The 72,089-nt window shown below is 37.3% G+C and overlaps 1 protein-coding gene across 3 annotated transcripts; it reads left to right on the plus strand.

Annotated features, from left to right (window-relative positions):
- The first annotated feature begins 3,114 nt into the window (after window positions 1-3,114).
- Window positions 3,115-50,871, plus strand: SAMSN1 (SAM domain, SH3 domain and nuclear localization signals 1). Of its 3 annotated transcripts, none has more exons than XM_036350314.1 (8): window positions 3,115-3,245; window positions 23,683-23,754; window positions 25,068-25,217; window positions 29,403-29,532; window positions 31,457-31,608; window positions 34,818-35,024; window positions 38,607-38,757; window positions 50,017-50,871. In XM_036350314.1, the coding sequence occupies exons 1-8, from the start codon at window positions 3,189-3,191 to the stop codon at window positions 50,217-50,219; spliced, it is 1,122 nt and encodes a 373-aa protein (XP_036206207.1). In that variant the 5' UTR covers window positions 3,115-3,188; the 3' UTR covers window positions 50,220-50,871. The 3 variants fall into 3 exon arrangements, with proteins under 3 accessions (XP_036206207.1, XP_036206209.1, XP_036206208.1); XM_036350316.1 differs by having other exon boundaries at window positions 23,688-23,754; XM_036350315.1 differs by lacking the exon at window positions 50,017-50,871 and adding an exon at window positions 41,549-44,183.
- Window positions 50,872-72,089: the final 21,218 nt, after the last annotated feature.

Raw genomic sequence — 72,089 nt, forward strand, 5'->3', positions numbered from 1 at the left:
TGCAAATTAGCCACCATCTTTGTTGGCAGTTAACTGCCATCTCAGTTGGCAGTTAATTTACATATAGCCCTGATTAGCCAATGAAAAGGGTAGCGCGGTATGCCAATTACCATTTTTCTCTTTTATTAGTGTAGATGTTAATTTCAAAATTGTATTCCATGATAACAATATTATTCCTCTTATTTTTCAAGTTCTTGAAAGATGTCTTTCTGTTTTCCTCCTTCAACAATATATTTGATGTGAGGTCAGAAGTAGTTTAGGTTTATAGTTACTAAAATAGCTTTTTCATCATGGCTGCCCCAAAATACATGGAAGTGTTAGATTTATTGTAACCAAGCCCACTTGTTGGAGAAGGTGTAAAAATTAAGGCAATATGTAGATTCTAATCCCATTTTTAAAGATTTGGTTTGAAAACCCTCCATCCATTGAACAAATGTGTCTTGAAATAACATATAGATTAGGATTAACCCAAACATTACTATGCAATTTTATCATTCAACTTGGTGACTGGAAGCAAAGAGATACAGATAGATGTCATCAAGTAATCAAGATGTCAGAATCAAAGACATCAGACAGCATTTTCTCATATCTATACTTTTCTGACACCTATGGTTTGAATTTGATTATTTTTTATACCACTGAATATTTGTTGCACTGTTTGAAACAACTCCTTCCTATCTCATCTTTATTTCTCATTAAACACACCATAATACCTATCATTTAGTGGCAATCTCTTTAAAGTTTTGACTCACCCTGTATGACGCAGAAATAGTAACCAATGTATATGCCACGAAGTCCCAGCCTTGTTTCACTTCCTGGGTAAAAGACCATTAAGGTAATGTGTAAAGCAGTCCATGGAGACAGCTCTTTTGCAATTTCCCTGTTTCAGAACATGTCTTAAGCAACATGTGGCTTAGTGGTTGAATAGTGATAAGGAGTTAGGTGTGCTCTATGACTCTCTACCTCCTTCCTGTACTGTCGACCTTTAACTTCTGAATTTGCTGGATCACTGTGGGTCACTTATTAAATATCTCAGCAGACCCAGAATTTCATAAAATAGATAATTGATAAAATAGTATCTACCTTGTCACCTGAGATTTTTTTTAGTATCAAGGAGTTAAAAACAGATTGTAATAGGATCTCAAATGTCAGGTCTTTTAATCTCCATCAAACATCCCTCTTGAGTAGATTAGAAAACTGTTTCTCTCATCTGTAGTTCTGAAGGAAAAGAGTCCTGTTTTACTTATATTTTCAATATTCTTTATAGTGTTAATGATCATAAAATTCCTAGAGATCATACATTGGGATTTTATATAAACTGCTTGAGTGTAATACTTTTTAAAACTACATATACTCCAGTTATAGTCTCTGTTCTTTAGTTGTTATTACAGAAATATAATCAATAGCAAATACCACACTAAACAAAACTATTTGAAACCTCATGCTTCTTTTAGATCTACAAAGATCTCTTGATATACAACATTACTTAAATGATGTCATATAATAAGTATATTTTTATTGGTATTTTCTTATCCTCACCAAAACCCTCTCAAGTAATAAGTAAGTTAGCATTACCATATTATTGATTGAACTTACATTTGAATTAAATTCTTATTCACAGATGAAGAAATGGGGACACAGAGGTGCAGATATTTCAGTTAAGACATATGTTTCTTCATGACTTTCAATTTCTGGAAATGAAACAAAAAATTTATTTAGGCCACAAATTCGACCTAAACCCAAACAGAAAGTTTGAAAGAAGGCATACTTCTAGGTGATTACCCAAACGCAAAGTCCTGAGAATTTTCAGTGTTATCCTTTGTGTCATTAACTTACAAATATCAGCCTGATAATTCTTGAAAATATAAATCTCCTCTTGATATCTAGCAGAAGCATATTAACCACAATCTTGACAAGTGTATTTCTTCAGTTCTATTATATAATAAAAACAATATTTTAGCAAGTCAAGAGGATTGATATTATTGTCATACAGCATGCAGTAAATACTCAATTCAATATTTTTTAAACAATTAGCAAAATTTCAACACTGGAACTGGGCCGTAGTGAGAAGGGGCTTAGAGATGTGAGGGAAGACTGAAAAATAGTCAGTTGATTTGTTGTCTAGAGAAACTGATGTTTTAGAATATAGCACCACTGCTTTTCAACCAGGGGTTTTATAGACAGAAATCTAGGTTGATTTCCAAAACAATAGAACTGGAGTTTCAGATATTCCACGTCTCCCTTTAGTAAATCCCTAATTAAAGAAAGCTTGAACTTCTTGCTTTTACTTCCTGGGTATCTTGGTTTTGACATTATAATAAAAATTTGAAACCCTTTAGTTTGACAAGGAAAGTCTTTCTAAGCCATATTAGTTCTATTCCAGACCTATGGACCTATTAAATAGGGACTCTGGAGACTTCATTTGAAGGTATGGCTGATCCACTGGATCATCACCAGAACAGCAATAATCAGTGTATGGCATTGTAGTTTGTAGCAGAAAAGTGTCTGTTTAATTGAGGGGTCTGTTTAATTGATTTCCATATTAATCAAGACTTTACAACATAGAAATATGTTAAAACAGTAACAATATGCATAATCACTTACTTTTAGAGTCAGATTCCCATTTATATTTATATGAATTTCACCCATGCTCTATTTTAAAAGTATGCATACATGCTTTACATAGAATTACTATTGTATAAAGTCTAGTTAATTTAATCTTCCAACAGTTTACTTAGAAATGTAAAATTGACTACACTGAGTATTTTCTTAAATTTTTTGTACTAAAAAACCTACATCTCAAATTTTATTTATTGGCTCAGATGTTTTCTTCCCTTTACCCATAGATTGATTGTGTTATAGATTTTTATTTTATATAACTTTAAAAAATAAGTGTTATTTTGAAATCCTTATTGTTCTGATAATAACTGTAGGTATGTCAAAGTGTGACATTTAGGAATTTACCTCATAGAATATAGAAGAAACAGAACATTAAAGAGTTACTAAAGAACCACTGTAAAAATACCAAAAAACTTTACCCATGTAAATGTGACGTCATATCCTGACCAAAGGAGGAAGTGGCAGGTCACAGGGCTCAAACTGACTGCTGTCATAGATAGCACACTGCTGTCTTCAGTTGTTTCTGTAACGACAGAAAGTGCACTCACTTGGAGTAGTCTGAATTCAAAATGCTGAAGAGAAAACCATCCAACGTTTCAGAGAAGGAGAAACATCAAAAGCCAAAGGTAAGGCAATTTTATACATAGTCAAACAAAACTAAACCACTTAATAAATTACACACACACAGAGAATTCTTATCTGCCAGTCATATAAATTCAACCATAGGGCTGAATGTCTCATGGCAAATATGGAAAAAAAAATGCATTACAAAGTTAGATGTTAAATAATACCTGACAGTTATATATGGTCTTTGTAATTTAACTTATAGGTAATATTTTATTGTTTATATCTGTAACTGAACTTTGAGCACATATTATCAACTTCCTGGAAATCAATTTGGTGATCTCTGTTTGAAAGATTGATATTATAAAATGTTCTTGCACATTTTTAATGACAGTAGACTTGTCAATGTCTATTTAACAATTTACTGAATGCATTTTACCTCTTAAGTGCTCAGGTCTTCACAATAAATTTAATTATGAGAAGATTTTAAAATAGATATTTTGGTTAAATATTTGATATTTTTTATTTTTAATATTAAAATAAGACAGCTTGTTGTACATATCATTTTTCTATTCTGTTTTTTGAACTAAGGAGAGAATTGGGTTGTGTTTTGGGAAGCATCTAAACCCCATAAATTAATAGATTTGACAAGTTGATTCTATTTGGCATGTTTTTCTAGTCTTTATCTTGACAATAATTGCCACTTAAAAGAAAAAGTAGGGCTGCCTGGTCAGTGTGGCTCAGTGGTTGAGAGTCAACTATGAAACAGGAGGTCTTGGTTAGATTCCCATTCAGGGCACATGCCTGGTTGCAGGCTTGATCCCTAGGAGGGGATGTGCAGGAGGCAGCAGATCAATGATTCTCTCTTATCATTGATGTTTCTATCTCTCTCTCTCCCACCCCCTTCCTCTCTGAAACCAATAAAAAATATATTTTTTTAAAAAGTAGGGCATGAGGTAGCAAAGTTTAGGTTCTATTGTAGAAATCTATATTAGTTATTGATTTATGAAATCCTGGTATAGAGACTTTTTCTAACATTTGTACATTCTTGAATTTGTTATATAAATAACATTTAAATTCTGTTTGTGAATAAATAATAGCTGAGTTCCAATATTTTTTAAAGGACTGATTTATTACCTATTATTGGTCTTTATATACTTGACACCCATTCTCAGAGAAAAGATTTGGGAATTGTGAACTTTTGACTTGATGTGGCATTGAATAATCATCAACATTTGAAAACTCCTTGCAAATTACACACAACCACCCTGAAATAAACTAAAATTAAATGATCTCTAATCTTTGGAATAAATGATTTTTAATATTAATTCTTACTGACACAAAGATCTGATAAAGGATAGACAAGTATCTTTACTGAAAAATATGGCTAATAACATCAGAATTTCTGTCTTTTTCCCTAATGTAATAAACATTCAAAGTAACATTTTCCAAAAAGCACAAAACAGTTTCTAAAAGCATCATTTACCTTTATATTTAAGATTAATTTTATATAAAATTTACTTGATTAAATGCAATAATATTGAGTTTATAATAGTAGTTTAGGAAGATTACAATAGTAGATTTAGGAAGAACAGTAGTTTTACTCCAAGTATTTAAAATCTGAAGTTAGAATATTTCATAAAAACTGTCTTATGTAGTAGTTGATATGTCATTAAACTATTTCCAAAATAGTATCTCAGTCAATTCTCAATTGCCTTAATTGCAGAAACTATTGTAATACAAATAGAGTGCTGCTCATCTTATTGACTTTGTTATTAATAAAAGTAAAAATATATTGATAAAATGCATATCTGGTAACAAAATATATTACAGAATATAGTCACATTGGGAACATCAACTCTTGTTGTAAATGAATTTCCATTTTCTTGAGATAAATAATTTTATTCCATATAAATTTTAAAATTAATTTTCCAGTTACAGTTGACATATAAAATTATATTAGTTTCATATGTACAACATAGTGATTAGATATTTGTATATCTTACAAAATGATCACCCCAATAAGTCCAGTGCCCATCTGACACCATACATAGTTATTACAATATTATTTATTATATTCCCTATGCGTGACTATTTTCATTACTGGCAATTTGTACTTCTTAATCCCTTCCACCCTTTGCACCCATCTCTTCACCCCCCTTCCATCCAGTTACCATCAATTTGTTCTCTGTGTCTATGAGTTTGTTTCTCTTTTGTTTGTTTATTTATTTTGTTTTTTAGATTTCACATGTAAATAACATAATATGACACTTATCTGACTTATTTCATCTATCATAAAACCCCTAGCTCCATTCATGTTGTCAAAAATGACAAAATTTCATTCTTTTTTTAGCTGAGTAATATTCCATTGCATATATACACCACATCTTCTTTCTCCACTCTATATAAATTGGAAGAGTTTTGTGAGTGTATATGTACAAGTATGTTTTTCATACATTTCACATTAACTAAATTACTTCCTTTTAATATGGAGTTAATATTTTCCAAGTATTATAATTATGCCTTATAAGCATTTATTTTTCTGGGTAATTTTTTGAGCATTTTATGGAAAAAGACCAGAATCCCTAGAGATGGCACAAATAATGTTATGACAATCCCTATAAATACATAGGTGGTAAAATGAGGAGTGCAAATTCCTTCATCTACTAGAAGGGAACACAGGGCATGTATTTAGAAAGATAAAATAGAACCATCAAGGAAACTGTCTGAAGTATAGGAAATCATTATCTACACTGACTAATTACATACTCAGAAACATACACACATTGTGCTGCACTATTTCAGAATTTTTGAGAGAGATTTCCTTGTGTTTTATTGTAAACTAGAGGCCCAGCGTGCGAAATCGTGCGAAGCACCCCGCCTCCCACCACGCTGCACAAGGTACCTCGCCTCCCACCGCACTCAAGAGCCGTTGCTCGAGGGCCACGGGGGGGAGGGGGGTAGAGGGGGAGGTGATGGCGTACCAAGAGGTGCTCCATGCATCTCCTGGTGACAGGTCGCTTGGTCATTATGGCATTACAGTGTTTTGACCAATGGCTTTTTATAATTTAGATACTGAAGTAAGTAATGGGCAACATTAAAAATTAGGGAAATATTATTTAATCATTTGGTTCATGTTAATTACTATAGGTTTTATTTCAGGTGACATAGTACCCAGTTCAAATGGTGGATGCATATTATACCTCAAATAAAAGTTATGAAACTGATCATTTGAATAGGAAATAAATGGAAGAAGACTTTTTTGTTAGTATTTTTAAATGTCTTATACTTGTAAGAAGAATTCAAACCATTCATGGATATAAAATGTAGCAATAAATTGTGTAAGTGTCCTATTTCTAAAACAATTTATTATTTTTTTATGTTCTCAAGACTTATTGATAACATGTCCATCAATCAAAAATAATAGGTCAAAACACATATTAAAATACAGTGTACCATATATAATTTCATCATTAATGTGTCCTCTTTTCCACCCTTTATTTTTGTTTCTCTATTTTGAATATGAGTTTTTTCTTTCAAATAGCTCATAAATACGAACAATAGTGTTCATATTTACTTTAAGAGATTCATAATTCAGGTTAAGAGGGAGAGACTAGATATTTTATAAGGGAAACTAAAACGGCCTTGGGAAATTATTAGAAAAGAAACCCACTATGTATACGGGAATGTTAATAAATTCCAACAGGTTCAATTTGTGACTCAGCAAATTAAGAAAGGAATTTGATAAATACTTGTGCAGTATTCTACCTTTAGTCAATCAAAAATAGCCTTGGTTAACATGCAGGCAAGGAAGTGTACTGTACTTTCCTTTTTTGATTTTGTTTCTACTTTATTATCGTGAGTGTCCACTACAGATATATTTTTTCAAAAATTTAAGCATACCCAGGATTCATATTTAATAAGATATATCATTTCACTCTATAAATGCTTACATTATAGAACAGAATTTTTCTTGACTATTTTTTCAACTAAAATGTTTTATTTTTAGTTTTCTATATTTATTGTGAGTTTTTTACATACCTGTTGTTGTGTTCAGAGCTTTTCATATACTAATTGATTTAATATTTGTAACAACTCTGTGAGGGAATCTCTTAGTTAGCCTCACAGAAGAGAGGGCATAGAGAAGGTGAATTAACTTGAGCAAAGACGCATAGGTAAAAAATAAAACTGTGTGATATGAAATGCATATGTCAATTTTCAGTACTCCTGTTCTTAAATATTAGGCTGCCATTACAAGTATATGAACAGTAGATATTATTTCTAATTATCTTAATTACCAGCTACATTTTAATGAAACTAGGCAGAACATATTTGTAAGAGCCTCTGTAGGTTGGATAGGAATTTAGAGATTCTCCATTCTTATCTCTGATTAAATGCAAGAATTCCACCTACAAAATTCAACAGTTACTGAAAAACAACAATAAAAGCTTTTTTAATATTCACATTGTTCAAGAAAAATCAACCTAAGATTGAAGTAAGTATAGCCATGTATCTCCTTCCTGCACCTAGCATAACACCTTCCATGTAGTAGGCTCTTAATAAATATTGGTAAACTGAATCAAGTTTCTTGAGTCTACTGTACATAGTCTGGTTCCAGTTTGGATGTTTACTAGTGTTTTGTACTTTCATTATTCTTGGATCAACTCTGATGGTATGTACATAAGAAACTTTGTATGTAAATGTGTAAATATAACTAATTCATAGTTAAATTTTATTTTTAAAAGAGCACCAACACTGAAAATGTTGTGCAAAACTCCTAGAAAGGCCTGTCATGTCACAGTAGAATTTTGTTCCAGGTCAGGGAATATGGTAGAAAATTCAAATATGGAAAAGAAATAGATCCCATAAATAAAACTCTTCAACTGAATCAGTGGGACTTTATTTGGCTGGGATTAAAGATCTGTGTTAGTAAATTTTAACAGAGGTTTTTCTTTGAGTAAAAGAGATTCAAATACTATTGTTACTTTAAATGAAAACACTGAAATGATGGCAGTTCTGGAAATAGCTTTTTTAACCATTTTTAAAAACCTGAAGTACTTAGTAAATGAGATACCATTAGTGTCACAGATGCTAATTTTTACCAGCAATGACTGAAGTGGCATTCCTTCCACTTGCATTTGATCCTAGCAATGCTAGGAGGTGAGGAGTTGATTATGAACAGTTTTCACTGCACCGCCTGCTGTGCAAATTTATTCTCCTGATCAAGGAGGACACATAGTTGTGGCATTAAAGACTTTTTTTCATTGCTTTTCCTATCAAGACTGTGCAGATATATTTTAACTCTTATCTAACCAAGTATGAAAAAAGAGAAGCGTATATGCTCTGCTGTGTACTTTAGGCAAGGCATTTGCACAAGGGCTTATGGCATTATCTTTTCCCTCTAATTTACAGGAAATAAAACAGTCCTGTAGCTCAAGACATGACAGCTAGTAAAAAAGAAATTGGTTTGGGATTATATGAGACACTTTTTCTTCTAATCCTGTGGGCTTCTACCCTACTGTTTCTTTTGGCTTCTTCATCTGGGGTATAGTTTTCAGACTTCAATTGATCTGAATTCAGTTGAATGTTTTGGTTTTTTAAACAAAGTGATATCAAATAAGATATGTGATATACAATATATGTAATATTTTAAGTTTATTTTTCCCATTTAAAAAATGGTGAATGTATGTAAATGTTTTTTTTGTTTGTTTGCTGACCTCCCTCTGCAGCCAAATATCTCTCAAGATGATCTCTTCATTTATGTATTTAGTCAGTGTTTATGTCATATTTGTTTTCCAAGAAATATTTAAAGTAAATTATGATTCAAACCTAAAATAAAATAAGACAAGTCAGGAGAAAACAAAGCATAGACCACAATAAACGGTGTCAAAGGGCCATCAAGGTTGAGTTAACATTGGGTAAAAGTACTTGCTCCTCAGTGTGGTCCTATAGACCAGCAGCGTTGCCATTCCAAGAGTTGGTTATAGATGCAGATTCTCAGGTCTATGCAGGCCTATTAAATCAGGACATACCTTGTAACAAGATACCCAAGAGTTCTGTGAGCACTTTAAAGTTTGAAAACTATGTTCATATTGATGGTTCTCAACCTAGTCTCCATATGTGAATCACTGAAAAGCTTTAAAAAATACTGATAACTGTGTTCCATATTCAGATATTCTGATTTACTCATATAGAATATGCCTGAGCATCTAGAATTTTTAAAGTTTTACAATCTGGAGCCATTTTTTTTCAACTAGTCTTTTCAAATGACTTAGAAGTTATTTCATTAATTCATGTATCCATTCATTAATTCTTCAACGTAACAAATACCAACCGAGTCCAGACCATAGGCTGGAAATACAGTGGTGCATAAAACAAGGATCCCTGCCCTGATAGGATTTACATTTACTGGGAATGACAGACGACAAGATAAATATGTTAAATATATAGCATGCTATGCAATGACAAATTCTAAGAAGGGAAGGAGGGATGTGAAATATAGAGAACCAGGGAAGACTTTGTGAGAATGGGATGTTTGGAAAAGGACCCGAAGGAAATGGAGGAGCTGGCCATGAGACTGGCTGAGGAAATCTATTCCAGGCAGAGGGAGGAGTTAGGACAAAGCCTTGGTGTGGGAGTGTCCCTGGTGTGTTTGGAAACAATGAAGCAGAGCACACAGGGGAAAGAGAGGTCAGTCACTAAGAGCCAGATCACAGAAGGCCTTGTAGTCATTGCAAGGATTTTGCCTAGTATTGAAAGACTTTGAGAAGAAAAGGTTCTCACATTTTAGTAGACCTATTCTGTCTTTTGTGTTTCGAATATATTGAAGGGAATGAGGAAGGAAGCAGGGAGATGAGATCCATTAGAAGGTATTACGGAAACTCAGAAAGAGATGGTGTTGGCTCAGACAAGGGAAGTGGCAGGGTGGATATTGAGAGACGCTGAGATGTATTTGTACATACTGGATACATTTGAAAACATATAAGAAACTTACTGCATGTGCTTGAAAGATGGTAAACAGAAAGGTTGCCATTGCCCTGCACTGGTCTTGCTTCCAGCTGGTGCCACATTCCAAGGAGAGAGAACCTCATTCCTCTGCTCATAGCCAGCAGAAGTTCACTGCCAAAATGATGTGCCACTTCAGAAAGGTTTCTGCTTTTTCCTTCAAAACACAGGTTTTTCTTGGACTTAATTTTCATTTCTATGGCACCTCAAATAAGAAGAAACAAACTAATAATTTCCTCATTTTACCATGTTTAATTATTTGAAACTTAAATAATTTTAGCCTTGAAAACTCTCCCAAAAAAGCACAAATTCATTACAGCATTCCTATCATTATACACAATATAAATCTATAACAAAGTTGTTTTGCAAGCAATTAGCAAAAGGTTTGAGGCCAAACCTTTGGTTATACTTGAAGAAACACAGTGCCCAGACACTATATGAAAATTCAGGAGACAAATGGTTGAGAGATTTGATGGAAGTACAGAATCCCCTTTGGAAATTTGGATATTATATCCTGGAATAAAAATACAAAATCACTACTCTGACTACCAATGCACTGGATTTGTTAAAAATCAATTTAATGAGACACTTATCTCTTTAATTTTTTCTTGCTTTGCTTTAGAGATAAATGGCTTCATTATCCCTGCTGGTTATTTTTTTCTAATGGAATTAAGTCCATATTCTACATATCTAAGTTTCAAAATTTAGCATTACCAAACTGATCCAGTTCTCTTTCTTTCTAGTGTTAAGGATTTAGGTGAATTTCTAGAAATAAGACATTTCATATTTAGCTTCTTGGTAGAGAAAAAAATGTCTTCCATTAAGAATTGATTAATAAGAATAGAAGAGGGTTTTAAACTGGCCCTGGTGGTAGATGAAGTGGTTCTTTCATAGGTAGAGCCATTTGTCAACACAACTGGCTATGTCCTCTTTCTTCCCTCATATGAAGAGCTTTGGAATTTTTCGCCTAGTCTGTATTAGTTTTCTAGAGCTTCCATAACAAAAACTATAAATTGGTGGCTTAAAGAACAGAGCTTTATTTTCTCTCAGGTCTGGAAATTCAAAGTGCTGGCAGGGTTTTTTTCCTCTGAGGGCCATGAGGGATGGATCTGTTCCAGGTTTTCTTCAGGACTTGCAGATGGACACCAATTGCTGCCTTTTTTCTTGGTTGACCCTCTGAGCATGAGCATTCCTCCTGATGCCTTTCTTTGTGTATCCAAATCTCATCTCTGAGTGGCTGTGACCACTGTCATGCTTTCCTGTCTCTGTTTCCCTTAGCCTAGAATGCTTTTACCCACTTTTTCCAAGTCATGAACTCATAACTTTTAATACCTCAAGAAAGCCTCCACTAGTTAGCTAAGGAAGTGCGTTAGAGGGCAGAGCAGTAGGGAACTAAAGTATTAAAGACATGGGTTTGAGGTCTTATTCTGAGATGTCTTAACATTTTTTTAAACATTTCATTAAACCTTTTTGAGGTTTGTTGTGCTGTCTAAAGAAAGGAATGTGTTAAAACATGTCACATAGGACTGATGTGAGAATTAAGTTGGTTACCACATGTAAATTTCCAAGCATATAGTACATGTTTGATTAATAATCTCTCCCTCCTTTCTATTTTTAATAGACTGTGTTCCACATCTGTATTGTTTCTCTTACCACAGTTCATTTCAGTATGTCCTTCCAACTAGAGTAACCATCAATAATAGTGGCTGTATCTTATTTGTATTTGTATCCCTGCAGTTTTTGTTGGGAAATAAGGAGGACTAAACTCTATCTGATGTTCAGACTCCATGTGCTTTCTAATATACTTTGATTACCATCAAAGCATTTGTAATATGGAACGTAGTCATGACTTCTCAATATATGTACCGTAAATGTAGAATGGTTAATGGATAATATTAGTCATCTAAAGAAGTAAACTACTTCAAGACACAGTTTTTAAACAGGGCACTGATAAAGATCTGGTACGCATCCACATAGAACAAAGTAACCATTTTTAAAATAGAATGAAGTAAAACAAAATAATAATCAAAAATTGTAATCTGTCTGAAAAGGGGAAAAAAGCATTTTCAAAGGGTGTTACTTTTCACAGAGCCTAAAAGGAGTGGGAGAGTATAAATTTGACACTGTGGTATGAAGAACCATCCAGATCAGCGTAAGCAAATATTCTACTTGGCTCAGCAGACTTGTTCACTTAGGTGAGGTAGGGACTTTTGGCTGTTATAAATTTGTCTCTGTAACCCTTAATATCACCTACTTCACTCTACTATGACTTTACTATACCAAACACAACAAACTCCCAACATGATTTTGTGTCCCATATAGTATTTCTTCCAGGGGAGACAATCCTTCGATCAGTCAACAAGAGAACACATTCTTCTTGGCAGTTGAATTTCTCTTACTGAATCAATATATGGTATTGCCAGTTTGGGTATCTTATCTGCTTAGTTTATGACTCAGTTCCCCTTAAGGTTGTTTATTTCTACAAACCTAAAAAAGAAAGTGTGTATATTTATCAAAATGAAGACCTGATATTGGACATGAAGACCTGGCCACGGAACTAGTTTCCTAGAAGGACTGGCCTGAGCTGCCACTGGCTCTACCTTTTCTCTATTTACATACAAGAAAGGCAAGAAAATATTGAACTTTTTTCTACATTTTTTATGATTTTTAATAAGTTAAATTCTTAGACTAAGATTCAAAGCAGATTTTCCTTGTATCAAATTCTATTTTATAATTCAGAGTGATATGACAGTCTGGATATTTGTTTAAATTTTTTTCTGAATATTTCACATGGTAATAGCTATGCAACTTTGATTTTTTAAAGTAATAAATAGATAATTAAACATAAATTTTATAATTCTTATAGGTATATATTCCTTATAGGGTTAGTTATTATAAAGCTACCATCATCTTTTCTAAATTAGGCCATCTATAAATTTCAAATTACTTTAAAATTATGAATATCTCACTATAATTATTTATCAATTTTGAATGAAACAAATATTTATAATTTAAAAAATAAAATTCCTTCAAAGAAAAATGTTCTATAATTATCAGACATTATATTGTTTGTTAGGAATTATCATAAACTGAGTTCATTCCTACCACTACTATTACATTTCAATACCACTATTATCTCCTGATTAGATTGAAATATTCAAATAGCCAAATCTAAATTTACTGAAAGGAAAATAAGTGTAATATACAATGAGGAAGTTAGAGAACTCAAAATTCTCTTCCAAATATTCTATCATGAACTTACTACAGTTTTTTCCCACCTATTCTTTCCCTGTTTGGGATTACATGTCATATATTTGCCCCACATAAACATGTCTGTTCTTACTAATAGAAAAACGTTTAAATTCCTAAGTACAGTGGCAGTGGGTACTGCCTGAGAGCAGAATGTTTATAAGCTTTATGATATTAACCGCAGCACTCAACCTCAGGTGGCATAAAGCATGCAAAAAAGTCAGTTTTATTATTTATAAAATGGTTCCCCTTGAAGCAGAAGAGTGACCTTGCTCTGCTGAGCTGACATATGCCACTGGATTAATGGTCGAGCTCTGCTGGAGGGAAGCTCACGGAGACATTACAACTCCAGAAGCTGGGCTGGCAATGACCATTAATCAGGGGGCCCAAATCATGCATCAAAAACACTGATTTAAAAGTAGTAAAAATGGCTTAAAAAGCTTTTTGAGAATTAGCTTGTTGTCTGTCATTACTAGTGTTCAAGGAGATTACTACATGACTGAAATATTCTTTGTGGATACCTTTAGAAAGGTTATTATATACCCAGAGGCCAAGGAAATGCAGAGGACATTTAAGTCTAATGGAAGTAACTATGATGGAATTTTTGTTCAGGGAATTGGATGGAAAAGTTTATTAAATGAATTCAATTTTTTATAATTCATTTTTAGTTCTTTATTTAACCATGATTTCTAAGCAGAAGGTACTCTGAATGTTTGCCTCTTTGTGATAATTTTATTTTTTATTTTAAAGCCAGAGCAAATGGATTTAGTGGGATAAACAATTTGACTGGTGAACTTGTTAAGATATTTTTCAGGAACATGAGTTTGAGTCAACACATTCAATGATTACATATGTTAAAAAGTATCTAAAGGACTTAAAAGTACTGTATGTTCTTCGACCATGTGTTAGCTGGTGAAAAATTTTCAAGACTTTTTCTTTCTCAGATTACTGAGAAGGAAAAAAGGCCTAAGTCTAAGATCCTTAAAGAGAATGTTCAGTTTAATTTTTCTGATAATAAGTTCTTCCTGCTTTTTAAAAATGCCTTTGATAAATTGAATAGGCAATATCTTTTATATTTTAATAGTTTATCTTTAAGATTAATGATACTATACATAATATATACATATAATTTCATTATTATATAGAACAAATAGTAGAATCAGGCCTTTATTTAAAAAAAACACAAAATATTTGATACTTAAGATTATGGTTAATGTTTTAAGGCCTGTTATGATTAATTCTCTTCAAAGTTATTGTTCTAAATAACTGTTGCTTTGCCTAGCCAGTGTGGCTCAGTGGCTGAGCATTGACTTACAAACCAGGAGGTCACAGTTCAATTTCCGGACAGGGCACGTCTCTGGGTTGCAGCTTCATCCCCAGAGGGGGGCGTGTAGGAAGCAGCCAATCAATGATTCTCTCTCATCATTGATGTTTCTCTCTCTCCCTTTCTCTTCCTCTCTGAATTCAATTTTAAAAAACATAAAATAAATAACTGTTGCTTTGTTTTAACATAATATTCAATATTATCTTCTTTTGTTAATTACTTATTCAGAATTATTTATTGTTTTTGAAGTTTAGTTATAAGATTAAAATAGTTGATAATAATGTGATCAAAGTTAAAAATTATTTAATGGTTGATTATAAATAGAAAAAATCAATATGCACATAATAAAGAATAAATTTCTAAATTTATGGGAAGATAATATGTATTTCTTATAACTGGATATCTGAATTATTCTTTCTATCAAGCTACCTACTAGTAGAAACAAAATAGTAATGGAAATTTGATCATGGAAATAATTTATCTTAGAGTAGGGATAGCAAATGCTTGAAATATGTTATCTGTAATTTCTAATTTCTCTCCCCACTATCTTCCCTAAACACACACTATCTTCTATAACCATGATGGACATGGTTAATAATGACCTCATTAGTCAGAGTCCTTTCCAACACTGCTCTCCTTGAAGGTCTTAAAAAAATTATTCATGTGGTACAAGAGCTGAAAATTTGTCAATTTTGGTTTCGAGTGATAGACCATCCAGAAATGGATAATCCTTGTGAAATATTCTTGTATCAAATATACAACATAAAATGATTATATTCACTAAGGACAATCGTTCATTCCCTTGAAGAGTTAAGGAGATAATTATATTAGACACATTTTTTTAATCCAGGGCTCCTTTTGATATACAGTGTACGGTTCCTCAGCTTCTTGCTACTTTACTACCACTTTAGCAATCACCATCTTTGGATTTAGTGATTTCTAAAGAGTCTCCCAGTCAATAACTTCACAACCTCTTAGAGTAATTTTTGAAGATGGTTAAGAAAGTTGAAATTGTATTGATTTCACCTAATTTCACTTCCAAAATGTGATTATTTTAATGGGCCTTTCTTCAAACTGACTATAAATTATGTACATAGACCTATAAACACAAAATGCCTCTCATGTATTAAGTAGTCAATACAAATTAGTACTTGTAAATGGGGGAATATAAATTTCCAAGTTGACATCTATTATACATTATTCATTTCATTTTTTGTTTATAAATATCTGCTTTTAGCAATTGCTTCTATATTTGTATACCATGGATTTGAATGTGGCTCTGTGTAGCTCTTATCTACTGAAGTTATTTGGTTGATGGCACCAATAAAGTGTAAATTCCTCCAGGATAGATTCCTGCCTGATCATGGTCACATTTTTAAGAGCTTTTCATTTCCTTTATATTCTCTAGGATTTTGTAAGAATCAATGATATCAAGTGACTGAACTTTTGCCAAATTATCTTTTTACCTGAAAAATAAGAGATATTTAAGACATAACCATACTATTTATTTTAAAAACTCCTTTCAACTAAAAGAGAATATCTTACTCTCTATTCCATTCCTGAAAGTGCAGCATGACTTACAGTCTATTGTTGCAATGCAAATTATAGAATACAGTGATAAATCATGCAGAGGTACAATTAAGAATTTCAAATGTTTTGAGTTTGTTTTACTCTCAAAACTTGTGGGGTTTTTAAAAATCTTTATTGTTGAAAATGTTACATAGGTCCTCCTTTGTCCTCCCATTAACCTCTTCAGTCTTCCCTGTCCTACCCGCTCCCCCCCCCCCCGCCCCAGCCTCTCACCACCCCATTGTCTGTGTCCATGGGTTATGCATACCAGTATATGCATACAAGTTCATTGGTTGTGCTCTTCCCACCCACCCTCCCCTGTGTTCCTCTAAGGTTCAACAATCTGTTCATACTTCTATGACTCTGGGTCTATGTTTGATCATCAGTTTATCTGGATAGGCTGATATGAATGTGAATAAACACTTTTGCAGGTTAGAGATTCTGCATTGATTTAATTTTTTTAAGTTCTAGTTTATTTCCTTTGTGTAATTTTCTTTGAAGCAGTTTCAATTTGCAGAAAACATCTCGTGACACATCATCTTCTGAAAGTAAAGCTTTACCATGGAAATTTTGACACAATTTTAAAATACTATGGTTGAGTCAGAATCTGCACTTCCTTTAGATATTTTGCAGCTGATGGCAACGATAGTGAGCCAGACAAATCAAGTCGACTAACTGGTTCTAAGAGTCCAGATGTACATTAAAAATATTTACAGCATTGACATGTATGTGAGCATTGGCTTGTGTTTACCCAAGGTTAAAATATTAAGTATGCAAGGCCATGTTTCACAGCTCTAGTTGTCTTTTAGCCTCAGCACCCCTGACATCCCAAACAACTATCTTCCATTGGCACCACATGATAGTGTAATTATTTAACACTGAAGCAATCCTAACAGATTATTTTAAGTCAGTTAAATTTGTTTCACATTCTTCAAAACATTTCCATGGCTGAGATTGTTCGAACAGTTAAAACCTCGAATGTCTTTGGATAAAAGCTGATAAGCTTATTGAGATTTAACATACTATTATTATAAAATATTCATATAAGCACATACACCTAAACAATTTATATCTTTTAGAGCATATTACTAACCAATGCTCTCTGTGCAATATTGGGATTATGTGAGAACTCACTGGAAGAGTGTGTGTAATTTTTAATTTTCCAGTATTTTCAAAATACTGTGGATGTCTGATTCACATATGCAAATGTTTTCTTTGAAATAGACTGAAACTTTTTCACCAGTGCCTTACACAAATATTAAGTCAAGCTGGAGGTAAGATTTTACATGAAGACCCCAAAGTTGGTGAGTGGTGAAGAAATGAAAATGAAGGTCAAGTTTTTTCTGGTGTTGGTCAAAAGGATGATTTACATTTTCAAAAGGAGACTTCCTTATTCTCCTTTTCTGCTGCTGATAATTTTAGGCTGGTCATTGTTCTAAGAAGCCTATTCAGTTCCATTCTTTCTATCAAGTCTTTCCACACTTTCCATCCTGCTCAGATAGCAAGTTTCTTTGAAACTAAAAGAAAATATCAAAACTTTGTAATGGAATGACAAAATGGAGAGTTGAAAAAAAAAGTATTTTTTTTAAAGTTCTGGTTCCTATAATCGTTTTCTCATTGAGTTGAACTAGATGATTTCTAAGAACTCTGCCAGCTTTATAGCATCTGTAATTAGAATTGTTAGAAAACTAGAGAGGAAATATGACTAGCAAAAAATAAAGTGAATCTTCTTAAGTTATTTTAACTATTTATTGCATTGTGTAGAAACACACACACACACACACACACACACACACACACACACACACATACAAACTTGTTCAAAACCTAAATGACTCGATCAGCTCTACTTTTGTGGAAACCAAGTAGACAGTATGGAAAAAAGTACTCTTTACCATGTGAACTCAGATGTCTTCTAAAGGCAATCCAAAAACATACATTTATATCAAAAAGTTAGTTATACTAACACAAATTTACAAAGCAACACTTTATTTTCTCTTTAAATACATCTGTACTAGTACTTCTAAACAACTATGAACTAAGCAATACGAATGATATTTTTACAATCTGGTTGCTTAGAAACTTACAATACCATCTACCATCTTTCTCTCTCTCTCTCTCAGAGGCACCTGCATTAACTCTTTTACTTTAAGACTAATTTTTTCAGAACAGTTGAACAGTTTTAGGTTCACAGCAAAATTGAGAAGAAAGTACAGAGTTTTCCCATATACCCCATGTCCACACATTATTAATTAATTTTTAGCTATTATACATGCACATTTCTTTTTTGCTAATTCAACATTTTATTATGGAAAATTTCAAGCATATGTAAAATTAGAGAGTAGCACAATCTATCCCATATATCCACCATTCAGTTAATCATTAAATAATGACCAATCATTTTTTCTTCTTTATGCCCACATATTTCACATACCTGCTGCCCTTCACTGGATTTAAATTACAAATAAAAAATGATACTTCCTTAATATCATCAATTAGCTACTTATTTTAAAAAATCCTGTTATTTTTTGAATTTTTTAGTTACAGTAATTTATTTGATCTATATTTGAACCATTCTTAAAGGCTCTTGGTATGTACTTTATTTTTTCTCTTTTATTTCTATTGATAAGTTTAAATAACCAGGCTACTTGTCCTGTATATTTCTCATTTTCTAGATTTTTATGGCCAACTGTATTCTCTTCATGTCATTTAACATGCTCCTCTGTCTCCATATTTAATCTAGTAATAAGATACATAAAGTTTGTATAATTGATTTTTTTTAAGAATATTTCATTGGTGGAATTAGGTGCTTCTATTATGAAATATATATTCTAGTCCTCTCTTTTTGTGATTTTAGTAGCCATTGATAATTATTTTCTGGATCCATTATTGCAGTAGGTGTTTACAAAATAGTAATTTTGTAATTTCATCATTCTTAATTGATTAGCTGGGATAAACATACATAGAGAGAAACAGATTTTTTTTTCATTATGTATGTAGTTACTCTGAAATATATTTCATACAAGGACAGATTAAATGTTTGTCTTTACTTTTACTTGCCAGTTCTAATAATATAACTGTAACATTTGCAAAGGTAACTACTGGGTTTTCTCTTTTTAATATCATCATGAACTCATGAATTTTGAGGTAGAGTTCAGGTATTATTCTTATTTGTAATACAATTACCGCATCTTTTGATACAGTCTACTCCAATGAAAACATTTCCAATATGATCACTGTGTTGCTTTGGCTCCAGTAGGCTTTGAAAGCTTTCTTTATTTATGGTGTGACAAGATGAGAACTGTGAGGATTCTGACTAAGAATCTTGACTACAAATTTAATTGAAATCATTACTTGTTTGCACTGTCCCTAAACCTTTTATTATAAACCAATATTATGAATAACAAGGTGATTACTAACAACAGGCTAAAATTTAGTTTGCCATCTTTTTTGTCAAATTACTGTTTTTTAATATCACTTAAAATAATTCTTCTTTCTTAAGCACTACCTAAATATGGAATTAGGCTCATTTGTGTGTGTTTTTATCTGGAATTTTTAAGGATGGTTTTTATTTCATATTGTTTATAAATATATAAAATATAATATGTGAAATAGTTACATTATTTTAAAATAAAATTTACAAAACAAGGTATATTTAAATAAGTCTATTTTCTTTCCTCTTTTATTTTGTTTATTTTGTCCCATTTCTCTAAGAATAAAAATACATATTTGCCATATTAAAACACACTCATACATTTCCACTCTTAGAAAAATTGCAGCACAGTACATATGATTTTCTTCACTGGACTTTTTTTCACTTACACTGTATTCTGAAGATCATTCCATAGCAGTATAAATAGATATATTTTAATTTCTTACAGCAGCACACAATTCCTTTGTTTCACCATATATCATTCAATGAACATTGATTTTTACAGCTTTTGATAATATAAAAGTTTTACAATGAATGTGGATGTGTAAGTCAGTTTGTATACAAGTGTATCTCTGGTTTAGATGTTTAGAAATAGAAGTTCTGGGTCGAGGGGAAAATACAAAAGCAATCTTGATAGTTTGCGAAATTACCCTCCACAGCTATTGTGCCAGTTTACAAACATGTTTAAATATTTTGATTGATTTTTAGAGAGAGAGGAAGGGGGAGGGAGAGAAACATGGATGTGAGAGGAGAACATCGATCAGTTGCCTACTGCATGGAGATTGAGCCTGAAACCCAAGCATGTGACCTGACCAGGAATCAAATCTGTAACCTTTTGGTGCACAGGATGACACCTCACCAACTTAGCCACACCGGCCAGGGCTACAAACATATTTAATTGGACAACAAAAGACTATAGATTTATAGAGTCAACCTAAAGACTAAATATGATCTATGTCAACAGAAACAAAGAACTATCTAAGATCTAAATTGCATTTCTATTTGTAACTCTTCTGTTGGTAGCCAGTGCACAAAATTTGTGCATGGGTGGGGTCCCTATGCCTGGCCTGCGATTGAAACTAATCAGGTTCCCCGCCTCTCCACCTCCCCGCCTCCTCCTTCTCTCGCCGCCCACGTTCCACCATCACACGGTTCCCTGCCTCCCCACTTTCCTGCCTCCCCCCCTGCTCCTTCTCTCAATGCCCGTGTCCACCACCACCCACCCCTGGTTCCCCATCCCAGTCCAGGACCTAGCCCCGATTAGCTGATTGGGACCTGCCTTCCAGGGGGAGGGACTGGAAGGTTGGCCTCACCTGAGGGAGGGGCCAAGGGGAGGGGACAACTGCTACCATGGTGGGTGGGGAGTGGGATGATTGGCACCTCCTGGCTGGGGGAGGAAGAGGGGGAGGGACCCAGGAGGCCTCGAGGAGGGTGCTGTCTCTCAGTCCCCCTGGGAAAGAGGCCGAATCTGCTGCCACCCACCCCCAGTTCCCCACCCTAGGCCAGGGGCCCAGCCCCAATCAGGCCATGGGGCCTGCCGGCTGTGGGGAGAGACCAGGAGGGCCCATTGGTGATTGGAGCTTTCGGGCTGGGGACAGGTCCTGCATTGGGCATCTGACCTCTGGTGGTCAGTGAGTATCATAGTGACCAGTCATTCTGGTTGTTCCAGTCATTCTGGTCATTCCATCTTAATGGTTGTTTAGGCTTTTATATATATAGATAGTTCTGTCTTGATGGGAGCTTCTGTCACAGGATAATATTTTCTAAATCTAATCCATTACAATTATGCCATGCACCATTATCAATATTCCAGTACATTCTCATTTACAAAGGACTATTATCTATGAAGCCAACTTGCTTCCACATGATTCACCTTTTCATCAGAAACTTAACAGGAATGGAAATGATAATTTGTGCATTGTCCATAACTCAATGTAGATATTAGCCCTTTTTTATTATAAATCATAACCTATACATCAGGAAACCATCTCAGAAAGTCACCAACTTTCAGACTTATCGAATAATAAAATTTTAAAAATGTCATTTTAAATATATAGATTTGCTTCTTAAGGATATCTTAGCATGGATTGCTATTATACTCCTCTCACTTAAAACTGTTGAGTGAATCATAATAAGATGACTGACACATCTAAAGTAATAGTCCTGAAGCTTTCTTAAACCACTACTCCTAAACCTGCTTCTCTTTATTGATATAATGAGGGGGGATTAATTTTAAAAGGTGGTGACTATTGATTACTTAATGGCAGAAGATAGTGTAGAGAAATGCTGAAGTGAGCCTATTCTGTACCCTCTTGGGCCACATAACCCCATTATCCATGGTGGAAACCATGCTGTAACCCTCATTAATATTTAATAGGCAGGATGCTGGCTGGATGTAGGCTACAAATGTACCCTAAGCATAGGCTCCAATAATGCATACGAATGTTCCAAGTATATAAAAGAGTAACAGATTTCCCTGTGTTGAAATAGTTTATAAGCTGTACAATATTACATCAATCCCCTTTTCTGATCTCTGGACCATGATAGCCTGGTGGAAACACTTACTAGGCACGCGGGAGTGATTAATGCTTTCGGACGTCACTCTAGGTTAGTAAGCTCTGCATTAGAAGACTGTATTTTCCAGTGTGGTTCTCAGTTTCAGCCCTTTTTTCCTCTCCTCCTGCCATAAGCAGAAGGGCTCGTTCAGCAGGGGTGGCAAGTCAGCAAAAGGGCTAACCCCTTGCCACATGTCAGGATCTTTTTATTTCAGCTCATTTAAAATGGAAACAACGAGTTTTAAAGATAACTATTAGGGAGAGATGAGTGTAAGAGTGCTTGTAAGGACTAAAAGTCTGTGATGCTCACTTGAACTAAAGTGGGCTGTGACATCTGAAAGGACAAAGTTTTCTAGGTTACTGGTTCCCATTATTAACTTTTCTAGTCACCAGATTATGTTTTGGTACCACCAGCTTATTTTGAGAATATAAGCTTGAAATGAGATGGAGTTCTTAAGACAGAACATGTTCTTAGGATTTGTGGATATCTAAGGACACAGTATTAAATATCTACCTTCTCAAACAATGTACAAAATTAAACAGAGAGTGAGGAAATATCAATTTTTTGACTCAATGACTAAATATTTTTGTAAATATGTTTAGGAGAATATCAGAAACTATTTATAGTTACCTGCCTAGAATGAGTTGCGTAAGAATAAACATTTATCTTCACAGGACAAAAAGTAGCCAAGGGAACAAGTCTTTAATTAATATATTGAGTTTTTTCTCACAGCCAGTGAATGAAATTGACTTAAGGTCTCATTGTAATTCCATGTTAAATGTGGGAAAATTCAGGTTTATTTCAAACCTTAGGCTGTGCATAACTAGGTGCTGTTTTCAATTTATTTATAGGTCTATGTGTATGCTTTCTCTTTCTGACATCAAGTAGCGAATTTAAACTTAGCAAAAGTTAGAAGTGGAAAATGTATTTGTGCTTATTTTCATTTTGCTTTTTGACTAATATGATCTTCATGAAGCATAATGTTGTATCTACTCAGATGTTTTCTTTTTTGTTGTTTATTAGTTGTTTGGTGGGTTAGTAATGCATACCATTCATATGAGCAAAATTAACACTATAAAATAAAAAATTAACAGATTTTCTCCAAGATGTGTACCACTATAACATAAAACCTATGAAGATAATTGATCAAATGTACAACTACAATTATAATAATAGTTATACATTCAATGTCCTTATTCCAGAGATAATTTTTTCCTTTTTATTGAATTTATTGGTAATAACATAATACCGGTTTCAAGTATATAACTGATGCTTATCAAACCATAATATATTTTGCACTTTTATCAGTGAAAGTCACAAATCCTAAACTTCCTTTCCTTTTCCTTCATTTTCTATTTTCTAGCGCAGCAGCAGCTTCGGGAGCTTTGATCGTTTTCGGAATAATTCTGTATCAAAACCAGATGATTCTACTGAGGTATTTATTATGTTTTTATGCATATTATGCAAACACACAAATATTATAAAGCCAACATCACTTTTGTAAAGTATAGTAAAACACAAATATGTTTAAACATAGCCTTCCATGTTTTTGGTGATAAATAAACAAACATTATTACATTGAGTTATAATTCTCTTTTTAAATTCATGTTCTGCCTTCCCAATGGCTGGTTAGGCTTTTTGGGTAGTTCTTTACTCCCAGCATGATGCTAGGCACTAATGTGACTCAGACAGTCCCAAATTTTCTGAGCAGTTCCACCATAAAAAATATATATATTTTAAATTTTATTTAAGTTCTAATTCCTTTAATTTAGGAGATGGTTAAATAGCTTAATAGTAAATTTGTTAAGGAAAGCATATGGCTACTCAATTACACTCTCACACTTCTGCCATCGGCACTGAAATATCTCAGAGGTGACCATTCTATACGCATTTGCAAATCATGAACACTTTAAATGTAGCTTAAGAAAAGCTTCCTATGTTACTGCATGTGATACATTTGTTTTAAAGCAATAGGTTTCAGGTTTTATTCACTTCTTAATTATTCATTCAAACTAGTGTATCTGTATTCTTTGTTTTCTATGTAGAATTAGATCCCTTTATTGGATATAATTTCTCAAAATACTTTCTAGAGTCTCATATACATCTATCTATAATATTTTAAAATATGTTAATTTCAAAAGTGGATATTCTAGACAAAAAATGAAAATAAAGTGACACCTTTTATGACTTCATAAATCTCTATTAGTTCTATACATGCATGTATGTATATTATATACCCTTTTATACATATATATTATACATATCCCCTTTTATACATCTATATATTATATATATGTGCTTATAGGTAAACTTGTATATAGCTATATTTTCTATCAACATTTACATAATTGTAAATATTACAATGTAATATATTTTTACATATGTAATTATAGATACACTAGAGGCCCAGTGCATGAATTCCTGCATGGGTGGGGTCCAGCTGGTCTGGCCCCAATAGGCAGATCGAGGCCAGGCTTGTCGGGAGGAGGTGACGGCAGAAGGTTGGCCGTCCAGCCCGCCCCAATCAGGGCCTGATCAGGGCAGGGCCAACTGGGGCGAGGGGCCACAGGTGATTGGCCAGCGGGCCCTCCCCCCGATTGGGTTTGGGGGAGCCGATTGGAAGTGTATATTACATTATAAAATATATTAATTATACTGTCACATTGTCTTATTTTGTGTTATATAGTAATTTCAGAAAAATGCTTTTTATTGCTTATTATCTTGTCTTTTGCAAACAATTCTAACTAGGTGCATGATGGGGAGCCTATAAATGAAAGTGGAGAAAAAAATAAAAATCCAAATCATGGAGGAGGTTTAGGCAAAAAAATGAGAGGCATTTCCTGGACAATGAAGAAAAAAGTGGGTAAAAAGTACATCAAAGCCCTTTCTGAGGAAAAGGTAAGTGTACTCTGTTAATCACTTGTATTTTTCTATTAAACTTTTCTTAAAACATTTAGCATGTACTTCTAGATATAGAAATGCTTGTGCTTTATGAAGGACTTCAGCATCTACTTCTCCTCAATAATTGTGCTCATAAGTTAGGTGGAAGAAAGTATTATTATTTTTTTTTATTTTATTGCTTAAAGTATTACAAAGGGTATTACATATGTGTCCATTTCCCCCCCCCCCCCCCCCGCCCTAGACAGTCCCCTAGCCTCCCCTATCCCCCAGTGTCTTATGTCCATTGGTTATGCTTATATGCATGCATACAAGTCCTTTGGTTGATCTCTTACCCCCCTACCTCCTGCCCCCCAACCCTCCCCGGCCTTCCCGCTGCAGTTTGACAATCTGTTTGAGGCAGCTCTGCCTCTGTATCTATTATTGTTCAAAAGTTTATAATGGTTTCTATTATCCATGAATGAGTGAGATCATGTGGTATTTTTCCTTCATTGACTGGCTTAAAGAAAGTATTATTACTCCTATTTTAATAGAGAAAACTGAAGTTCAAAAAGACCACACGTGTAGTATGTGAGAAACATATGCCATTTATGTTATAGAAAACAGTACTTCATTCCTTTTTATTGACAAATAATATTCCATTTTATAGATAAGTCACAAATTATCTTTTCATCAGTTGATGGACATTTGGGTTGTTTTCACTTTTTGGCTATTAAATATAATGTATAAATATACTACAGGCTGGTGCATGAAGTTTATGCATGGGCTGGGGTCCCTCAGCCCGGCCTGCACCCTCTCCAATCTGGGACCCCTGAGGGGATGTTTGACTGCCTATCACAATCCGGGACCACTGGCTCCTAACTGCTTGCCTGCCTGCCTGCCTGCCTGATCACCCCTAACCCCTCTGCCTGCCTGCTTGATCGCCTCTAACCACCTCTGCCTGCCTGCCTGATGGCCCCTAATTGCTCCCCTATAAGCCTGATCATCCCTAACTGCTCCCCTACTGACCTGATCGCCCCTAACTGCTTCTGCCTCACCCCACACCCAGGACTCTGGCTTCCCTCCCTCTGGCTGGCTGCAGGCACCCAGGACCTGGGCCAGCTTCACCCGGGCCAGCTGCAGCTACAGGGGACCATGGGCAGGTGGCTTCATCCAGACCACAGCTGCAGGTGCCCTGGACTGCAGGGTGGGTGGCTTGTCCCTCTCCTGGGCCGTAGCTACAACTGCTGGCACCCTGTACTGTGGGGCGGGCAGCTTGTCCCTCTCCCAGGCGGCAGGCGCAGCCCCAGCTGCTGGCACCTGGGACCACGGGGTGTGTGGCTTGTCCCTCTCCCGGGGCCACAGGTGCAGGTGCAGCCACTGACACCAGGGACCATGGGGTGGGCAGCTTGTCCCTCTCCCAGGTTGCAGCCTGGCTGGTCCCCATTCCTCCCTCATGAGCTCATTTGTGCCTGGTTGCTCCCCTTACCTCTCTCCCCAGTGTTGAGTGTCTGAGCTATTACGGTGTGATGGCATGAGGGCGTGATGACCATTTGCATATTAGCTCTTTATTATATAGGATTTTTGCTAATTTCTGCATGGAAATATTTTTTTTCATTATCTTAGGCAACTCTGATATTTTGAGAAACTGGAAAACTATTTCCCAAAGCAATTGCATCATTTTACAGTCCCACTAGCAGTGTATAAGGTTTCCAATTTCTTCACATGCTTTCCAACACTTGTCATTGTCTGTCTTTTCTATACTACCCATCCCAATGGATGTGAAGTAGAATATCAATGTGGTTTTAATTTGCACCTCCTTGAAGACTAATAATATTAAAAATCATTTCATGTGCTTATTAGCCATTTATATATTGTGTTTGGAAAAAGGTTCATTCAAATCTTTTGCCCACTTTTTATTGGGCTTGTCTTTTTAATTGACTTTTACACATTTTAAGATATATTTTGGATACAAGTCCTTTATCCGATATCTTATTTGCAATCTCATGCATTTTCTTGCATTCTGTGGATTTTATTTCTGCTTTCTTGATGGTATAATTTGCAGCACACGTGTTTACAGTTTTGATGTAGTGCAATGTATCTGTTCTTTTTCTCTCATCACTTGTGCTTTTAGCATTGTATCTCAGAAACCATTGTTTAAATTTCAAAAGACTTACTCCTATGTTTCCTTCTAGGAGTTGTTTAGTTGTAGCTGTTAAATTTTGGTGTATAATTCATTAATGTTTCTACGTGGTGTGTGGTAGGAATCTAACTTCATTTTTTGGAATGTGTATATCCAGTTGTCCCAACACTTCGTTAAAAAGACAACTTTTCCCCATTTTACTTATTTTCTTGACACTCTTGTTGAAAACCAATTGATCCTAAATATATGGGTTTATTTCTGGACTCCCAATTCTGTTCCATTAATCTATATGTTTAATGTCCACTCTCTGTTGAGCCCACTTCAATAGGACTTCCAAGACAGTTGTCACAATCAGTGTTGACCTCTGTGCTGCCAAGGTCAATTTTCTTTCTTCTTACATTACTTTTCAGATGCATTTCACTTTGTGATGATTCCATTACATATGAAAGATTCTCTTTCCTTGTTGTTTTTTTAGGCATTCTTCTGGATTTCCTTATTTTTCATAACTTCCCTTATTAGCTCTGCTTTCTTTCCTTGAGCTATAGATTTCCGTTAGAGGAGCCCTCACATCCCACCAGAATGGACTCAACCAGTACTCAACTCATCCCACTGTTTCAGTCGTTGGTAGGGAGCTAGGTCCCAAGCAAACACAGTGGTGGGACAGAGGGGCAACAGCTGGGGCTGCCAGTAAAGAAGGGCACCTCAGCAAGAGGACTGAGTGGCACATTTCCATGGCCCCCTCATGTGGTCTATAAGGTTCTTGGTGCTCTGCCTCCAGTCTACTTCTCTTAGATCATATTCTCACACTCTCCTTTCTTGTTGTTTCCCCCTGCATAACTCAAGTTAATTCTGAGTATATTTATTTGGATCTCACTGTTCCTTTTGCTTGAAAAACTGTCTTCAAATATTCACATAAGTTATAGCTTCTCATCATGCAGGTCAACAATGCAGAGCATATATTACCTTATGAAGGAGTCTCTGGAGGCTACTCCTTCCAAATTAACTGAACTTCCCCCAACCCTAAACCCAGTAGCTAATCTCCTGGCATCATCCAGTTTTATGTCCTTTATAGCACTTATTCTCTGATTTTTTCTTGCCTATTATGTTTACACGTGACTCCCCCAAACAGTACACACACACACACACACACACACACTGTCTGACACTAAAATGTACCTCATTAGAGCAATAATCCTGTTACCTTGTTCACACTGTATCCCTAGTTCCCCAAACAGTGCCAGGTACTTAGAAACTGTTCTATAAATGTGGGTTGAATGACTGGACAGAAGGATAAATGAATGGATAAAAACAGAGAATCAAACTGAGTGTAAATCAAATGTATATTCTGAAGTTTTATTAATGTTTAGAAATGCTCAAAAATTAGGATTATTAAATTACAATTGATGAATATTAAGAAATTTATAGGTTTTGTCCGAACTATCTAAATATGGAAAACATTTGAGATGTTTTCAAGCAGATGTAATTTATTCTGAAATTGTCTGTCGTTCTAAATTTATGCAAGATTTGCTTTTCACTTGACTAGGTGGCAAGCATGGTATGAGATTTGTAAAGCTTTGCTTTAAAATTGTGAAGTGTGCATGTTTTATTCATATCTAGTGATCTCATGGGGTACAAATAACTGACATGAAATAACTATGCAGAGTTTAAACTTTTAATGTCAGATCTCAAAGGATTAGTAATAGTGGTAAATAGGGGATAAAGAGCACATACATAAAGAAATAAAAGTCTTTAACAGAAAGAGCATAGATGTCAATAATCTAACATTTCTGGTTACATAATCTTGATACAATATTCATCCTGATTTACAAATTGCACTATTATAATTTTAGTTGAATTCCATAATGAGGAATGTTCTATCTAAAGAATACTATACATTTCTTTGCAAGAAGTGAAATTAAGATTAATGACACTCATATTTCACATTGATGTATTCCTAAGTCCTTTATTGCTAAACTATATCTTGTTTGTTAAACCAATGTGCACAGAGAGCATCTCCAGGGAAAGCAATGATCTACCCTAACCTCTGATATGTTTTTCTGGAGGATGAGGACGATGGAGAGGGTGCCCTCCCGTGTCGGAACAGTGACCCCGTTATTGGGATTCACACAGAGAAGCTCTCCCTCAAAGCCAGCGATTCCATGGATAGTCTCTACAGTGGGTGGAGCTCATCAAGTAAGGCTACAAAACAGGAACAAGTTCCTGATGGGAGGGCTGGGTTAAGTTAACTAGAAACAACAGACTTGCTTCTCTGGGACTGGTTTCTCAAATTAGCAACAAGGCTCCAGCCACTTGATAAGATGAAGAGTAAGAAATGTATGGTGTGTTGAATTTAAAGCATTGCTATTGTTTAAAATGTTACTTAATATATTAGATAGAATTATGTACTATTTTGAACCTTTTGACACTGTTGTCAGAAGTGTCCTTGGGGATATGCCTCAGAAGATCATGTTGGGTAATTAAATCTGCATCCCTAAAATAAAAACATATGCTGGGGAGAACTAGTGTTATATTGAGTCAGTATTTTTAAAAATGACTTACACTTTTCAGATAAATAAAATCCTCTTCTCTGTCTCTTCTTTCCTTCTTTCCTCCTCCCTTGCTGCTTTCCTCTCTCTCTCTCTCTCTCTCTCTCTCTCTCTCTCTCTCTCTCTCCTCTCTCTCTTTCTTTTTTTTTCTTCTCTCCCATGTCCCTTCCTACTTGCCCCTCCTCTCTTCTCCTGTCTTCTCTCATTTTTTCCTTCCTTTCCATTATTTTCCTTAAAAAATTCTGGATAAAGCAGGACATTTACGTCAATTCTGACATTTAAGTTCCCCTCCAGCATTAGTGGGTAAAGAGTAAAGTAATATGGAAATATTAAAAAGTAGGAATATCACCAATTGGGTGACAAAAAGAAATCAGCACATGATCAAAAAGGATTTTCTCAAAACATTGATATATTCCTAAGAAGATCAATCACTCGGGATTCAGCCACATATCCTGCTACAATATTTGGAAACTGCTGTTATGCAGGGCACTTTACACTGTTATACATCCCTCTAATCTTGTAAGGGCTTTTAAGTGTTTTTGCAGTTTATTTTTCATTTCCTTTTAAATCAGCTGCTTCTGTTATTTGAATTTAGATAGCAAAGACCAGATGTTTCAAATATCCTGAATTTTATTCCTATTTTCCTATTGGCTGTTAAACAGTTATTTTGTTTAAAAAGCAACTTCAGAAACATTTGAAGGCTATATTTTTGCATGTGTGAAACTCAGATATCATTAGTATTCATTTCTGCTGGCAATTTTAAAATTCTGAAGTGTGATGCTGAATGTGGGAAGAATTTTATTAACTAGAATGTACCATGAAAAACCAGGGCCCAGGGTGGTCATGGAAGGGAGGTGTGAGGAGATGGTGGCTCACTTAGCTGTTACGTACAATTTACTTCTGTAATTAGAAGAAACTACCCTTCTTTTACACCAGTTCATATACAATATGGAGCATCCCTAAGGATCTTGACCTTGTTTCCACAATTATTGTTATTCATGGTTGAGAAACTGAGCACCCAAAGGCCCACTGAAGGAGAAAGTGAAGTGACACTGAGAGGGGGACACTAAGAGTAACTTCCACTGGAAAGAATCCTTGCCCCCAGACACACATCAAAATAGAATCACTTTCCTCTTAATCCCCAAAGTCATAAAGGAAGAAGACCAAAGAGCAAGGATTTAGAGCAGCTTTAAAAAGTCCAGCTTATAACATTTTTGAAAGCCATATGTACAAACTTAATTATTTGGCTTGTCCAGGGAGTTAAGTTTACACTATCTGCTTCTTTAACAAGTACCCATACTCAAAACACTGTCCAAAGTCAGATGATATTTGGGTTAGTGGTTGAGGAAAGAGTGCTCGGATTGGCTGGAGAAAGGTCCAAAGTGGCTCAGAGGACAGAGGTCGCTGATGGAGAGGGACTGGGAGGCAGAAACAGGATGGGTCCTTGGAGCCTCCGAGGGAGGATGGCATCCGATGTTTCAGCATTGTCCCTGCTTAGTTGTTCCAGGTGATGGTTCAGAATGTTATGAACTTTCTATGAGAACTGCTAACCTCTTCTTTGCCTTCTTCAGGTGGAATCACAAGCTGTTCAGATGGCACAAGTAACCGGGACAGCTTTCGACTCGATGATGAGGGCCCCTACTCTGGAACATTCTGTGGCCGTGCCAGAGTGCATACCGACTTCACGCCAAGCCCCTATGACACTGACTCCCTCAAAATAAAGGTGTGTGCACACACATCTGCATTCTGTATGGTGTGTCCAGTCCTGGTTGTGTGATCTGTTTCTCAAGGGCAAGCAGTGAGAACTGGGGGGAGGGGATGTGAGTCTGTTCTTCCCAACAGTAGAACTGGAGACCAGATTGCTGTGGCAAGAGTTTAAACATAACATGCCAGGCAGAGTTGGGATCAGTCCTTGGGGCTATTAGCATAAGCTGCTGTTATGTAGATAATGCATAATCAAAGCCTATCAGAGAAGAAGGGATTGTGTACATTTTCCTGAAAGCAGGTGCCCAGCTCTGCCTGATCATTCCTGAAGTGAAAATAATAAAGCAAAGGAGAGGGAGAAAAGGTGGAGATATTAGGCAAGAGTCCAGCAGAGCAAAGGCCTTGGGAACCAGACTTGTCTGGGGCAACTTCAGTACTTAAATTGGTTACTCTGAGTAACCAAACATCTTCCTACCAATGATATTCTCTCCTGAATTCCCTCTTCTTACTCTTATCCTCTGTATTCATTTTCTATTACTGTGTAACAGATTACCACAAACTTTGGGACCTCAAACAACATAGATGTATTATTTTCTCATAGTTCTGAAGGTCATAATTTGGGCATGGTTCATCAGCTGAAGGTCTCACTGGGCTGAAATCAGGTGCCAGCTGGAAATGTGATCTCGCCTAAGCTCAGGCCCTCTTCCAAGCTCACTGGCTGTGGGCAGAATTCAGTTACTTGTGGTTGTAGGAGTGAGTCTCATGCTCTCTTCCTGGAAAGCACCCTGGGTCATCCTTAGCTCCTGGAGGCGGCCGGCCGCGGCCCTCTCTGTAACAAGTTCTGCAGGAGAAACACTCATCATGCTTCAAATATCTCTATTTTTAAGAGCTTCTACCAGATTAAGTCAGAAACGCCCAGATAATTACAAAATTAACTAGTCTGGGACATTGATTACATCTGTATAGTCCCTTCTGTCATGTAACACAACATAATCACAGGGGAGAAATCCATCATTTTCATTATCCTGCTTATACTTAAGGGGAGGAGCTGGTTGCAACAGCACAAATAGAAGAAGGTTTAGTGCTAAAATATTTTATAGATGTCAAATTATTCCTTTTAGTAACACAAAGCGCTATATAGCTAAAAGGACAGAATTTATGAATTTTTATATTGTCAGCACCAAGCCAATGTTAACCAATATTTATAAGTTATGAAGTACTGATATTATCATTTAACATTCAAGGCACGCAACTCTTCTCTTTGTCCACCCTGTGGTATCAAACCTGAGCAAGCTCAGTTGGAGGAGGAAGAAAGCATTATTCTCTTCAATTGGCCCCTTAGTCATTTCTTAGTTCCTGTTTTGGGGAATGGAGGGGAGTAGAAGGGAATAAACTGAACACATTTTGATTCAGGATAGCTGTTCACCATCCCTACAGTATTGTGACAGTTCACTACCTCGGTGCTGCCCAAGGTGATGCTTGCAGAAAACTTGTAAGACACAATAAGAATCCCAGTTACCACTGCAAATTGAACACTAATGTTTCCAAAAGGGTCTTATCCAAAATGACATTGAGTCTTTGCTTGGTGACCTTTCCTGGAATGTACAATTTTTACAAGTTTTTAAGATACTAGGAAGTATGCGGCAGAGGGCTGCCATGCTTAGAAACTCCCTTCAGAGCTTCTGGGGATTTTTTAGGACTGGTTAAGCTGATCCAAGGAGCCTAAGATTTGATGCCCTTATAGTGAAAGGCAGGAAAGAGCTAGATGAAAGCTCATAGGGTCAGAGAGGCAGACAGTTACAAATCAGAAAGCCCAGATCTTTTAATCATATTGAATTCTACTTCACAAATAAAATCTGTGTTTTAGATGTTAAAATATACATTCACAGAGCAGCAGGAAAAAAATATTCTTAGTAGCCGACTAAATGCTTTGTTTATTTAGGGGTAGACCCCTAATATGGCAAAACTATCAGAAACTATAATGTCTTCTTTGGGAAAGAAAGTTATGTCTCAAGGGAGTAACTATTCTCTTAAATGTAGGCACTGTATTTGCATCGATATCCATTTTCTTTACAAATAATTACCCCTGTGGGGTTTTTTGCTCTTCCAATAACTGGCAGCATGTAACCAGATAGTATCATATGCGAATAAAGAAAAAGACCAATTTCTTTGTCTATCCCAATGTGCTTCATTGATACTTCAACCCAAACTTTGCTGGGGAGCTTGATCTAAGAATTATCATCTCTAGAATAATTAAGTAACAATTTATCCTTAGTGCATACATACTTTTATTATGTATTTGGTATGTACAAAGTTCTGAACACTTTCATTATGTTATATGAATGCCATAATTTAGGTGTGTTTATTTTGTACTGTGGATGAGTATTTCAGTTACTAGAGGCACAAACTGAATCACAGATTTCTCTTTCTTCCTTTCCCTAATATGGGAGCCCCTCCAGGAATAGCAGCTTGAGTTTTGCTACATACATAGTGCTTTGACAGGATGAGTGAAAAGATCATCATTTTTTAGTTCAGACAACTTAGTCTTGAGTTCTGGTTCTGCCATTAAATTCCTATAAGCTCTTGGGAAGTTATTTAATGTTTGTGTTTATTTTTCTGTAATATTTATAGAAACAATGACACTTTGTATATGTACCTAAGAGGTGTGTTGTGGGCATAAAATGACTTCATTTGTGCAAAAATGTTTTGCAAATTACATTGTGCTCTACAAATAAAAGTTGACAAATTGATATGATACCAAACACAAAAACATGTTATCAAATGCATGTAGGATATTTTCTTCAACATGTTGTTTTCTTTGTTGTCACTAGTAAATAGTTTCCTTAAACTTTTTTAAAAAAGATATATTTTATTAATTTCAGAGAGGAAAGGAGAGGGGAAAAGAGATATAAACATTAAATATGAGAGAGAAACATTGATCAGCTGCCTCCTGCATGCCCCACCCTGGGGATCAAACCCAAACCCTGAGGATGTGCCCTGACTGTGAATCTGACCATGACCTCCTGGTCCATAGGTCGATGCTCAACCACTGAGCCACACCAGTTGGGCTTCCTCAAACTTTTAAAAGAAATTTCCTCTTATACTTATTTGTTATCTTTGAATCATCTTAGCATAATGCCCTCATTATTCTATTTTCTATTATTCCATTCTTTCTACAACAGCACCAGAGTTCTCTGAAATTTGATTTGCACATTTCTTTGTCCTCAGAAAGGTGACATCATAGACATCATCTGCAAAACACCAATGGGGATGTGGACAGGAATGTTAAACAATAAGGTGGGAAACTTCAAATTTATTTATGTGGATGTCATCTCAGAAGAGGAATCAGCCCCCAGGAAAATAAAGACACGCCGAAGCAGTGGAAGAGAAAAATCCAAGACCCTGCAGGAATTCTTAGAGAGGATTCACCTTCAGGTTAGCAAACATGTGGCCTATTGGATTTTTGTGGCATATGGACAGAAAAATTAAAGAGACTAGATCAGTGTTTGAACAGAATTGTTAAAAAATATATGACTTACAGCAAAGGAAAATCTGTTTTTCAAGAACAGTTCTTATTTCTCCTTTATCACTTTTATTATGCTAGAATAGTTCTTGATATAATATCCTTTGGACTAAACTCTATTGGTACTCAGCAATGACTGTAGAGATTAATGTTGAGAAAGGGTAGTGAAAAATAAAAATAAAAAATACCTAGGAGAATAAATGACCCAGAGGAAACATGTAAAGAAGAATCATAAAGAAAATATGAAGAGTGAAAATAAAAATCCAGATGTTATCAATGTAAAGATCTCCACATCTCTACAGGTTGCTAGTGGGAATGGGTTTCTTGTGATAGCCCCAGAAAAAGAATTTTCTGAGACCTGCAGGGGAGGACGTGGTATTGTAGAAAGCTTTATTTCTGATCAATTAAACCCCTGAGTTTCCAAGGTCCCATTTTGCTTTGTCCTTCCAAAGAAATGTTGCAGAAGACTAGAGAAAAACCAAGCGACACTTTAGAGGAAAGGAGCGACACTGTTTATTTATGCCGGCGGACTCAGGGAATAACTTTCCAAATCTGAGGAAAGTAACACCCAGGGGCTTCTCTTTTATATCTTCCTGGGGTCTTTTCCCCGCAAATATGGATTATGCTTCTGATCCTTTTCACGGGCCTTGCAAGAAGGCCCCCAGGTATTGGGGGTCTCCAGGCCATATTTGATGGTTTGGCCTGGCGCCAGCATTAATAACCCTCCCTCCAGGGCAGTGCACTGTTCACAGTTTTATGGCCTCTGTAACAGGTTCTGCAAGACCAGTTTCTGGGAAAGAGGCAGTGACTTAATTATAGGTTATCAAGAATGTACACTGAGCTTGCTGGCATGGATTCAGATTGCTAGCCCTCCCCCCCCCCCGCGCCCCCAAATATCAGGGTTGCATTGGAATTAGCCTTTTAGCCTCCTCAGAAGAAGTCCATTTTGCTTTTAGCAGCGCTAAAATCAAAGCCAGTATCCCAAGTTTCCATTCTAGGTTGAGACACAGTCTAATTCAGCACCAGGCTGGCTTAGTTTGTGCTCCCAGATACAGGTCATCAGTCCCTTACATGTGGGGTCCACATGGCCACTGGCTATGTAGGAAACACAGGTTAATGCAAGGAAGCAGGAACAAAAGGGCCGAGAGAGAACATGAACTCCTTTTGTTTAGGGGATTGTATAGTCCCAAATTTTTGCAGGTTTGCAATGGCCCTGCCCTACTCTAGTCAATTCATGGTTCCCCAGGCTTGACTGACAGCCGCTTTCCCTGTGACACCCCAATTCACTGAGGATGCACTCATCTTCTGCTTTGTCTAATTCCATCCCCCAATAAGCTGCAAGGAAATGGGCCAGTGGTTCCCTGGGGAGTGTGAAGTTGCAGCTTCCTAGTGAAGCTGCCCAATTAACAGGCCTATAATGTCTGGTCTCCCTTATGCTTCTTTCCTAATATTAGCAACTAGCTAATTACAATGGTACCAGAAACTTGAAAGAAAAAAATGAAAATTGTATTTTCTTTAGAGCAGAGATCAAAAGCAAGTCAAAGGAAAATAAGTAAATATAACTCTTTTAAAACTAATTTGTTAGGAAATAGTGATCTTAAGCCTGCATAATAATTGAGTTTAAAAAAAAAGAAAACCGTGTTGCCTATATTTATAATAAAATTATTTTCTCATATATTAACAAAATATCTACAGTGTTAAATAGTGTGTATATACAATATACCTAGCCTCACTCAATTTACTGTTTTGCAATCCATTTTAAAAGTTAACATGGTAGTACTTTGATACTTTTTGAAATTCATTAAGGCAATAGCTAATTGAACTTTCCTTAATTGTTTGTCCTGAATTATCTAGTTACAATCTTGTCTGTAGACACACTGCCTAGGTCTTCCTACATTACTACTGGTGCCCCAAATTGGGTGCTCCTTGGAAGAAGTACAAGTTTGAATCCTGCTTCCCTATTTGTTTTTATCATGACCTATGAGAAAACCAAGATCTAAGGAAGTGAAATAACTTAGTCATGAAACCTCAGTTAGATGGCTATATCAGAATGGGAATTTCCATTTTCTCTGTCCTAATTCAGTGTTCCTTCTAGGATATTTTTAAAAGAATTGCTACTGTTTTTTGTTTGTTTGTTTGTTTGTGGGGTTTTTTTTTAACATTAAAGGGCTAGTAATAAGCTCTTTCTGATTACCTAAAACTTTTATAATTCCTCTTATTCAATTTTAATAACTAAATAAGGATATTGAAATAATAACCAAATAAAATGGGAGGAATTTTTGAGAAAGTTGAAAAGCATTAAACTTCACTTTGAATTTTTATGCTGTTAGAACAGAGGTTACATAAATAAAATACAGACTTTGAAATCAAAAGCCCAGGAATTTTAAACTAGTATATCTTGATACAAATGATGGACAAGATATATGTGCTGAGAAAAGGAAACAATACTTTTTCCAACCACAGTACTTTTGTAAAGCTTAATAAAACTTTTAATTAAATAGAAAGCCTTGGATTCCTTTGGTTTATAACCAAAATCCTAAATATATATATATATATATATATATATATATATATATATATATATTGATTGATTTCAGAGAGGAAGGGAAAGGAAGAGAGAGGCAGAAACATCAATGATGAGAGAGAATCAGCTGTTTCCTGTACACCCTCCACTGGGGATCAAGCCTGCAACTTGGGCCTCACGCCCCCCCACCCACCAGAACAGAACCTGGGACCCTTCAGTTGTCAGGCTGACACTCTAACCAGCTAGGGCCTAAGTCCACTTTTAAATTGCATCTATTTCAAATTTATTTTTTACCCTGCCCCAAGAAATTAATGAGGGTAGCTGTTTTTGCAATCAAGCAAATAAGAGATGTAGATTCAAAAATATTACTATAATATACTCTATTAAAAGCACTTTGTTGCCCTAACCGGTTTGGCTCAGTGGATAGAGCATCAGCCTGCGGTCTGAAGGGTCCCAGGTTCGATTCCGGTCAAGGGCATGTACCTTGGTTGCGGGCACATCCCCAGTAAGGGGGTGTGCAGGAGGCAGCTGATCAATGTTTCTCTCTCATCGATGTTTCTAACTCTCTATCCCTCTCCCTTCCTCTCTGTAAAAAATCAATACAATATATTTTTTTAAAAAAAGCACTTTGTTTATAAACTTAAGGCACTCTAGTTTTGTCAATTTAGTAATTTGAGAAATGAAAAAGTGCCAAATAGGATGAATTTAATTGATCTATTATCTAGCATTGTATAGCTTAAGGTAATTATTTCTTCTCTATGTTTGTCCTTCCAGAATGTCACAATTATACCTCCAACTCTTTTAAATGCCCTAGAGTTTATATGTGGAAAACTAGTACAAGTAAAATAAAGTTAAGCAAAAGTTTTATTGGCTTCCATAAGCATTTCTACACTTTCTATAAATCTACAGAGAATTAAAAGTATTTAAATCCAACTAGCTCATATTATACATAATTTTTTCTCCCACACAGGAATACTCATCAACACTTTTGCTCAATGGTTATGAGACCCTAGAAGATTTAAAGGATATAAAAGAGAGTCATCTCATTGAATTAAACATTAAAAACCCAGAAGACAGGAAGAGGTTACTATCAGCTGCTGAAAATCTCCTTGATGAAGAAAGTAAGTGTGCACACCTATTTTTCTCCCTAGCTGATAATAACAGTTTAATGTAAATAGTGAAATCATTAAAAACAAAGTCCCAATTTAATTTGCCGAGAATCATATAAAGCATTCTTTCCCATAAAATAAGTGTATTCTTATACATTTGTAAACAACAACTCTGATCAAATATATAATTAGAAAGAGGTCTTTTTTTTTCCCTTTTGGACTCAGAAAATGAAAGGTCTTTTTTGGGTCCCTCATTTAGATTCTGCAGTTATTAATTTACATGCAAGTGCATGTCTGCATTGCCAAAGACTGGAGCAGATAGAGGCAAACATTCAGTGGCAGCATGCGCCATTAGTGAGAAATGTCATAAGCGGCTCCTGTAGAACAGCCCAGAGCTTGGCTCCAAACTAACGAACCTTCATGCCACACAAGAAGATTCATTTTATTACCATATAGTCGCATCTTGTATGTGTTTATACTGTTCTTTCAAAATGTTAAAATAGCTTGCAAAAATATTCAGCACTCCATGCTATTATCTGAGATGGCTCTGGCTGTTTGTGAGTATAAACTGGAGATGGAGGAATATATGCAGACTTACTTGTGCCAGAATACTGGCTATGCCGACTGGGTTTGTAGAGATAGGTTAGCTTTTGCTTTTACAATTGCTCAGTCTGAACACTCTTCTTACTAAATCTGGTCAGGCTCCCAGAACCCTGAGTTCAGAACATGCCAAGCTCTGCAAGGAATATTTTGTTAGAAAAAAGGAAAGAAGTACCTAATTTTAAAGATGAAGAATAACTTAGATCATCTAATACAATCTTCTCTTGCAAAAGTAATAATAATAATAAGCATTAACTACTTTTTTAACATGTTCTGAGTACAATTTTGAGCCAGGTTCTTCACATTTATTGCCTTCTGCAATGTTCTCCATAACTCTGTAAGATTGTACTGCCCCCATTTTATAATGAGAAATTGAGAAGATAAGTAACTTGTCCAAGCTCACCTACCTAGCAAATTAGAAAGCTAGGACCAGTGTTTGTGATGCGATGCTATACTTTCTAACACTACAAATAACAGTCCAGAGTAGGGAGGAAAGGTGCACTTAGGGCGCAGGCCTCCTGGCTGTCCCTTCGTGGGCTTCCTTGCATCCTCTCTCTTATATCCCCCAAATGGGCAGATTTGCAGAGCACATATTTATAGATACTGGCCTGTTATCTAGAAGGAATTCACTTTTTTAAGAAATTGTACCTTTACTTTTTTTTTTACTTGCTGTCTTGAGTTTGCATAGATCTTCATCCTTTTCAAAAAGCTTTCATGTGTATGACTAATTTGAAACCTGCAGAATTGATTTCACCCTTAGGCCTATGTGCTTATGTGCATTCTTTGAAGTTGTGGAAGCTAGGAGATACAAAGAGAGGGGATAGGGTCACAGGGGCAGACAAAGATCAAACTTAAGTAGCCAGTGTACTCAGCAGTCCAAGCCCAAACAGAACTGACCAGCTTAAATTGATGTAGCGTATCTTTCATGTAAATGAGGCAGTTTTTTGTCACATCTTGTCATTTTAAAATATGTCTCCTCTGTAAGCAATGTTAGGCTAAGAAACAGGTTCTGTAGATTTTTTGTAATTGATAATGTTCAGTATCATTGTCAATACTCTTCAAACTAATTTGACATTGAAGTAGAGGGAAGGAGAAGACAGTATTTTTTGGACACTTGCACAAAATTGCTTTTCTTCTACAATACCATCCATGTCGGTATTTTGCCAATTTTGCAGATAAGAAAACATTTTAGAGATGAACTTCAAAGAGGCTGGACAGCTAGATAAGTAGCAGAGCTAGGGTTTCAATCAAAGGCAGTATGCTATAAAAACCCACATTTTTCCTTCCACATAGGCAAATTGATAAATATGAAAACAACAACGAATGTTTAAAAACTTAAAATTACTACTACTTTCCAATTTTTTCAGCAGCTTAAGTTCGGTTTTCTACCTCAAAAAGTGGAAGCTAGTATTTAAATGAGAATGGAAACCTTATAAAAGCCTGACTCGCTGAAAGGTGGGAGCTGCTGTGGTTGCACTGCAACAAGATTATATGTTTTTTATTGTTAACAGAGAGAGTAGAGCCCCAATAAGCTGGCTTTCAGCTGTAGAGCAGTTTTCAGGGAGGACCCACAGAGGGAAGGTCAGCCCAGTACCAAATGCTTGGTCCACTTGCAGTGTCCACTTCCAATTTTTCATTCCAACTCCCTTATCACCCATCTACTTTCTCTGTTAACAACAAAAAACATATAATGATTTATCTTACCCAAATTCTTCCTTTGTAACGTGAAGGAAGTAAAACTAAAGTAGGTGTCTTTCTCAAGGTCATGTATCTAGAACCCATCTACTAAATCCAGATATTAGAAACACATACTGCTATACCCTGATCTCTGAAAACAAAGCACAATATCTCCAAAGCATGATGTGAAATGCAATGTTTGCTATAAAAAAAGTACAAATCCTCCAAATTATTTCCCTTGTAAAACTTTGGAAAATGGTACTTGAAGGTCACTAGAAGTTGATCATTTAATAATAGCCAGTAATGTACAAACATACATACACTGAGCCCAATTCTGGGAGATGAAAAATGGAAAAAATGCAGATTCAACTAGTGTTTGTTGTAAACACACAGCACAGGGATTTTTCTTATTTTAATCTTATGGTCAAAAGTACTATTAGAATATACATGTCAAAAAGATGCATATTGCATACTAGGCTATACTGACTGAAAGCTATTTATCTTACATGAAACTTCTTTGCTGAAGAAATAAAGAAGAATGACTTCTATTTGTTGATAAGATGTTGAGTTCTGATGATTCGGCACCATGCTGCTATATGCTTATTTTTATCTATTCTCTACTCTGTGAATCATATCTCCTACAACCATGCTAAAGATTAAATGCACAACCTTCATGTACCTTCAGGGATAAAGACCTTGAATATATGCTTTTAATAAAACTAAGACAAATACATGCCACAGGTTAAAATAGTTAGTTTTTTGTATGTGTGTGGAAGATTGGGGTATGCAAATTGCCAGGATTTTATGTATGTATTTTATTCTGATCATTGAATAATGTCAGTTTGGGAACGTCAATAAACTTAGTTTAGAGCTTCATTCTTTCTTAGGTTGGGAATTGGAATGTTTTGCTTTGCTAACCATTCAATGTAAAAACTGAGCAGAGTGGGCACCTGTTTTGAGGACAAGAATAAAAACTTTGCGATAATGTAGAAAGACCACAGTCCCATGTGAGCCTTTACATATCTAGAGAAACCAAGAGAATGGGGGTTGGGGCAGGAACAAAAGCAGAAAACTAACACTTAAAGCAAGCACTTTTCCTTTTTTCTTTAGGCCAAAAGAGATAGCATTGTACCCTCTTTGACTTTGAAGATGTAAACAAAATTAAACTTTGTAGATTACTGCTTGACAGGAGGTAGAGCTGCTTCTCCATCAGGCTGATGGAAGGGCTGGCAAGTGGTGCTAGAGCTGATCACAGGGTTACCTCTGGAGGAGAACAATTTGGGGCTCTGCAGTCCCGGCAAGGCTGGCACAGGGATATTCTGAACTCACTCCTGTGCTGCATTAGAACTGAGCAGATCAGGCCACGGGCTCTCAGCTGGGAATCTAGATCAGGTTAGAAGGAGAAGAAAAATCGGGGTGAGACGGCTCTTAAAGGAGCAAAAGAGCAGAATCTGTTTATTTTGTGCACATTAGGGTTTCTCTATTCATCATCTGAATTTTAAAATGGTCTGTTCACTTAGAATAAATATTCCCAGCAAGAAAAAAAGAGTAGAGAATATATGTGTGTGTTTGTGTGTGCATTGTTCCCTAAACACAACCTTCAAGAACCCTTTCCCTTGCTGAGAAATGTCTCTTTAGAATAAGTTAATTGTTGTTAATAGTAAATATTTTCTCTTTATTCTGAACTTATTCTTTTCCCACATTTAGAAACACTTTGATGTGTCTTAAAAGTGTGTCTATGAGAATGTGTACTGTTGTCCTGGGGGAAAATGGGTGATGGAAATATCTTGTCTTCCCTTTAGCACAGGGATAATTAAATTTTAAAATAAACAACAACAACAACTTAGTAACTGAATAAACAAACTGTATCAGAATCTGTGTATATTGTAGATACCTGCAAACTTTATTTGTAGTGCTCAGTGAGGAGGAAGGGGGAAGGGTGGATTGTGTGACAAGCTGTTGGCACCAGCTGTGGTCACAGCAGCCCTCATTGCTCAACTATCCCCAGTTGTGCCTTCCTGTCTGCCTACCTGCCCAAAATGATGCAGGGCAAATGGCAAGGCCCAGCCAGGAGCCTGGAACATGAGCTGCCAGCAGGGGAGACTTGTAGTTATGCCAAGGAGCAGTCCAGCAGTTGGCCTGATAGCGTGCCAGGGCAGGCTGGTGCTCTAGCCCCTGACATGTGTACCTGGTGTTCCCAACCCTCTTGCCATATGATTTCAATCTAGAGTCAAGACACATACATACAACTTTAAAAAAAAGATATGCTAACCATCCATATATACAGAGTAGAGGAGACATGTAGGCATTTTCCTATCCTGTGTTTATAAATATGCCTTTCATATTTGTTTCTAGTCATAGCTATTTGGCCTTATATTAATTTTGACCATTTCATTTCTTCAGATTTGGGGAGGGGGTTTATTCCTAAGATTTAATTTATAATTTATAATAGATGCCATGTTTTATGTAACACAATAAACACAAATCAGTCAAATGAAATGTAAACATTTATACTCTTCTACCAGAGAGCAATTCTGAGAGAAGGGAGTTCATCGGATTTCATGTCAGTCACCTAGGAAACCTGTACTGCCTGTGCGTGCAGGGCACCCCTGTCCTTGTTAGACTGCACTGTGATTGTGTGCTGGGCATGGCTTTGTGGTAATTACCCTGGCCAAACAAGGCTGAATCCTCTGTTACCATGTGCCTTCCCGATGTCCCCAATTCTGTGCTTGCATTAAGAGGATTGTTAACAATGCCTGTAGAATTAATAAATGTTGAGTGCAGGAGTAAAGAGATTTTCAAATAGTAAGCAAGACTTTTTTTGGTTAAAATACTTAAAGTCCCCCACAACCCCACAACATACATAAAAGTTTTTGTAACAGGCAGGCAAGAGTTGGTGTGCATTGTCAAGATTTGTTTTATGCATGTGTTAACCATGTGTGCATGTGTCCATGATAAAATGTAAATGAGTACTTTCTAGAGGGCAATAATGTAAAACCTATCAAAGTTTAAAACGTGCATACTTTTATTTTATACCCAGGAATTCAGTTCTAGGAGTTTGTTTGGTTAATTTAACTTCATCATACAAATACATAAAATACTAATTAAATTACTAGTAGTTTTAGTTTAAAACTAAAATAAACTTCCATCATTAATTCTTTTAAATACAGTGGGGCCTTGACTTACAAGTTTAATTCGTTCTGAGACTGAGCTTGTTAAGGAGCTCATTAAGGAGCTCATTAACTCAAATTACTCTGTCAACTCAATGCAAAAAATCAGAGGAGAGACAGCTGGTATCTCAAAAAACTCGTTAGTCGGGACACTCGTAAGTCAAGGCCCCACTGTAAATTAAGATATATACAAACAATAAAGCAGTATGAAGATGTTAAGAGAATGAAATGCATACTGACATAAAAAGATGTTTAAAGCATATTGAATTGTAAAAGTGATTTCTGGATCAGAAATATGCAGGACATTCATGTTTGTGTGAAATAATAATAACTTTTAAAACAAAGAAATTAGGTTAATTTTTACCATATCAAGTAAATAGGATTAATTTAACCTATAAGAAATATAAACTTGTCTACGGCCACACCACCCTGAACGCGCCCAATCTCGTCTGATCTCAGAAGAAATATAAACTTGATTTCCAAGGTCCCTAATTAAGCAATATAAAGTGATAGTTTTTAAAATTACTTGATCATTATCAAAATAATCAGTCCAATACGGGTGTGCATGGCTGGGCCCTGTGGCAGCCGAACGGTGCCGCCGAGTTGGTGCCCAGTGACTGTGATCTTGACTGAGTGTCCCTCTAGGCTCTTACTGAAGCAGTCACACAGTGCAAGTGGAGGCCGCTGTGGGTGTGAGTGAAAACATTTCCTTTTCTGCACACATGTCGATAGAGGGTAGACTATGATGCTGGGCTAAAAAGAAATATGTGCAAACAAAAGGAGAGTCACTTCAGCTCCATATTCTCTCATAGCTTCAGGAAAACAACAGAAACTGGTTGGTTGTCCATAAAGGGATTCCTGTTTTCCATTTGTTCTTGATTTTTCAAAGAGCATGTTAATATTCAAATGAAATGAATACCAAATATTCATTATAATTAAAAAATTAAAGTGTTTAAGTGATTTAAGGATGTGCTTAAGATGAAATTGAAATTACTAAGAGTTGTGCCATATTGTCTACTGAATATTCCACCCTGGACACCACCACCTCTGGACAGATAAACACAGCTATAGTTACCTAGAGAATGACTGAGTTTTGGTGTGAATGACTCAAGTGGGACTACACATGAGGTTGAGGTTTGGAGCCACCCTAAGATGCATATCCCTGTTTTCCTCTATAGAAATGGCACCAGGAGAGAGAATTCAGAGCTGAGTTAAAAAAAAAAATCCTTATTTGATCTTCTTTAGTTCATATTTCCTTTAATTAATCTAAAAATCACATTCTTTTTATTTAAAAAAATGTTTATTGGGTACTTTTGTTGGCCAGGCATCTTCCTATGTTCTCTAGATCACGTTATTTCATAGTACTTGCCCCAAAGAACTAGAGGCTTCAGACCTAAGTCAAACAACAAAGTAAAGTCAGTATCTAGAATATTTGAATAAGAAACCTGGAAAGTCAAACAAAAATTACGTTTTTAGTGAATCCTTAACTTTCTCAATGTGAATATTGGACAGATTTCTTTCCTTAAGGTTTGAAAACTTTTTACCATAATTAGGACCTAGTTTGATTTCCTTAAAGCTTTCTTCACTTCTAGTATAATTGAGATGCCTATACTTAATTAATTAGATGTCACAACTCCGATATAATTATTTCATGAATAATTGTATTAGCTGTCATTTGTTTTAATCACCATGCCGCTTTGTATCGCCATTGATGACTATCTTAAAATATTGATGAGGATAAAATATTTTAATATTCAAATTAGTACCTCATGACAAAATATTATCTAAATATTTTTTTCTTATATTTTCCTTTTTATTACATAGAGTACAGAACAGTTTGGGGATGTTTTCCTGACTTCCTATTATACCTGCTGTTAGCTGAAAGCAAAAAGGACATCTTTTTCAAATTATTTAATAATTTCCAATATACTCAGATTTGAAAATGTATAGCCTTTAGAATGTTTGAAAACCATTCGGGGCTTTATAGTAAACATGTATCATTTTAATTTTTATTAAAACTAGAGGCCCAATGCACAAAATTCGTGCAAGAGTAGGCCTTCCTTCCTCCGGCTGCTGGCACCGGCTTCCCTCTGGCCGCCAGCAGGCACCAAGGACCTGGGCTTCCCTTGCAGCCCCGGCTTCATCCGGAAGGTCATCTGGTCTAATTAGCATATTGTGCTTTTATTATTATAGATAGAATATAAAACATTGTAGATGATCTGAGGAGGATAGAGGAAATATATCTAAAACTTTAATTCTTTCATTTGTAAATTATATGCATATGTCTATGTGTTTACATAACGTTTATAACAGAATACATAAATTAGAAATACTGAAATAAAGTATTAGAAATAAATTAACAAATCACAAACATTTTGGTATAAAACAGATGCACTCAGACATCCTATGGCAAGTGTGTAATTTTGGAAGCAAACTGTTTCTCATTCCAATGTTATTTGCCTGGTTAGCTCAGATGATTGGACCATAGGACAAAACTGATGAAGGTTATAGTTTCAATTTGTAGGTAGGTCAGTTAGCTTTACACTGTTTCACGGTCACATGGAGGGGCTAAATGACTTAGAAAGGAAATGTGGGTGCAGTACTGTGAATTCATCCCCTCTGCTGGGAAAACCACCCACAGCTCCAGTGCTAGGTTTGTGCCAATCCCAAAGTCATTAGTGTCAGGATGAAAAAAAAAAAGAAAAACCAAAGAGGAAATCCTGACCCTCACAATACAAAAATTTTATGCTATGAAGCTCTCATTTCCATAATATAACATAATGACCTGCCTTTTCTTTTTATAGTTATAGTTGAGGGGCTCCAGCTGATCACCTGCCTGAAATTACTGCAGGCCTGGTGGGAAGCATTTGAGGAAGCATAGTCATGTTTTCATTTCACTAGGAAATCATTTAGCAAATTACTGCTGTTCTGTAAATTACTGTGCTGCATGACTTTCATACTGAGAAACTATTTCCTTTTTCTATAAAAATTACAGATAAAAGATTACCACAATAAATAATCTGTATTTAAAATAAACCAATTTCTAGAATTTAGAGAATGTGGCACACCGTTTCTCATATGGGAATAGAAACAAATACATTTTTATTACTAATATTAAAAATATATCCTCTGTTAAAGTCAGATTTTCACTTATTTTGTTTGTTACCCTTTGAGATGATACATAAAGGTTTCTGAGGGTAAAATAACAAGCCAAGTACTTATTTTTAAAGGAAAATAGCTAATTTTGGAAATCATAGTACTTTAAGCCTAAGTTTTATCTTTAAGAGAACCTCACAGTCAGTAATCAACCTAAATAGAACATGGTATTGAGAGCACTTTTTATTGTGTGAAGTCCTGTGTAGATGTCAGTCTGAAGGGAAGTAACTCAGTAATTTTAATTTTGCGATGAAGTGATAGGCTCTAATATAACCTAGGGAAATAGCCTCACAACCATTCTAAGAGGATCACATTCTAAACATGGTGATCATTGCTGAAGTGGCAGAAAGCTCACACCAGGCCTCACTCCTCTGGTCTTTTCCAGAGACACTCGGATCATGGAACTCAGACATGGCTCATCCACTTCAGTGGCAATAAAGATAGACAAGCAGAGGCAGGGTGACATCTCTTCCTCAGAGAATGAGGTCCCATTTTCAGACCTGCTTTTTCACACACAAGAAAAGGGGGCTTGGAAACAACAGTGAAACAGAGTCTCATAAAGACTAAGTAGATTTTCCCAAACTTAAAGGTTGTTAAGACTAATAAAGAAAAAATGCTTCATGGTAGCTAAAATTTTAAAATAATTATAATAGGTGCATATTGAAATTAAAGCTCCTTATACCTAGAACCAGCTATAACATCACTGGATTTAAATATCTGATAATTGAATCTGTAATTAAAGTTGTGGCAAACCTGGAGAAAATTCAGAAAATGACATAAATTTGGCTTCATTGTTGCAAATAAAACCTTGGAGGAAAAAGTTAAAAGGACTGTTATGATTCATTTTGAAGATGAGGATAGTTAAGAAATGATTTTTATTATTTTTTTTCAGACTTTCTCAATCTGTGTTCCTCATCTAAACTACAGAATACTGAAAATAATTTAAGCGACTTTTCCATCCCTCCACGGATCGGACATAACTAGCATTATTCTAGATACATTGAAGAGAGGCTTACCCATTACATATAAGGCTGCGTTAGGGCACCAGGGCTCAATACTCTCTCATAGTGGAGGTTGATAACAAGTGGATACACAGTGAACGATAAACTAAAGTCAGCAAGATATCTATAGCCTAAAAAACGCACTTATGAAGCAGATGTGTAGACTAGAATACAGGGTGAATTTCTTAAAGATAAATTACTTAGCATTATATGAGTCTATTGAGGAAAATTACACAATATCCTTCTCCCAAAGATTTTGAAGGTGGGATTTATAGTTCTTCTGGCAAGAATGGGAGGAAGTATGTAGCATCTGAAGGCAGAGGCCTTGAAAAGTATGCTTCGTTCTTCCAGTTTGAGCTATTCAAAAGTCCACAATGGGGGAGCCCTGAGGTTAGAAAGGGGAGAACAGAACGTGCTGTGGGCTAAGAGCATCGCCTCTGTGAGGAACTCACTGTAATAATGCAGAGAAATACCCACTCACTGGTGTCAAGAAAGGGAAAGAAACAGTCCTCACAGTAACAGAAAGAATGCTGACACTGAAGAATTCTTGAGAAAAAGTAAATCTTTATAGGGCTACTTAGGTTCTTTAGAAATACCTTTTGTTATATCTCTAATATTAATTTTTTACTAACATATAATTCCAGTTGAATCTAAAATACAGATTTGATGATACATTACCAATATGAACATAAACAATTGTTATTCAGAACTACAAAGCATAAGACACTGGGGGATAGGGAAGGCTAGGGGACTGTCTAGGGAAGGGGGAAAAAATGGACACATATGTAATACCCTTTGTATTACTTTAAGCAATAAAAAAAAAGAAAGAAAAAGAAAAAAAAAAGAACTACAAAGATATAGAAGACGAATTAAATAAAGCAGACTTGATGGTTGTAGCTTACTACCTAAAGCAACCTGATTTCTATGTCTATTTTTTTATGAATGCACACATAGGAAAATCCTGAATACTCTGTTCTTTTATTAGTATTTTTTTAAATTACATTCAATATTATTTTGTACAAGTTTCAGGTGTACATCATAGTGGTTAGATAATTATATACTATACAAAGTGTCCCCCTGACATTTCCAGTACCCATCTTGCAGCATACATAGTTATCATATCATTGAATATTTTTGAATACTGTATGTTTTATGAGTTAAATTCTAAGTAACTGGAGTCCCACTTTATTGTCCATAGTGATCTTTATTCATTAATCCGCATTATCATGATTAAAAATTGCTCACGAAGATCACTATTAATGTGGACTCTACATTTAAACTTTACAAATGACTTTTTCTAATGTTACTTTAAGGAGTATTTGGACAAGGAATCAGTCACACTGTGGATACAATCTGCTTTCTTTGGCAACATTAATGTAAAATGCGAGTCCATATTGATCTTTGCTTATGCAGGCAGTTCACAAGAATTCCATGACATTGCAGGAGAGTAACAGTGGTTTGCTCACTTTGTCTTCTAAGAAAACAGTGGTTTGAATATTTGAGTGTAAATAGCTTTTTTATAATAAACAAACATATCATTTACTTACAGAAGTTCCCATTGTAATGAAGTCCAGGTTGGAACAGTTGAAATAGCTCAAAGATGAATGAGTACATGAATAAAACTTTTCTTAGATCTGCATAACTGCTGCCCTCTTTTCCATTTACAGCTATTCAAGAGCAAGAAAATGAATCTGTGCCCCGATCCTTAAGCCCAGACATCTCCTTAAATAAGTCACAGCTAGATGACTGTCCAAGGGACTCTGGTTGTTACATCTCATCGGAAAATTCTGATAATAGCAAAGAAGACCTGGAGTCTGAAAATCTGTCTGAAACGGTACAGAAGATGACTATCGCAGAAACAAGTGACTGAACACATTCTCAACTCTATACCCACATCTGCATCCCGTGTAACTCTTCCAGAGCTAAAAGGTCAAATAGGAAAGAAAGAGAAGTATTTGAAGATAACAATCTAAAGTTAAGATGTTTTATTCTGAATTATTTTACGTAAAAGTTTATATCTCTAACATTTCCAATTACTGTAAATAATATGTATATTTATTATTTTAAATGCTACATGTTAATATTTCACATGAGTGTATTAGAAAAGGTGTAATATAAGTCTTTAGTATGTGTGACATAAGCTTTATTTTGCAAGTGCAAAATGATAAATTCTGCAAAATCCCCTCATTTCTCCATACCTGCCAGTTTTGAATTTGTGTCTATTACTCCAGCAGTGGAGCCTGGGTCTGTTTAACCAATTATCCAAGCAGTATTTACACTCATGTTTATACCTACTAGAAAGTACAAGTTAATATTGGAAACATTTGATCCACAGTGTTTTCATTGTTTTTTGTTGACTTCTTCACTGTTACATGGTATAAAAGTATAGACAATATACTGTTAGTTCTGATTTAGTGAAATGTATTGTAATAATTGCACAGATGTTTCACCTTTAAGTGTAAATACTTTAAATTTTGAAATGCCCTAATTTTAAAAATAAAATGAACTATGTGCATTTGGTATTTTCCAGATTAGTGTTACTTTCATATTAGGCATTTCCATATTAGACATTCAGACAAACTATCTCCTACCAGACAAGCTTTTATAGTCAGTCCTCACTATATATATCCTATATAATAAAAGCTTAATATGCTAAATGTCCTGTCATCCAGTCATCCGTTCAACCAATCAAAGTGTAATATGCTAATGATATGCTAAGGCCGCTCTACCGCTAGCTATGATATACATTGACCACTAGGGGGCAGATGCTCGGACCAGTAGGTTAGCTTGCTGCTGGGGTCTGGCCAATCTGGACTGAATGAGATGGGCCGGACATGCCCTAGAGCCCTCCCACGGTCCCTCCCCTGCTGGCCAACTTCTCACATCCCTCCCTGGCCCTGATTGTGCACTAGTGGGATCCCTCAGCCTGGTCTGCGCCCCTTCGCAATCCAGAACCCCTTGGGGGCTGTGAGCGAGCTGGTTTTGGCCCTATCCCTCAGTCCAGGCCGAGGGACCCCATTGGTGCACGAATTCATGCACTCAGCCTCTAGTATATATAATTCCCAAATCAATTACCTCACCTCACTCTGTCTCCTGAGCACCAGATCTGTGTTATCTAACTTCCTGAATACTTCTATGTATTAGTCAGCTTAAGTTGCCATAACAAAATACCATAAACTAGATGGCTTAAACAATAGAAATTTATTTCCTCACAGTTTTAGAGGTTAGAAGTCCAAGACCATGTGGCCAGCATGGTTGGGTTCTGGTGAGAGCTCTCTTCCTGGCTTGCAAAGAGCTACCTTCTTACCGTGTTCTCACATGGCAGAAAGATAGAAAGTTTTCTGGTGTTTCTTCTTATAAGGACACTAATCCCATCATGAGGGCTGCACCTTCATAACAATTATGGCCCAAAGGCCCCATCTCTAAATACCATATATTGGGAGTTAGAGGCTCACATATAAATTGGAAGGGTGGCAGGGCATAGTTTAGTTCATAGTACTCTAGGAAACTTTGACTCAACATAGCCAAATCCTTGCTTTTGTCTACAAATTTGTCCCTTCATTTTTATTCCCAACCTACCTCTCTTTAATAGTACCAACATTCAGCCAGTTATGCAAAGAAGAAAATAATTTCTCACTTCAGTTCACATATATCCTCTTCATGTAGATTCAATAAGTAATAAAGCCCTATGAGTCCTACCTGTAGAAATGCTTTTGTATTTATGGCTTTCTATCTATTCTCATGGTTGCAGTCTTGCTTTGTAACCTCAGGATTTCATGTGTAAAATAGTGCAATAGCTTTCCAACTGATCTCTGTTCCACAAGTGTCCTCCGTCTTAACCCGTCCTCCACAGAGCCTCTAGAAAGATCTTCCAACATGCAAATCAAGTCATGTACTTCCCAACCTGAAATTGTTTGGTGGCTTCTCATCATCTTTAGTATAACATTTAAACTTTCTTCCTGGATACATAAGACCCTCCCCAACAATATTTTACCCACACCTATGAGTCATATATTTCTTCCCACACCTCTCACTTTACACTATCCAGCCATAAAAATCTACTTGCAATTCCCTAAATTCATGTGGGAACCTTGCCAGGGTCCCCGAATACTCAAGGCCAATAGGAGCACAGAGGCCTTGTTGTCAATACTCCAGAATGGCCAAGGCCACTCTGAGTATGAGCCTAATTGGGATTCCCAAGGCCAAAATACCATGAACAGCTGCAAAGCCACAGCGATCCCGGGGTACACTGTGCCCTTCTGTAACCCATAAGATTGATGTCACTGTTGGCAACTAGCCTTCTTTGTCTCTGGAGTAATATACAGGTTACTGACCAGGAGTCTGAGAGAGAGAACAGCTGAGTAGAGGCTAGAGAGAGCTCAGAAAAGCAGAAGCGGTAGGCACAGAGGATGTAGCTCCTATGTGTGCAGGAGAGGCTAGAGAGCTCAGACAGAGCTGAGAGCTGGTACTGCTACAATGTAATGCTAAGAGCTCACAGAGAGCTCAGATATAGTCACCATGTTAACCAGCCAGTGTGCTGGATAGGAGAGAGCAGCTGGGCAGCAGAAGCTGCTGAGCCAGAGAGCTGAGATACCACTACGATGTGAGGCAATGAGTTTAGGGGCAGCGTGCGGCTACTCAGATAATAGCTGTGAGTACAGACACTAATGCTGCTTTTATGGGAAAGATGTATTTACCAGCCAGTGTCCGGCTGCCTGCCTGTATGGATTTTGCTATAAGGACTGTTTTTGTCTGATGGCTGTGTGGACACTGGCTTCTGCAATAAAGACTCATTCTTATACACCCACAACTTCTCATAGCTTCTCCATCTAAGACCCAGGATCCTAGGAGGTCCAGTCCCAGGCAGAGGGGCTCATACTCAACACCTGTTACTAGTGAGCAGAGGATAAAGGAAGAATTTGGACTAAGTTCCCAACAGTTAGTACAGTGGGCAGGGTTCCAGGAGTCACCTGTCCTGTGCTTGGCATAGTCAAATGAGAGAATGTAGAAGCATATATGGACTCAAAGCCACTCAGAGCAGCAGAGCTGTGCAGTGCTCTTGCTGTCCCTGACAATTTATGATTCCCTTTGTGACTTTTTTTACATTATTTATTTTTTCTGGAAGGGTTCCTGCTGTTTTCTACATCCAGAAGCCTCCCTCTGTTTCCCATATTAAGGCTCACAGAAGTTATTCTATGAAGCCCTTCTAGGATTTCCTTTAGTGTTCTCCTCTTCATCTGTCCAGAGCAACCTGTATCTCTGTTGATTATAGCACTTATATATTATACTTTATCTATTTGTATAACACTTCCCCTTCCATGAATGAGACTGTGACCTTAACTGTGGAAGATCCTCCTTAATCCCTGAAACCTGGGTACAGAGTGAGCATTTAAAACGTTTGCTGTTGCCCTGACCGGTTTGGCTCAGTGGATAGAGTGTCAGCCTGCAGACTGAAGGGTCCCGGGTTCGATTCCAGTCAAGGGTACGTATCTTGGTTGCGGGCACATCCCCAGTAGGGAATGTGCAGGAGGCAGCTGGTCGATGTTTCTCTCTCATCGATGTTTCTAACTCTCTATTCTTCTCCCTTCTTCTCTGTAAAAAGTCAATAAAATATATTAAAAAAATAAAAAATAAATAAAACGTTTGCTGTAGTACCTTGAATATAGCAATGATTCCCATATAGCACATTCCCTATCTATAGTTAAATCAACTTACTCAACCTATAGGTAGATACTTTCCAAAGTGACATAAAAGGTTTTTTAAATAAATAAATCATAAGGCCTTAGAAAAAATAAGGAAACACAAAGTGGTATTTCAATGCTGGGGAACAACATTACACTGTTCCTCTCTAAAGTATTTTCCAGGTCCATGAGATTTAGTCCCGTATGCAGTGCCCAGGTCACAAGTGAAGCACATGCCTACCTCCCTCTCCACAGCAGGAAATAGTGTTTCAATTTCAAACTTCCAACATGCTGCCTTCATCATCCTCCCACTCCTGCAATGGCTACTACTCCAAATAGATTATTCTAGGGACTTACTGGACATACCACAGCCACTGACCATAATTTTCTTTTAATTTTTAAATTTCTTTATTAATTAAGGTATTACATATGTGTCCTTATCCCCACATTACCCCACATATCCCCCACTCATGCCCTCACTCCCCCTGTTGTCGGTGTCCATTGGTTAAGCCTATACCCATGTATTTAAGACCTTTGGTTGATCTCTCCCTTTTACCCCCACCCTCCCCTACCTTCCCTCTGAGATTTGACGGTCTGATTGATGTTTCTCTGTCTCTGGATCTGTTTTTGTTCATCAGTTTATGTTGTTCATTATATTCCATAAATGAGTGAGATCATGTGATATTTATCTTTCTCTGACTGGCTTATTTCACTTAGCATAATGCTCTCCAGTTCCATCCATGCTGTGCAAAATGGCAAGAACTTGTTTTTTACAGCAGCATAGTATTCCATTGTGTAGATGTACCACAGTTTTTTAATCCACTCATCTACTGATGGGCATTTAGGCTGTTTCCAAATCTTAGCTATGATGAATTGTGCTGCTATGAACATAGGGGTGCATATATCTTTTCTAATTGGTGTTTCAACAAGAAAGCCCACTGCATGGGAGAACATATTTGCCAATGTTATCACTGATAAGGGTTTAATCTCCAACATTTACAGGGAACTCATACAATTTAACAAAAGGAAGAAAAACAACCCAATCAAAAAAAAAAATGAGCAACGGACCTAAATATATACTTTTTGAAAGAAGACAGAAGGCCAAGAGACTTATGAAAACATGCTCAAAGTCACTAATCATCCAAGAGATGCAAATCAAAATGACAATGAGGTACCATCTCACACCTGTCAGAATGGCTATCATCAACAAATCAACAAAGGACAAGTACTGGTGAAGTTAAGGAGAAAAAGGAACCCTCGTGCACTGCTGGTGGGAATGCAGACTGGTGCAGCCACTGTGGAGAACAGTCTGAAGTTCCCTCAAAAAACTAAAAATGGAACTCCCATTTGACCCAATGATCCTACTTCTAGGAATATATCCCAAGAAACTAGAAACACCAATCAGAAAGGATATATGACCATCATTTTTAAACTTTACTCAATTAGCTGCTTCAGGGAGGTCAACAGAGTACAATTTATTTATGAAGATGCCAGGAAACTATAGGTTGAAAAGCATCTAAAGAATTGCTTGATTATCAAATGGTGGAAATCTCCTGTGACACACACTCAGTCACAACTTCAATCCCTTCAAAAGGAGGATCTGGTTCACAGCCAAGGATCTGGGCAAATGCTTTTGAGCAGAAGATCAAATGGTGGAAATCTCCTGTGACACACACTCAGTCACAACTTCAGTCCCTTCAAAAGGAGGATCTGGTTCACAGCCAAGGATCTGGGCAAATGCTTTTGAGCAGAAGTGGTGCAGAGGCCTTGAGGAGATGAAGCAAAAGAAGTGAGAACAGATTCCTGAAAAGAGGAAGGGAGGGAGGAAAGTGGAGACACAATGAGGTTAAAGTTGGCGGAAACATGGCCACATCACAGAACACAACACTGACAAGGACACATGTGGAGCCAAAGTGTATCACATCCAGGAGCGCTGCTGCCTTCATTGTACCTACTGGTTCCCTGCAGCTCTAGCTTCACCTTCCTTAGGTTTTTCTCTTGCCCCTGGTGGGCTGGATAATGAGGAGTGGGAAGGTAGAAACTAGTTTAGCCAAGGTTGTAAAATAGTTGAGAGACTTAGACCTTCTACTGCTTTTGGCTGAGAGAGAGGCATGAGTCTGAGCTTTTTAAGAGTGGATGTGAAGGTGGCCAGGGGGTTGAGACTTTAATGTTTAGAGATACTTACACTGACTTTGTGTTTATAGGTTAAAACCTGGTGAGTGTCCTAGTCTTATTTGTTTATTTATTCACTCAACAATAGTTAGGCATGGAAAATAAATGCTGGCCTAGACTGTGGCAACAAAGGCCCTTCAGATCAGTTAATCTGCATTAGAATTTCCCCACAGCCTCTCCATAAAACCAGTTCAGTCTTTCAGTATAGGAAGGTTGTAAAACCATTCTGGGATGCAATGATTATTCTGATCCCAGGGATATCTTATATTTACACATTGAGGTTTGTTGTGATGGTATACGTTTAGAGAAATTTTATTACAGGTAAATCAATAAAATCCTCATAATACTTCTTGGATAAAGGCAAAAATCAGATCATTTAAATTCTAGTCCCTCCCCCATTCTATTGCTAAGATAAACACAAATATGTCTTTACCCTGAAATATTTTATCAGCAGTTTTTTAATCAATTAAATTGCCAAAAGGATTAGTTAAGAAATAAAACAACTTTTAATACTTTAAAAGGGAGGAAGGGAGTATAGGGGGGATAATGTTGGGGGGAAATGATAGGCAGCTAAAGATTATCATGTTTTAGAGAACATCCAGTTCATTGAGGTTACAGTCAGGCACGTTGCAACTTCCTGAGTGAGGCCAAATTGATGACATTTTATGTTGAGAAACTTCCGTTACAAGCATAAGTTCTGAGAAAAATAATATGAAGAAATTTTAGATAATCCATCATCCTACACATGCACACACTTCCATCCCCCTACCATGGGCAAAGAAAATTGTATAACTAATCAGCATGCAGACTTCAAGTACACTTTCATAAAGTGGGAAGTTATGCTAAAATTATGTAAAAGTTGAAAGCAAAATGAATAAGTACTAAATATAGGCAGAAGAACAGTTTGTAAATTTGACCAGTTCGAAGGGACTACAGAAATAAGATCAAAGTAAACTCCACTTTATGCTACTTTTTATTTTACTCATCTGATCACACCTAATTTAGACCTGCACACAAAGATTAGAGGTCCTGGTCTGAGGACTGTGTGACTTTGGGGAAGTCACTTGTGCTCTGAGCTTAATTTTTTCCCTCTACAAAATGTAAATAATTATAATACTACTAGAGGCCCAGTCCATGAAATTCTTGCACAGGGGAAGGGGGATCCCCCTAAGCCCAGCCTGCACCCTCTCCAATCTAGGACCCCTCTGGGGATGTTCGACTGCTGGTTTAGGCCCGATCCCCGGGAGTCAGACATCCCTCTCAGAATTCTGGACCTCTGGCTCCTAATTGCTCACCTGCCTGCCTGCCTGGTCACCCCACCTGCCTGGGGTCTGGGGGTGCCATCTTGTAGGCAGCCATCTTGTGAGGGTGTAAGGATTAATTTGCATATTACCTCTTTATTATATAGGATTATTTCATATCACTGTATTAAATGAGATAATGTGTACAAAGCACGCAGCACAATTCATGCAATATGTGCACAAAAACTGACACCTGAACATAAAATGCAAGCAGTGTACATGCTACCACAACAAGGCTAGGGACTTGTGGTAATTTAAAATTTTCCAGACACAAATTGTCTGAGGGCCTAGATAACTGTACTGTCCAGCAGCAATGAGAAAGGATCATTTTGTATTTCTTTGTTTACTCCTGATGGTTTAGAAAGAGACTGTGTTGTATTTAGCTTTGATTCCTCACCCTTGGCACAAGATAATAGTAATCATTTTTGAAGATTGAATGATTGAATAAATAAATGCCAATATTAATGAATGAATCAATAAAGGGTTTGGGTTTCTTACTGCTACTACACCACCTTGGGCCCAAGTCTTTACAATATAGAGTCATAGTTGATAGCGCTATTGCCAACAGAGAAACCCTTAGGAAGACACCCTACATGTAGTTATTCATAAATTTATAAAGCTTATGGGCATTTAAGCAAATAATCTTCCATGGGAAATCAAAGTTCAGAGAGAGGCCACAGGAAAATGTGAGCTTTTCATTACTTCCCCTTTTCTTCTTCATCATGCTAGTTCTCACATTTGAATTAACAAGTATCTGTGTGATATATATATTATACATTAGGAAGCCATGATTGAAATTCTAAAAAATGACATTAGTCCATTCAGAGATTTCTTTTGACCTTCTGGGGTCCCTGGTGGGCCTGATTGCACAGCACCATTTCTTCATAGGGAAGGAGTGGAATCCTGATGTGTACGGGATGGTTTTCCTCTCTGAGTTCTTGGGCATGAGGCCAAGTGAATGGGCAGGAATCATTTTATTTGCAGAACAAAGTGGAGTGAAAAAGCACTTCTGGCACACTTTGTCCACATAAATTATACTTGTTTGCAATTCATCAACTCCTTCTCTCCTTTATATCCATATGTAATATAAATGATCATCTTTTTCTGAAACTCCATAATGATGTACAGCTCAGAAATGTGATAGAATCAGCTAAAAGAGAGCAGATGGAAGTTTTTTCCCCAATGTGCATATTCATAGAAAAATAGAGAACTCAACAAAAGGAGATACATAAATACTTGTACCCAGGGGCTGCATGAACTGGTACAACAGAAAGTTGGCTTTCTGTAGCTATTCATTCTTGAAACCTTTACTCATAAATTCATGCAGCAATCATTAAAAATGCTCTGGAAATAATCTCTGTATAACATCAAATATATTTTCCATTGGATTTGTATTGCACCTTAGAATCTATGACTCAGGAAATAAGAGTTAAATATTTTACTAGAGAAATATAATTAGACAACTTCAGTGTTCCTTTAGACTACAGACATTTAAAAGCACACTGTTTTACTGAAAAGGAAAAAAAAACTACATAGGAAGAATAATGAACTGTCTGGATGGCATTTAGCTCTGTGTGTGTATGTGTGTGTGTGTGTATGTGTGTATGTGTGTATGTGTGTGTATGTGTGTGTGTGTGTGTGTGTGTGTGTGTGTGTGTGTGTGTGTGTCTTTAATATCTGATCACTCAGAGGCTAAGGTGGTTCATGCACATGTACTGGGTCAGGAACATCTCTACTAAGAATGTTAAGATAATGAATACAGCATCAGGATATATTGTCAAATAAACTAAACATAAAAGACATTATAAGAAATTGTTTAAAAAAACAGAAAATCATTCAAAGGGTGGTTATAAATTTTGGGTTCTGACACCCTATGTCTCCCTCCAGATTCACTCTTCATATGAAGCCCTGGTATTGCCTCAGAGAGCTGACCATCCTTGACCTGTGACCTAAGGTTCCTGTTGGAGTCAATGAATGGGAAGCCCCATCAGGAAACTGGAGGAAAAGAGGGGAGTGAGGTCAGGGCATTTGTTTGTCATGGAATCACCTTGTGCAGACTGTCTCCTGTAACCAAAGGTCACTACTCCCCTAAAGGTGACTTTTTAACACAATTCTCTTTCCTACAAATTCTGATAATTGCTCCTTTCTCTCACCTCTTCAGGCCTAAATTAAATACCAGCTCTGTGGCTGTTAGCGCTCACTACCTGCACAGCTCTTAATGGTTCCCCTGCCCTCTGCCCTGCCCACATCTTTCTTTGTAATTAACCCCTTTATAATAAGCCTTCCTTGGCTTATCCTAATTTGACTGTGCCATCTGTTTCCTGTTGAGAACTTCGACTTCATGACTTCCACTTACTTGGGTCATATTCATGAGTCCAATGAGCACTGTTCTATGACTCCAATACAACTACATTTACACGGTCTCAAGTCACTTCTATGTATTTCACTACCAGGCTCCATCCTTACTGGTAATCAGATAGCTTCAGAGTAAAGCACTGCCACTAAAACTACCAAAACTCATGCCCTTTACCCTTTCAATTCTTTGTCCATTTCATGGGACACATCCACATATTTCCCATTGTTCCAAGCAGTTAAGATTTCCTGGAACTGGAATGAGCAGCAGCATATAAATGGAAGTTTCCATGGTGCATTTCAGGCTAACCTAACTGCAAGAAACACATATTCTATCTTTTTCTAACAACCAACTCCACAGTCCACTCTGCTATATAACACAGGGTCATTTCTATTGAGACAATAAACCATATATCAGCATTAATATCCATCCACCAACTATGTAATAAAATAGAATAAAGTACATATTTTAGCTGCTTTCTACCTAATCAGAAGTATCTGACATTAATATATTTCTGGTATTTTTTTATAAATGTGTAGAGCGTAAACACTGGAATTTTACTAGCAACTTCTTATTTCTAAAATTCTTTAATTCTAAGTTATATTTCAACTACAATATCAGTCTCTAACATGGTGTTCTCAAACACAAAGCCTTGGGCCTCTTCATCTCAAAAGAGGTTATTGTATTATATGAATGCCCAGATAATTTGCATGATTAATGAAAATATGTTTTAGAATATTAAACACCTAAAATGTTAGCAGTTAGCAGGCTTTCTGACAGAAGTTAAAAGACTATTAGAATGACTGATGAATTGCTACAGTACATTAGCCCTCAAAACAGGGAATGTGCTAGAGAACATTTATGAAACTTCTTAGTGTTCTTGTTTTTTTTTCCCCCTTTTTTTTCACATTCAACTAAGCTGTCCTTTTATGACCTTGGTTCAGTTGTAAATGATCAAGAAAAGAATTTTTCAAAGGGTTTAGGAGCTTAAAAATTACATGAAAAGCTATTGGCGGGGAGAAAGAAAGCAATGCTTTGCATACAATAACTGGCACATAGTAGGAGATGAATAAAAATGTGTTGAAGAAATGAAACCGTGGTGCAGATGGTTTTACCTTAACATAGTGGAAAAAATAAGTAGAAAATTCCTTCCTAGTCAGTTACAAGGTCACTGACAATTTAGCTGTTCATAACTAGGGGATATAGACATTTACCCTTTCCAATTTTAGGAACTGTTTTTGAAAGTGAAGCTCCACCCACTGAGTTCTTTCTAAAGCCTTTTGTCTTAGATTGCTGCAGAATTTGTCAGAACCTATGTGGTCATTTATTTTCTCCTGTTGTTATACTTATAGGTGAAATATTCCAGAAAGGACTGTCAGGAAGGTGCTTATATCCCCACTGGGTAAAAAGTAAAATACCATTGAAAAGGTAGAAATGCCAAAATAAATTAAGGTAGGAGCAATAAACTACTTAACGGCCATGCTTTGGGGAAGACAATTAACATTACTCTAATTTATGTCTGGTATTATCATGAAGTTATGAGCTCCCTCTGTGAACCCTACTTGCCAAAGCCTGCTTCTTTAGGAAGGATTTCCTTTAGAGTGTCATTTAGTTTATAGTTATCCCACACACACTTATTATACAGCACCCTTACTCCTGTGTCAGTGAGCAGCAAGGAAAGTATACTAGTATACATCATCTAATCACACTACTTAGTCATAATGCCAAAGAAAGCTAGGCAAATGTAGCAGGCTGAACAATCGCCCCCGAAGACAGGAAATCCTAATCTGTAGAACTTAATAAATGTTGCCTATTTGGGAAAAAGGTCTTTTCAAATGTTATTAAATTAAGGATCTTGTGATAGGGAAATTATCCTGGATTATCGGGGTGGGCCCTAGGTGCAATCACAAATGTCCTTGTAAGAGAGGTAGAGAGAGAGATTCCGTGCAGAGAAGAGAAAACAATGTGAAGACAGAGCAAAGAGAGATTTGAAGATGCTGGCTAGCTTGGTGATTGGGGTGATATGTCTGTAAACCAAGGAATGCTGGCAGCTACCTGAAGCCGGGAGAGGAAATAAATGGCTGCTCCTCTACAGTCTCTAGAGAAAGAGTAGCCCTGCAGACAGGGTTTGTATTTTGGCCCAATGATATTGCTTCTGGAGTTCTGGCCTCCAAGACTAGGAAAGAATAAATTACAGTTGTTTCAAGCCACCAATACAGTAAATAAGCCATTGCCTACCTTAAACAAAAGGATAGTGACCTCTGCTCATGGTAATTACTAGTATCATGGAAAAAAATATAGTATTAGCAGCAAGTTTAAATCAAAGTATATCAACATATCTACCCTTTGAAACCTACGTATATTGCTCTTCATTACTTATATATGTGTTGTGTGACTGTATTCAAGGAACTCAATTTTTTTTAACAAGACAAAAACTCCTTCAATAAAATAATGAATTTCTGAATATGATAGATAGAGGTACACTATTTTCATCCTTCAGTTGTTTTAAATTTCATTTAATAAGAGTATGCTTTTTTTCATCCCCACTTCGATGGCCAGGGTACTTATACTACTGGCCCAGAACAAAATAACAATAGCTGTTATGAACTAAAGAACATAATGCAAGTTTAAAATGTTCTTGCAAAACATCCTGATTGTGGCATTATTAACAGCCAACGTTTCCTTTAAGGCGTGGAAATACATATTTTGCTGAAAGAAAAGTGGCATTTTTATTATGATATTTATTCTTTCATCAAATATTTATTGAACATGTTCTTGGTACCTGGAAACCCTACTAGGCTGTGGGAATATCAAGATGAATGGCAATAACACCTGTTCTCAAGGAGTTAAGAGTTCGTGTGCTCCTTTGGCAAATGTGCAAATAAATAAATCCCTATGAAATGTGATATGCTAGAGTAGTGATACAGGCAAGTGGTGTAGAAGCAAGGCTTAAAACTAAATAATTCATTTAAAAATCAAATGATTCCATGAGCTTGAGGTAAATTGTGCCTAGGTATTTGTAGTAAAAATAGAATTTAACACATTACATTGGAAAAGTTTCTTATTCTTTAGTTGCCAAATATTTGGGACTTTCATAGCCAAAATTATATCCAAAGCTATAGTAGACAAGATTCAACTTTTTCAAATTCTAGATAACAAAATTCTCATGGTTTCAAACCAACTATGTGTATAATACAGATTGCTTAATTAAAATTTACCCAATTAAAGCTCCCATTTATGTGACACACTGTTGGTGCTATCTGTATCAACCAGTTCTTCACATGAGTAGCTAACAATAAACAATAAAATGAATCTCAATAAATATCAGTTAAAATAAATTATTCCCATAAATTTTGTCCTAAAAAATATATTTCTGTATGGGCACATGTAAACATATGCATACAAGTGTATGAACATAAACACACACACATATACAGCCTTCCTATTGTAACCTGTCTTCTTTAGAAGGTCAATTAGAATTTATTGCATCTTTTTGTTATTGTTGTTAATCCTCACCCAAGGATATTTTCCCATTAATTTTTAGAGAGAGTAGAAGGAAGGGGGGGAGAGAGAGAGGAAAAGAGAGGAGAGAGGGAGAGAGGCCCATTGATTGCCTCCCACACACACCTAGACCAGTTCTGGGGATGGAATCTGCAACCTCTGGGTGTGCAGGCAACGTTCTAACCACTGCGCGCCACTGGCCATGGTGAACTTACTGCATCTTAAAGACTGTATCTTCTTTTTATCACTGAGCCCAGTTTTAGTCTCTGAGTTTCAAGCGGCCCAGCAACATAATGGGAGCTGGCCAGAGTACTTACACTACTGGTCCAGAACAAAATAAAAATGCTGAGCCCCTTGTTCAAAATTATTAAGAATTTTAAAACAGCAACAGCAGAACATTAAACCAAGGGTGGAGCCTTTGTAAGAGTAGAGTTCTGTGTAACAACATAGGAACATACCAGCCCTGCATTCAGATATTCCTTATCAATAGTGCACCTTTTGATTTTCCCAAGGACCACACTATCCTATATAATAAAAGAGAAACATGGTAATTAGCCATAACTTCGCTACCCTTCCCATTGGCTAATCAGGGTGATATGCAAATTAACTGCCAACCAAGATGGTGGCAGGCAGCCAGGCTACTGACTTGAACAGGAGGCTTGCTTGCTCCAGTGGCGGAGGAAGCCAATGTTTCCCGCCTGCCGCTGCTGTGCTCTGAGCTGCTCTCTAAGAAACACTGTTACAAATATAGAAGCTAAACAAAACCCCAGAAACCTGCTTTCAGTCAGCTGGGATCTCAGAGCTGGAGTTGCAACAAAGTTTCAAATACAGAAGGTAAACAAAGCACAGAAACTTGCTTTCAGCAGCCGAGGTCTCACAGCTAAAACCCTAAAGCCGGCTCTCAGCTCCAGTGACAGCCATAGAAGGTAAATAAATCCAAGAATAAAAAAAAAAAGGAAAAAATGAGAGGTTGAGAGCTTCAGTCACCCACCAGCCTGAAAACAACCCTCAGCCCCTCATCCAGACTGGCCAGGCACCCCAGTGGGGACCCCCGCCCTGATCCAGGACACCCTTCAGGGCAAACCAGCCGGCCCCCACCCGTGCACCAGGCCTCTATCCTACATAGTAAAAGGGTAATATGCCTCCCAGCACCGGGATCAGTGGAGCCGCGAGGCCTCCCGAACCTGGGATCAGCGGAGCAGTGAGGCCTCACTGCCCCTGTGTCAAGTGGAGCCACGAGGCCTCCCAGCACTGGGATCAGCAGAGCCACGAAGCCTCCTGGCCCCTGGAGCAGTGTGACAGGGGGCAGCGCCCAAACCACCTGATCGCCCTGCGGCTCTGTGTGTGACAGGGGGTGGGGCCACAACCTCCCTATCCGCCCTGCTCTGTTTGTAACAGGGGAAGGTGCCCCAACCCCCTGATTGGCCCTGCTCTGTGTGTGACGGGGTGGAGCCGCAACCTCCCCATCGGCCCTGCCCTGAGTGTGTGACAGGGGACAGAGCCCCAATCCCCCAATCGGCCCTACCCTGAGCGTGACTGAGGGTGGCATCACAACCTCCTGATCCGCCCTGCTCTGTGCATGACAGGGGGTGGCGCCCCAACTCCCCAATCAGCCCTGCTCTGAGCCTGACCAGGGGCTGCACCTAGGGATTGGGCCTGCCCTCTGCCACCCGGGAGCAGGCCTAAGCCAGCAGGTCGTTATCTCTTGAGGGGTCCCAGACTGTGAGAGGGCACAAGTGGGGCTGAGGGACACCCCCCCCCCCGCCACAAGTGCACAAATTTTTGTGCACCGGGCCTCTAGTAAGATTATAAAAATGAAAATAACCTGCTCAAAAGTTACATTATGGTCACATATTCTTTGCACAGGCCTATATTAACAAAAGTATTATTGGACATCATTAAAATTCTCTTAGGATCAGTATGACTCTCGCTGACTGGATTTTGCCTTTCTCTGCTCTATTCAGCCTTACTTACCTAACCTGGGATGCAGAGAAGATGCTAAGTGTTCACCAAACTGTGTCTTTTAGCCTCTTGGGCATATCATCATCATTCCTCTCCCATTCTGTTGGGTCCATGTGACCGGTTCTGTCCAAAATTGGGGCCTCGCCAATAAGATCTCCTTTGAGGTTCGTGCCCTTTCCTCACAAGGGTGTCCTAACTATTTCCTTTGCTTCCCCATATTTTTGCCCAAATAGATGGAAGGAAGAACTTTGAATTCTGGAGCCCACTACAGGAAAAGCCTGAATTTCCAAGTCATTTTTGGAGGACAGTCATTCAGGAATGCTGCTTGACCACATTCAAGTGCCACATAAAATAAAACTTTGTTTCCTTAAGCTATTTATATTATCCCAATACTCTGGGTTTGAGAGAATGATAGTCTGAGGCAGGAAGCATAAGGCCCAGAGCAGTATCAAGCTTATTGAGTGATTCTGATATACCTCAATAAAGTCATCTTTTCAATGGGCTATAAGCCTATGGAATTATCTCCTGGGGTTGTTCACATTTTCATAATAGCATACATTTACAATTTTGGAAGCACTCTTTCCTTTGTATTTTTAGAGAATTCTAGAACATTAGAAAGACTTCAAAATCCATAGTAATGAATTAACAAGGAAAGAATGACAAAAGTGACACTTTTCCAAGCATCCCCTCAACTCTCAAAAATTGTCAAGTATCTGCTTGTAGAACTGACAGATCTGAAAAATTCATATTACCCAAGTAAGTAATTGATATAAACCTTGGAATCCAGGCTGAGTGTAGGAAGCTAGGAACACTATTCTTAGGAACCCCAGGGCCTGCTATTATTGAGAGGGACAACGGGAGATGGCAGAGAGTGCTTAGAATAATGTCAAGTGTTCTTTTCCCTTTGGCTGCAGAATGTCAGCACTTATGGGAAGAAGTTGATCAAGTATTTACTGGATCTGCTTAATCAGGCATAATTGTCACCATGTTACTGGCCGTTATTGGAAGTTCCTGCATGAACTTTGCCAGAACCAGTATGCAAAGAACTACCTATACTTTAGGTAGCAAAAGGAAAAATAACTTCTCCTTAGCACAGGAAATAAACATGATGCAATTTAAGAGTGTGGATTTTTTTTTTGGAATGTGAGAGATTTAATTTCAATACTTATTTGCTTCAACTTATTAATCATCTAAGCTTTACTTTATTTCAATGTAAAAGAGATGTTAATACCAACATTGCAGAGTTGTAGCTTAAACAAGCTTAAACAAGTAAGGCACCTAGCATGATTTCTGCAACGTCTGTCAGGTTCATTACTTGTATTAGTGATAATAATAATAATAATAATAATAATAATAATAATAATTTAAGATTTAAGACTAAAGAAGCACTCCCTTCAGGCACTTTCAAATGTATACCATATACAGTCCCACTAAACATCCTTCCTGCCCTCTCTAAAACTTAGAAATTATTTTCCCCAGACTTTCTCAAGATACAGTGTCAAGCATCCATTTCCCCATACAGCCAAACATATACTCATAATATTCCAAACAAAGCATCAATTGTCCAAACACTCTTAAGTTGTAGGAAACAATAATTTATTAAATATTTATGAATTATTGAACTAGCATACTCACACCAAGGGAGTTTAATGACAGAAATTATTTCCTTATCCTGAATCTCAAAAAGTACTTTAGGGACCCTGATTTATATCAACTGTCCTAGACTGTCCCCTTTAGAATACCTTCATAAATGTTTATTTACTCTGCTTTAAGAAGTCTAGCATTGTTTCCCCTGATAAGCCCCCAAATTCTTCCAAACCTAGGCAAAGGATGTAAATTTAAGGATTATTTATAATTGTATTTATGGGATATGAATCAGTCATCACATAAATTTCTATTAATAAAGATCTACTTTTTTCAATAATTAGAAAGTTGCCTCACATCTTAATGTGCACTGCAATGTTGATAAAGAAAAAATTCAGTTACCCAGCAAGTTTGTTGTTTTAGATTAATTAAAGGCATTTTAAATATTGAAATATTCTGCTCCTACTTAGACTAAACACTATGGCAGGATTTAAAAGACCTAAATATGTCTTTTGATATAAGGAAAACAGAATAACAAAAGTTTTGAGTAGTTAATTTACCATTAAAAAACAGCTACTTTTGAATTAAGTTTGTTTCATAAATTAAACTTGCATTTGCTGATTTTATTGTGAGCTTGCAACAGGCAATGTGTCTATTGACCTACTTACAGGATTCAGACAAATATTAATTGAGCATTTTCTAGATAAGTAAATGTCCATTAGAAACTTGGAATACAGAAACATAAGATACATGTCTTTTCTCTCAACAAGTTTTTATATAGCTGGGGAGAGAGGGCAAATACCAAAGACTGTAATAGCAGCACAATCCTGTAACAAAAGATGTAGCATAGCCAAACCAACAGAACAAAGACATAGCTGTGGAATTCACAGAAGGAAAATATCCCTAAGTATTATGAGAAACTCAGATATTTCTCAATTTATAATTTTAAGAGGTGAGGTTGGAAGAACAAGACAGAAACCTAATGTATAATCATCTCTAGTAGGTAAGCTACTTGTGAAGAAGCAACTACTTAGCTATCGTAATAAATAAAAACCCAGGGTCCCTAACGTTCAAAACAACTGAAGGCTGGAAGGAACACCAGGCTAGGGAGCTGAGGGAGCTGATCAATCGGTGGCAGCAGTGACTGGCGAGGGGCTGAAAGGCAGGCCTCTTGGTCCCTCCTCTCAGCTCTCAGACTCCAATCAATCAGCGGTGGATTTGGGGCGGAACTGGGGACTGGCTCCCTTAGTAGTCCTGGAGGTTCAATCTCAAGAGGACAGGCCAGGCACCAATGGACCAGCACTGCGGGCATGAACCCGACAGCGCTGCTGGCCTCCTGAAACTGGGCCTCCCTAGACGCTCCACAAGGTCACTTGAGCCTGCCCCGCTCCAGACTAAGTGTGATCACTGCACATGGAAGAAATGTAGTAAAAAATAAAAACCGATGACCAAGAGCCCACCTCCAGGAGCTCACAGGTGAGTGGGGTCACAGAGGGGTCAGGGAACCTCCCTGGAGGTCGGGCCATAGGTCTGATCGTGGATCCATCCATCCTGCCTCTGCTGAGAATGGGAGAACAAAGGGAGGGGGCGGTTCTGCAAACCCAATAGGGAATCCAGGGTCCCAGGTACTCTGCCCCACTCACTGACACTGCGGCTATCACCACACTGCCACAGCCAACCAGCCTGATCCGGGCCTTTCAACACACACACACACCTGCTGGTCGCAGACACAGGGAGCACCCCTTCTGAGGGGAGACGCCCACCAGGTATACAGAAGGTGCTCAGCGAGGAGTCCCCACAGGTTGTGTTTGCACCTTCATGCTGTCCCCTCTCCCCACAGCAATGCCAAAGGAAGCCTGATTCAGGAACCCCCATGCTGACCACCCACACGGAAAACAGCGTGTGATAAACATCATGTCCCCCAGACGCCTGAATCCGCCCCAAAAGGAAGATGCTACAGACCCGGAGCAGGAAGATGGGGACTGAGACAGAAGGCCTGGGAAAAGCAGGGCTGCCCGACCCTGTTCCCCATCCCCCTCCCTGTGTGAAGTGCCTGCATCACTGCCCTTTGATGGAGGCCTGTGAAGGAGTAAAGAATGTGGCTGTGCTCGGCCTGCCGTCGTGGATAAGCAGGAAATAGATTTACGTGCCAGAATCTAAAACCCTCTTTATCGGTAACAGAGCAAATAATGCAAGACCTACACGTGTTTCTAAACAGGACTCTGTCTGGCTGCGTGTGAACCCAGATCAAGGCCTGCTCTCCACGGAGGAGGCTGCAAAGGCTGCTCCTCTCGAACAAACGCAACCTGGAGGTTTAAAGGGAAAAGGAGATATAAATAAAACAAAATAGCATCAAGCTCTGAAGCCGCTGCTGTCAAATCCTCTGCGCGATGGTGACGTCAGAGCCTGTCTCCCCGCGCTTGGGACTCAGATGGCCAAGCCGCTGACACCTGCCATGTCTCCGGGTACCGTCCTCATCTGCCCAGGCCACTTTCAACCTCCCGCCCGCTCCTGGAGCCGGTGGGCTTGCAGATGGAGGCTTCCATTTAAAGCAACCCTGTTGGTGTAGCACAGACACGTGTGGGCTTTTTGATGAGAACCCATAACATTCCTTCACCAACGTGTTTTTAACTGTTCTGAGATCATGCTCCCAGCCTTAGCGACTCTCAGATAGGCCTCAGCGATTCCACTTGCCTGATGCAAAGACTGACCCAGGTTTCACGGAGACCGAACCCTCTGCCCAGAGCAGACATGTCCTTCCAAAAGGAAGGTCACCCTGGCTGCAAGTCCTTGCTCTTGGTCACTTTGAATATTTCTTGTCATGCCCTTCTCTACCCAGCAAATCTCATTTGGAATTGAAAGCCAGATAAAGAGCTTCACAGACAAGAAAAAGCTAAAGAAGTTCATCACCCTGATCAGGGGTTAGCTGGTGACCAACCACTTGCAGCCCCTCCCCCAGCTGATAGGGTCCTCTGGCCAGACCCCACCCATGCACGAATTCATGCACCAGGCCTCCAGTATACAATATGACTTATGAGAAGTATCTATATATATAAAACCCTAATATGCAAATAGACCAAATGGTGAACAACTGAACAACTGGTCGCTATGATGAGCACTGACCACCAGGGGGTGCGCATGGACCTTGGTGGGTGTTGGCTGCAGTGGGATGGTGGAGCAGGTAAGTGGGGGTGCCAGACCAAGGCGGAGCACTGATCGCTTTCATCAAGGTGAGCCTCTGGTGGTTACTGAAAATTCTTTGCTCCCGCATGCCGCGGTCCCATCTGGCACTCACACACGCTGCCGGTGCCGGCCTTGCTCGCACCCGCTGCCAGCACCAAAGCTGCCGCTCACACCTGCTGCCAGCGCCTGGCACTGTCAGTAGGTGCAAGTGGCAGCTGCCAGCCCTGATTGCCCTCAGAGCTTCTCCACCTCCCCTGCTCCTGAGGGGTGATTGGGGCAGGCAGCCACCTCTCACACCCGCTGCCGATGACAGTCCCACTCACACCTGCTGCCAGTGCTGGAGCTGCTGCTTGCACCCACTGCCAATGCCTGGCACCAGTCCTGATCACTCAGAGCCATCAGCGGGTGCGAGCAGCAGGTGCCAGCCTCAATCACCCCTGGGGACACCTACCCCACTTGCACCCACTGCTGGCGCTGACCCCAATCACTCCGTGTCATCAGCAGGTACGAGCGGGGCCAGCACCATCAGCAGGTGGAAGTGGTGGCAGTGGGAGCAGAGCTGCAGGCAAACAGGGGACTTGGGGCCATGGTGGGAGAGGCCAGGAAGGGGTGCGGAGGATGGGCCAAGACCCACTCCTGTGCCCACCGCAGCCTCATGGCCCAAAGTTCCTTTCAAGGTGCACGAATTTGTGCACTGGGCCCCAAATTATCAATTAAAAATAAAAATTAATTACACCAGAATACATTTCAGTTTACCATAGTAGACCAAATTATTCATTTCTACAATCTTTTTACTTTGAGTTTTGTGGAAAGTTATTTACATTTCAGAGATTAAGAAGAAATCTTTCGCCTATGGAATTTTTCCATAAGCTTTACTTACAAAAGGAAAGTCATGTCACATAACATATTAAGTGATTATTTGTGGTGCTAAATGATAATTGGTAGGTGCTAGAGATATATAGAACCTCCAAATATACTCCCAGCCTTTCAGGGCATTATTATCTAGCTGGAAATTCAAGACTTAAATATAATACAGTAAGACAAAGTGTGCCTATGCTAAAGGCTGAATAAGTCTATTGGACTTAGGTATTATAATAGTCCTCAAATCAAAAGAAGCCATTCCTATTCTAACAATGAGTCTATGAATATGGGAATGATGCTAATGTATCCTACTAAAATTTCAAATTCCCCAGATGTTCATCATCTGCAATAATATAAGGGGTAAAATCCTGGGAGAAAATAGTTCCTAAATATTAATCACTTGAGTGTCATAAATAACTATTTTTACAAAATGATATACTAAATGCCTGGATGCTGATAGTTAATTCATTAAGAGGAGGGACTCCTGTCTTCATGGAATCCTAGATGTCAAATATGGAGGGTCTATTCCAATGTCATCATATTGTAAAAGAGATTTGAGGCCTATGGGTTAAAGAGATTTATCCGCTGTTCACAAATAAAAAGAGTTTAGATTTGCACTGAGATAATATGTAATTAAGCTCAGGCTTCTTTCTTTCACACCATGCTGCTAAATTCACCATGCGTGGAACACAGCATTGGGCAAAGTTGGATATTTAACATAATATTATTGACTGAAGTTATGGCTCATCAAGAAAAAGCAATTTTTCTTACCCTTAAAAATCCTCTGAAATTTGTATTTCCTCAATAACAAATGGTCCCTAAGTAGGGAAAAAAAAAGCAGTCTAGATGTCATTAGTTTTAAGTAACAGCAAAATAAAAAAAACATTAGCAATATAATGTTTGCCTTGTAGAATCCTTGTGAGTGCTTTCCCAGACTAAGAGAACTTATAAGACAAAGGAGGCTTTACAAATCTTTCCCACTGCTTCATGTGAAATATGAGACCTACACCAGCCAACTCAGAAAAATCGTACCTTTATACGGTGTCTTAAACACCATCAGAGGCTTGTGAAACAACATTTTGATTAGCAAAGTGAAAATGAATCATAATTACTGGCAAAGAGCTGTGCTACAGTTTTACTCA

The sequence above is a fragment of the Myotis myotis genome, unplaced genomic scaffold (assembly GCF_014108235.1).
Source record: "Myotis myotis isolate mMyoMyo1 unplaced genomic scaffold, mMyoMyo1.p scaffold_m19_p_2, whole genome shotgun sequence".
Taxonomy (NCBI): Eukaryota; Metazoa; Chordata; class Mammalia; order Chiroptera; family Vespertilionidae; genus Myotis; species Myotis myotis.

Coding starts and splice junctions, on each gene's coding strand:
- SAMSN1 (XM_036350314.1), top strand. CDS start 3,189: ATGCTGAAGAGAAAACCATCCAACGTTTCAGAGAAGGAGAAACATCAA. Junction 25,218..29,402: donor AAGCCCTTTCTGAGGAAAAG/GTAAGTGTACTC, acceptor GTTTTTCTGGAG/GATGAGGACGATGGAGAGGG. Junction 29,533..31,456: donor CAGTGGGTGGAGCTCATCAA/GTAAGGCTACAA, acceptor TGCCTTCTTCAG/GTGGAATCACAAGCTGTTCA.